General features: G+C 33.8%; 2 protein-coding genes across 2 annotated transcripts; one reads left to right on the top strand and one right to left on the bottom strand.

Annotated features, from left to right (window-relative positions):
• Nucleotides 1–12,570: 12,570 nt before the first annotated feature.
• LOC114760333 (LEAF RUST 10 DISEASE-RESISTANCE LOCUS RECEPTOR-LIKE PROTEIN KINASE-like 1.2) lies at nucleotides 12,571–31,002 on the top strand. Its single transcript, XM_028949595.1, has 4 exons — nucleotides 12,571–13,140; nucleotides 29,393–29,431; nucleotides 29,532–29,798; nucleotides 29,889–31,002. Exons 1-4 carry the CDS (start codon nucleotides 12,603–12,605, stop codon nucleotides 30,806–30,808), a joined length of 1,764 nt encoding a protein of 587 aa, XP_028805428.1. The 5' UTR covers nucleotides 12,571–12,602; the 3' UTR covers nucleotides 30,809–31,002.
• A 6,751-nt stretch (nucleotides 31,003–37,753) lies between these two features.
• Nucleotides 37,754–51,363, bottom strand: LOC114760306 (LEAF RUST 10 DISEASE-RESISTANCE LOCUS RECEPTOR-LIKE PROTEIN KINASE-like 2.4). The gene is given in 5 exon segments (XM_028949566.1): nucleotides 37,754–38,919; nucleotides 41,438–42,278; nucleotides 42,994–43,078; nucleotides 50,506–50,904; nucleotides 50,906–51,363. Coding segments are annotated over 5 exon segments (2,949 nt in total).
• Between the last annotated feature and the right edge of the window lie 4,086 nt (nucleotides 51,364–55,449).

Raw genomic sequence — 55,449 nt, 5'->3', positions numbered from 1 at the left:
ATACATCTTAAAATTGACTTTATGAGCCCCACTAACTGTATACTAATGGGCGTTAATGGCGTGGTACCAAAAATCTCTTTTTGACAATTTCATGTATATTTTTACATTTGAATAAACTTTATAATGTACAGTACTACTTAAAAAAATTTATTGTTAAAATTGTAATTCAACCATAAAAAACCAAGCGCACTTCAAGTGCTGAAGCCTGGCATCGAGATCTACTATTATGGTTTGTCATGTTTTGTGCAAGGAAAATTTTTAATGAGTTTCATTTCAAAAATTGAAGAAGTGAGGTTAAAACTTTTCAATTTATTATTATTATTATTATTCTTTTATTTTAAATCTTCTGTTTATTAAAATTTTAACATCCCATTTCTCTAATTGAATCATTAAATTTTTTTTCTCTACCCTATTTCTCTCATGCCAGACATACGGTAAGTGACTTCTTGAAGGCTTACTCTTTTGGTTTTATTTATAGGGACATTTTCAATAAATTAAGAAAAACTTTAAATTGTATTAATTCTTTCTTAAAATACAACACCTGACAATCTTACTCCTATTTAATATATGTACTTTTCAAAAATAACTATTCATATTTATATTATAATAAATGAATATTTTTGTTATAAGTTTACTGAAGGGAACCAATAAAAATCTTGTCCTACTGCCATATAATAACACCAGAGGAGTATAACGTAAAGGATGGATTGGAAGTAACAGAGCGCAATATCGTTTGGGAATTTCAACTTCTACAAAAATATATTATTTAGTGTTATTTATTTGGAAGCTTTTTCTGTTTGAACCCATTGGTGGAAGATCATAAAATGTATCTTTCACCAGCGTACATCAATAAATGTATAACCAATGCACATATAGAACTTAAAGTCTTACGGGTATGGAGAACACCCAACGAAGGACCAACCCAGCCCACAGATTGAACGATTGATTAATATAGTAAATACGATTTTGGCATTTTAGCCTTTCAAATTTTCTCAGTTCGAGACTATCATATTATTGCTGGAAAGCTAGTTTTAGTGCTTATCGCTTTGATAAGCATCTTAAATTTATTAGATCTAAGCTGTATATGTTTTATTTGAATTGTTCAAATTTAAAATCTTTAATTAGTTATTTTTAAATAGAAAAAACTATTTTTTTGAAAAAATGATAGTTAAGAGATTATTTCTATTTTAGATTTTATATATATTAAAATAATTATTTTAAATAAATAAAAATAAAAAAAGTTAAATTCAGATTATTTAAATAAGATATGGATGATTAATATCTAATGAGTTTAAGGTAGTGATCAAAATGACGAGTATGTCTATCTATTTAATTATTGGTGCACATCCGCTGTTTTCGACTGCCCCAACAAATCTCCGATTATTTATTCACTTCCCAATCGTCCAAGTGCACTCGACATCCTTCGAATTGCTTTATCATATCCTAAGAGAACCATCGTTATAAGTAAATGAACGTGTCACCCATGCGTTTTCCCTTATTTTACTCTTCAAACTTCAATTTTATTATTATTTCTACTTTCATTCTTGTCTCACAAGCAGCCATCTCATCTTTGATGAAAAATATATCTTCCAACTTTCAGCTGGACCCGGGTCTTCACTCTTGCCAACTTTTTTCCCCCTTTTGCTTACGTTCAACCCTGCTCACCCCAATTCATGCACACATAAACTTTCTACAAACACATACCAGTTCATTTTTATATGAATAAAAAAGTAAACAATGATCGTTCTGGACTTTTCCCCACCTCTTTCTCAGAGCTTATAGATTCTTTTCACATTAGCACTGCTTGGTCCTCTTTTTCTCTCTTGCTGTGTCTAAAATCTATATCTATATGTTGAACCATCTTTATTACATATTTTTTTAACATTTGTTGGTGATATATCATCATGTCAAAGCCCTTGTACTTCATTGCTGCTCTCTCCTTCTTCTACCTCAGTCACAGTATTGCCGAAGTATCTTCTTCTTCTTCAATATGTTCCCCTTCTGCTGGTTGCGGTAATGGAGTTTCCATTCAGTATGCCTTCTGGGTGAACAGCAATTCACCCTAAATAATTATGGAGAAGTTGTGGGGCCCTTTTTGTATTGGTTGGAGGGTTATGGACAAGTAATAAATAAGGATTTGGCACCATGGCATTGCATTGGCACGTGTAATGATGGGCAGGTGAGACACGTGTATGAGCACTTGTGAAATTGTTTCAGAGTCAAACGTGCCAACCAGTTAAGGCTGCCACGTGGTGACACCACATTTTGCAAACCGGCCCTGGCTCCTTTTTCCTTCACGAAAGGTAAGAATGGTCTCAAGTTTCAACTTTTCTACTATGTAAAATTTTATAATCATTTGTTAGGTTTTTTTTTAATTAAACATAGTCACATATGCTATTTTATTCATATAAATTTATAATCAAATTATTATATTTAAAAAACTAATACACATGATCATGATTGGAGAATTTAACATTTAGACTATGAAGAACCAAATGTAAGTATTGTACTTTCAAACACTTATATTTATGGAAATGATTTCTCTACAATTAACTTCTTTTATTTTTTTGTACAAAGTTTAAAGTTTAGAGTTTTTTTTTTGCCATCAAAGTTTAGAAAGATATATATCTTATACTTCCTTTTGCGCTTAATATAATGGTTAGATGGGAATTAAATTTTATTCTAATTATAATATCTTCATTCATTTTGTCCCTTCAAATTTATAATTCATTCTAAACTATTTTTATCAATTACACATACCAAGAGATTTTTATCAAAGGCTAATCATAATTATAAATGATACTTTAGAAAAACCAACTTATATTCATTACAAATAATTAACTTAACTAATTTTTAATATTTAAATTAGTTAAATAACTCTTATATTAAGACGAGATTATCATTTAAAAATAATTAAGATATGACCAGCAAAAAAAAATTAAGATACAAAATGCTGTTTTGGGGGGGGGGGGACAAATTACGAAATGCACTAATTGAATTTCTTTCCCTTCTCGCTTAAGGCATATCAACTCTAGTATTTAGTTTTGTGTGCCCAAATTCAGTACGGCTCTCTCCTTATTATTTTTTCTTGGCCATCCTCTCTCCTTCTTATTTATTTTCTAAAAATATTAAATGTTTATTCCAGAAAGTAAAGAGCAAAAAAAAAAAAAGCAAAAATGAAAGAAACATTAATTAGTAGGGGTAAACTGAGGGGAAAAAATCAATTTGAAATGGAAAACAAATAACCAGATATGTAATGAGATGTACAGAGATAATTGTGATTTGCATTTGGAGTTGGAGGATCTCGTAATAACTTTATGTTTATAGAAGTTTTGATAAAAAAGTTACTACTAAGTAATATATAATATAAAAAAACTCACATTTAATACATAATAGTGTTTCGAATAATATTACTTTCGATAGAAAATTATTTATACATAATAAGAAAAAATATTTCTTCTACTGCAAATAATTTAATAAATTGTCTTATTCAGTACTAGTATGATTTATGAATAAGATAGATATGACTACTAATTATGACTTATCAACAATAAATCTTGTTGTTATTTTATATTTATATCTTGGTGTTCAATTGCTCATTTTGAAATACTATCATATATTTATATTACCTAATCTTATAGGCATGTCACGTTCTACATTAAATGTGTATAAATACGTAAATGCCCTTTTTATATGTTTTTATCAACAAGATAACGCGTGAGACAATAATGAAGTTGCCATGGAACTAAATCACTAATTAAGACATATTTTTACGGGTTTCATTGGTATTTGGATTAGGTGTTTAAAAGCAATTTTACAGTACGAGAATAAATATGTGATAAGAATTGTATCAAAACATATTTTAAAGTGTTTTTGAAGAAGGTATTTTTCAAAATAACTTAAAAAATTATTTTCATGCAAGTTAACATAAAACTCTTATTACATATATCATAAAATTATTTTTAAAAAGCTAATCCAAACAATTAGTAATTTTTTCTTCGGTCACTCTATTTCTATGGCAGGATCTGGATTCTTCCAGAGAATCCACATGGGAACTGAATGCCAAAAAGAAATTCATCCGGTTGGATAATATTATATTTTACAATTCCAATGATAGCTCTTCCCTGAAAATACTAATTAAGAGAAAATATATATTGAACGAATTTTTTCCCTCCTTTTTTGCCCCCGAAAAAAGTGAGCTTCGATTACTAATTAAGGATTAGGATGGACGATAAAATTAATATTTAAGAGTAACTGATGATTGTTTCGTTGTGGGCAGGAAAAAATTAGTGATTGTTTGTCTTTGTGACGAGGGAACCCATTTTATCAAGTTGCTGGCATTAAAAAAAAACAGATGAAATATTTTTTGTCAAGATATAAAGCATAGTTGACCAAGACTAAATAAAAATTTCCTGATACGAATATGTAACAATATATGTGTAACATAAAATTATAGATACGTTTACGAAGAAATGCGCCAACAGTCGGAGAAATGCGTCAAGTTCTGTTGGCCAAAAACATTGTTTATGATAAATGTAACCAGAATTTGTAGATTTAATTGCCAATCAAATATTTGTCATGCAAAATTCGAGAGACTCGTGATGAAATCTAAAAACGAAATAAGGGCTTAATTTCAGAGCATCAAATATTAGGAAAAAAGAAGAAGAGAAAAGAGTAAATGAGCAGGATATGCTGATTGCTGGAAAATAACAACAGTGGAAAAGCTTGAAAAAAATATAAATATAATAACTTTGTCAAAGTTTGAATGATTTGAAACGATAAGTTTGTCAAAGTTGGTGCATGCATGTCTGGATGTGAGTGAGGGGTTGTTTTAGGAGCTTTTGGGAAGCGTGGGCAGGGGTGGAAATAGGCCAGGAGGCCTGTCAGGGGCCTACAGTTTGGCCTGTATTTGGTCTGGTCTGGCCTGTTTTTTAAAAGAGACAAGCTCAGGCCTGTTTAAGTTAATAGGCCAGACTTAGGCTCTCTAAAAGGCGTGTTAAACCTGTTAGGCCATCCTGAGCCTGTTAGAAACTTATAATTATAATATATAAAAAATTAGTTAATGGTATTGTTAATGTGTACTTTTAATGTATTTTTTAATTTTAATATATAGTTAATAGCTTAGTTTCTTCCTTAGATTTGAAGTTTAGTTGACAAGTAAAGATAAAAAATAATTTAAAATAAAAATATCAATAAATAATATGATCTTTAAATCTTAAAAATATAAATAAAATAGGAAAGAAAATTTTTGTTCCAAGAATGATAGATTAATTAACTTATGTATTATATTATTAAATTATGATACTCTCTTTATTCATTGTAAAATTAATATTTTTTTTATTTATTTGTCTTAATTTTTTGGGTACTTAAACATAGTTTTGTCCCAAATTTTAACATATAATTCGAATTAGTTTTCAATAATATCCTTATAAATTGTAATTAAGATTTAAAACAGTACATATGATACTAAAATTTAAATAAAGACAAAACTAAAAAATTAATTATTATGTATACTTTTTTTATTTTAGCTTTTTTCTATAAAAAAAATATTGTAATTTGAATTTTTTTAAAAAAAACAGGCTTTTAACAGGCTTCAGGCCAGGCTAGGCCTTTATACAGGCCAGGCTCAAGCTGAAAAATAAGCCTGTAACAGGCCACAGGCCAGACTCAAGCCTATAGGCTACAAAACAGGCTTGGCCTGTTAAGAGTAAAGCTTGGCCTGGCCTGGCCTGTTTCCACCCTTAAGCGTGGGATTTCAAACTCTGGAGACTGAGTAGTTGCAGCAAACACAGCTTCACATCCCATCCCCGTCACCACCACCGTTAACCATCAACGCCCATCATCCTTATAACTTCCTTAATCCAACCATAATCCAACCGTTAACAACTCCTACTTATAAGTTAGAGAATGTTGTAATAGCATGTAAATCTGGCTGAGAAGACATGCGGTCACAGGTTCAAACTCGTGAATTGTGTATATATTTTTTAGTGATTTCATTTTAGAGTACGAGAGGGTTCTAATTAGCTTTGATTTGTCATTCTTATAAATGATACTACCTCCAATTCTTAATACAAGAGCCGGATTTATTTTTAATTTGATTCTAGATATAAGACCCTGATTTACTCTCTTTTTCATATTTATCTATTTTTTTTAAAGTAGTCTTTATAGTGATTGCACATACTAAATATTTCATTAAATGATAGTTTTAGCTAATATAAATTATTAGCGAGGGCATTCTTGGAAAGACAATACTTATTTATTGTAAATAACTAACTTAACTAATTTTCTTAATCTCCCCCAAATGAGTTAATTAGGTCTTATATTAAGGATTGAAAGTAGTAATTACAAGAAAAGTTGATTTATTTTTAAAGATTTTTTGTTTTTGGACTAATGTGTTTCAGGAACCAAAACCACTGATTTTAGGGATCAAAATCAAAATGCGGAAATTAAAGATGATACCAGCTCTTATAATTACTGTATAGCCTTTTACTAAAAATAAGGGTTAATTAATTTACAAGTCTTTATAGTTTCAACCAATTTTGAATTAGGTCCTTATAGTTTTTTTTCTTTTTATCAGGTCCTTATACTTTCATTTGTTTTTAATTAAGTCCTCGCATTTATTTTTCTTTTTATTAAGTCCTTATAATTTCTCTAAGTTTTTAATCAGGTCCATCTAGTTTTAATTTTTCTTTATTAATTAAATATAAAATTAAATAAATAAATTAATACTGAAATATAAAATATTAATAATTAAATTAAATTAATAATTATATAATAAAAGATAAGTAATATAATTAATTAATTCAGGAAAATTTTTTAGAACAATTATTTTTTTTGCAAAAAAAATTATTATAATAATTTATTATTTTTAGAATATTATTGTTTATAAACTAATATTAAATAATAAATACTATTTTATGTTTATGTTTATAGAATAGTACTATTAGAATTTATAAAATAAAGAATAAAAAATTTAGGGACTTAATTAAAAATAAGATGAATTTATAAGGACTTGATAAAAAGAAAAATAAATGCAATGACTTAATTAAAAACAAGTAAAAGTATAAGGACATGATAAAAAAAAATTATAAGGACTTGATTCAAAATTAGTTGGAACTATAAGGACTTTCAGATTAATTATCCCTAAAAATAAAAGGGGCAAATAAGGGCCCACATTCCCTTATTTTACCGGTTGTTTAATTTGTTTATTAGTCTTCCTTTCCTGATACTTTTAGTTGGTATAGGTGTACATAAATCATAATTGATCACACATTATACAAATTAAGAAAAAATATTAGAAAAATTTGATCAATTGGAACTAGTTGAACCATCTTTCCTTAACTGAATTTTCGGTTCGAATTTATCCAAGTTTTTTTATATAATTAATTAAGACCATCAAGGCATTAATTTATATTTCCAACGTGACTTGTATCTATAACAAAATCGAATCTCTTACCAATGTATGACCATAGATTTTGGAAAACAAGCGTAGAAAAAGTGCATAAAATTTATTTCGGCTTTATATTGTTTTTTTTAAAAAAATATATGATGTAAAATTAATTTGGGATTTGGAGACAACAGAAAAGAAGGAAGTGACCAGGGAGGAGCGGAAGCCGGAAGGAAAAAGGCAGCGGAGGTACAGAAGAAGCACATGGGATGCGACAGAGAGAGGCCCAGCACCAAGGAGTGCTATTTCGGCCGCACAGGACAGTCGGGTAGGGACGTAGCTCAAATATTTATTACCATTGGGTACTCTCTCGTAAAAATCAAGGTTTGAATATTAAGGAGAAAATTGTTTATATTTAGTATTTAATAATATTTTAAACAGGGTTATTTTCAACAGAAAGAATATTTGCTTAGCAAAAAAGAAAACTCAAACATTTATTTTAAATTTAAATATAAGATATAATTTTATCTTTTAATTTTATAATTTCTTAAAGTATCCGTATTCATTGCTTATAGTGAATGAAATTTTATGAATAGATAATTACATTACAAGTTATAAATAAATATTTTAGAAAAATTAACGTTAATTATCATAAATAACTAATTTACTTAATTTTGTTAACATTTATTTTTAAGATACCCTCTTTAATAATCACTCATAGTGAAAACTGCTTTTTGATGAAAATTTTCTTACTATGTAATTTAATGTGGATAATTTGAAAAAATAATTATAAATTCAGAAGATGAAATAAACTGAGGTTTTACAAGTAAATCTCACTCTTATATTAAAAATAAGAATAATTATTATTTGATGAGAATAACCAAAATAAGAAAAGAAAAGTGAGACCATCGCCTTCTATCATTTGTTGTGTTGTCTCAGCATCCACATGCTGCCAAAATCTTCAAGCATATCTCTAGCCTCCTCACAGCATATTCTCCACCCCTTCTTTTCGTGACAAAATGTGCATCACCTTCAATCCCATCTCAACCTCTTGAAGTTGACAATCACAACTTTGCTTTTTCTTTGTTCAATTTTACCAGTTTATAACTTTAATAAAAATTTATGTAAACCCTTCATTATTACCCACATCTCCCTTTACTCCTATCATATCTTTTTTAATCTGATGCAACGTAAAAAGATATAACAGTGAGTATTGATATTAAAGGTGGGCTCATGAAATTGTCCACCTTTTCGGTCCAAGGGAGATGGAAATTGAGAAATTGGGAAGATTAAAAATTAAAAGCCCAAAGCAATGAAACTTCCGATTTGGTATGGGTTATTTATTTGGGCTACACTTATAAGTCAGATAGGCGGCATGGCCCACTTCTTGGAACTTGCACAATTGCTCATTTTTTTTGGGCCCATTTAGTTTGGGTTGTTGACCTGGCCCTTGAACCTGTTTGTCTAATTACCATTTCAATGCAATAATTGTCTAGTGTCTACAAAGTGCAATAATTACTAATAGGGTTAGATCTAGTGAAATAGGTTTGTCCCTCAAGATGTGGTGAACTAAAATTATTTTTGTTGAGAAAAGTACCATATTTAATACCCAATAGGGTCTCAAATAATAATTAAACAAGTACATTATAAAAAGTTTTACATAATTGGTTCAAAGTGGTAGTGTACTGTAAGTTACCTTTAAAGCACATTCAAATCTGTGTGAATGTATAAATCTTTTTAAAAAAATTATTTCTAATTAAATTTAACTGTATTTGAATTTGACTTCATCAAATAGCTATATTTAAAAAAGGGTTTAAGCTGTAATTTTAATAACAAAGTTTACCTCAAGGGCTACTGTGTACCTTAAAGTTTACTTGGATACAAAAATATACATAAAGTTGTTAAAATAGGGCATTTGGCATCTCACTATTAACGTTTGTTAGTTTATCATTGATAGGGCCTATGAAGTTAGTTTTAAGATACATTTTTAACAAGGGTTAATTAATCTGCAAGTCCTTATAATTTTAATTAATTTTGAATCAGGTCCTTATAGTCTTTTTTCTTTTTATCAAGTCCTTATACTTTCATATGTTTTTAATTAGGTCCTTGCACTTGTTTTTCTTTTCATCAAGTCCTTATAAGTTTACCTTATTTTTAATTAAGTGCTTGAATTTTTTATTCTTTATTTTATAAATTCTAACAGTACTATTCTATAAACATAAAATAGTATATATTATTTAATATTAGTTTATAAACAATAATATTCTAAAAATAATGAATTATTATAATAATTTTATTTTTTCAACAAAAAATTTAATTGTTCCGAAAAATTTTCCTGAATTAATATTTATATTACTTATTTTTATTGTATAATTATTAATTTAATTTAATTATTAATATTTTATATTCAGTATTAATCTATTTAATTAAGTTTATATTTAATTAATAAATAAAAATTAAAAACTACATGGACCTTATAAAGATTTAGTGAAATTATAAGGACTTAATAAAAAGAAAAATAAGTACAAGACTTAATTAAAAACATGTGAAGTATAAGGATTTGATAAAAAGAAAAAAACTATAAGGATCTGATTCAAAACTAGTTAAAACTATAAGGACTCGTAGATTAATTAACTCTTTTAACAATAAAGTTTACATCAAAGCCACTGTGTATCATAAGTTTACTTAGATGTAAAAATATACATGAACTTTCTAAAAAAATAAAAAATAAAAAAAATTATCAACTCTAATAAAACATCTATTAACTTTACATATCCTTTTGGTCTCACCAAGTGTTGCATTTTTCTCCATCAATTCCTACTTCTAAGTCCACCCCCTATTTTTCTCATCATAGTTAGTACACACTCCCTGGCATGTTATTTCTCAGCTTCCAAGCTTTTTATATGTATTACCCAAGATGTCATCTTTTCCTTCTAAAATACAAAGTTCATTGTTTGTATCCAAATACTATCATTGGTTCTTAATATAGACGTAGTTAATTAATTTGAAGATGTTAAAGAATTAAATAAATTACTTTAGAGTATTATATTTATCATTTTTCTACGAATTAATTTCCTTGGCTTATATACTAATATATAATCTAATAATGCATACAAATATTTTAGAGTGATCATATAATATATGCTATAATTAAACAATTATTTAATTTCTTTAATTTTTTCAAATTAGTCTATTATACTAAGAAAAGGAGGGTGTAGGAATGAATGGAGAGAAATTTGATATTTAGTGGAACTTAAAAGAGTAAAGTCAACTAACGATTATTATGGAAGTTGATGAATTTTGTTATTTTTTCTTCCCATTTTAGAAAATTTATGTATATTTTTGCATCCAAGTAAACTTGTAGTGCCCAGTGTCTCTTGACGTAAATTTTGTTGTTAAAAATAAACCTTAAAAAACTAACTTCATTGGTTTCACTAACTGTGTACTAATGAACGTTAGTGGCGTAATACTAGATGCTCCCTTTTAACAATTTTATATATATTTTTGGTACAGAGATAAACTTTATGATGTCTAATGTCCTTAAGATAAACTGTCTTACTAAAATTACACCTTAACCTGAAAAAAAGCCTTTCGCAATCAAGTGCTGCTAACCTGGTATCATGATCTACTATTATGGTTTGTTATGTTTTCTGGATGATAATCCTCCGCTCTGCACATTATCTCTAAGCATATATTTATATTGGTCTGGTTAAGGGTGGTGTGGCATGAAGGAAATGGAGGGAAGGAGAAGGGCGAGGAAGAAACGTTTTAATAGGCTCGATTTCAAAAATTAAAGAAGTGAGGTTAAAAGTTTTTAATTGATTTTTATTATTATTTTATCTTACATCTTTTCTTTATTAAAATTTTAATACCCCACTTCTCTAATTAACTCATTAAAATTTTTCCTCTACTTCATTTCCCTCATACTAAACACTGGGTGAGTGACTCCTCGAAGGCTTACTCTTTTGATTTTATTTATAGGGGCATTTTTAATAGACTAGGAAAAATCTTAAATTACATTAATTTTTTTAAAAAATACAATAACATGATAGCTTTATCTCTATTAAATATATATATATATATATGCTTTTTGAAAAATAACTATTTACATTTATTTTTGTTAAAGTTTAATGAAGGGAACCAATAAAAATCTTGTCCTACTGCCATAAATAACACCGGGGGAGTAAAACGTAAAGGATGGATAAGAAGTAACAAAGCGCAATCATTTGGAAATTCCAACTTCTACATAAATATATTATTTAGTGTTATCAATAAATGCATAACCAATGCACGTATTGACGTATATAACTGAAGTCTTGCAGATATGGAGGACACCCAACGAAGGACCAACCCAGCCCACAGATTGAACGATTGATTAATTTAGTGAATATCATACTACCGCCGGATGCACTTGTGTATTTCTTTATTGGTGCACATCCACCGTTTTCCCCTGCCCCAACAAATCTCACATTATTTATTCACTTCCCACTTGTCCAAGTGCACTCAATATCCTTCAAATTGCTTTATCATATCCTAAACGGACAATCGTTATGAGTAAATGAACGTGTCGCCCACGCGCTTTCCCTTATTTTACTCTTCAAACTTCAATTTATTATTATTATTTCTACTTTCATTCTTGTCTCACAAGTAGCCATCTCATCTTTGGAAAATATATCTTCCAACTTTCAGCTGGACCGGGTCTTCAGTCTTACCAACTTTTTTTCTATCTTTCTCGTACGTTCAACCCAATTCATGCACACAGAAACTTCCTACAAACATATACCAGTTCATTTTTATTTGAATAAAAAGTAAATCTAGTTTATTTTATTCCTCCCCTGAAATGATCATTCTAGACTTTCCTTCCCCTCTTTCTTAGAGCATATAGATTCTTTTCACACTAGCACTATAAATTGGTCCTCTTTTTTCTGTCCTTCTGTGTCTAGATCTATATATTGAACCGTCTTTACATATTTTTTTTAGCAGCAGTTGGTGACAGATTATCATGTCAAAACCCCGGTACTTCATTGCCGCTCTCTCCTTCTTCTGCCTCACGCACAGTATTGCGGAAGTGTCATCTTCTTCAATATGCCCCCCCTGCTGGTTCCGTGATAGAGTTCCCATTCGGTATCCTTTCTGGGTGAACAACACTTCCACCCAAAAATACTGCGGCTACCCTGATTTTGGTCTCAAATGCTCCAAACATGGCCGAACCATCATGAGTCTTCCAAACGACACATACTATGTCACAGATATAAACTACCATAATTATACAGTAACACTTGTGGACACGGATGTGGTGGACCAAACCTGCCCCAGAGCACGCCAAAATGTTAGCTTAGGAAACCTCCCACTGAGTGTTAATAATCACCTGAATATGAACCTGACTTTCTACTTCAATTGCAGCGTATCTAATAAAGTCAATAATCTTCCTTCCGACCCCATACGGTGCTTGAAAAATGAAGGATCGAAGCAGTCATATGTCGAGACGACGTCGTGGGACACATATGGGTTGAATATAGAATGTGAGGAGAAGGTGGTGGTAGTAGTGGTGAAGCAGGAAGAGATCAGTAGTGATACCTTGGCAACTGGGTTTCGTGAAGTTATGAAAAAGGGCTTTGTGCTTGATTGGCGGAGTGCCATGGATTGCTCTGAGTGTGAGATATCTGGAGGACTTTGTGGGCGCAATCCAACCAATCATCAGGCGCTATGCTTTTGCGGGGATGGCAGTATCGCAACCAAAAGCTGCAGCAAAGGTAACTTCTCTTTCTTGTAATTGATCCCATCTGCATCTCATATCTTTCTCTCTCTAATTTCCTGTTAGTGTCTTTGCACATAAATGAAGTGCGAGGCTTAAATTTCATATTAATAAGCAATTTATAGCAAGTAGTTTTCAGCAGTCTGTTGTTGATTTCACGGAGAATTTAGACCGTCATATCCTTGGTCTTTGATTTGAATAGTCTCTTTCTCTCTCTCTTGCTCTCTTGTTGTTGTTGCATGCATGAATGAAATCTGCCATTAATTTGTATGCACATGGAATGAAAGGTAAATTATTAGCACTATTTATTCTGACATGGTATGCCCTGTGAAAACTATGGTAGTAGTTACGTGTAGATGATGAAGCGGTTTTGATGAAACTGTGCCTTAACATATAGGAAGCTCAAATTTCAAACCGACTAATGACTGGTACTATCGTAAGATTGAGTTTTCTAATTGGGACCACTCTCTGGCTAAGTTGTGTTCTGTAGTCTTGCTTGATCTCACGCGGCAGACGAATTCTTTAACATGTGGAGCCCAATTATTGACCTAATACATGTGGAAGTCCAAAATAGCTAAGGCCCAAATAGAAACGAAATAGCCTAATCGAGAGCCCTATTGGAAAGAAACCAAAAAAAGAAAAGGAATTGCTGGTGAGAAAAGAGCCATATTTTGATATTTTTAAAAAGACGACTAATAGATAAATGGGCAATTAGATGCCTTGACTTTTGACCATATGACTAATAAATAAGGAATATACAATGGTCAGCAGTTTGAAATGACATTTGACGGACCGCTTGTATATAAAACTCGTTTTGTTTAATGTCTACCAACAAATGACACATTATTTTATGTGGGAGATAATTATTTCAAAATAATTAGCAACAGAGAGAACCCTTCATCTCTTCCATCAACCTTCGTCTTAAAATCACCCCTCGTGCTCTTTTTTTATTATTATTATTTGGTCATACGCCGTAATGTTGTATAAAAGTCCAGTCTTATATATGGAATGGTCTTCCACGTTTTCTGCGTCATTCATAATATTCGTATTAATCCAAACCAGTAGGTGTGAAGCTAGTGGATATATGAGCTGTCTCCAATTCGTGTGCCCTTCAAGGAGTTAGAGCCATCTAGATTGAGCCTCATGAGGCCAATTACATGCAGGGTTTATAGTTTGACTTTGATTTAATTATATTCTCGTCATCGCTATCGGCCATTCAAACACAGAGCTTCGTTGCAATCATGCCGTACATGGGTCCTCCTAATTGTCTTCTTCCCTCTCAACTCCTCCTCTTCAAGACCTTCCTCTTCTTCATTCTCTTGTTCCCAGAATATTTCGCCATTGTTGATGAACAGTTCTCAGCCTGCGAGCCGTTTAACTGTGGAAACTTCACCAACCTTAGTTGTCCATTCTGGTTCGATTCACGGCCTGAGTATTGTGGGCATCCAAGCTTCAAGCTGGATTGTGAAGGAGACAATGTTACTATGCACATCGCGTCCCAGAATTTTCGTGTCATCGATGTCAATTCAAACACAAGAACTCTTAAAATAACAAGGATGGATTTGTGGGGCACCGACTGTCCGAACGAATCCAACAACATCACCTTGGCTTATGCTTTCTTCAACTACACTTCCAGTAATGTAAACCCTACCATATTATATGACTCTGAATTTTTAGACTACACGCCTCCTCCTGTGAATTTATCGACTAACATGATATTTGACTGCCCCGTAAGTGGAAATCCTCGCAAAGCATACTTTATGCTGATCAGCGACAGATGGTTTAACTGGAGTGCTCTGGGATGCGGAATTAGTATTACAGTTCCTATTCTTGGGGAGGCAGCGAGAAGTTTCATGGAAAATCCTGTAGATCCTAGTCATATTGTAGGTCAAGGCTTTGAGGTTATATGGGAACTAACAGAAGAAGGGCAGTGTGAAGATTGCAGAATTTCAGGGGAGATGTGGGTACGATGTAAGTTTTGGTAGATTCACATGTATCTGTCCTAATCAAAGCTATGAACAACATGGGTTTTGTTTTCCTGATAACCCAGTAGAGGCACCAACGCCAGAACCTTTGTTGCAGTGCACAACAAAGTATGTTTTCTTCTTCCCAGTTTCACAAAACGATGATCCTATTTTGTTTTGGATGCTAGCGTTTGATTTTCTTAAACAGGTTAGGTAGCTTTCCCCTTTCATAGATTAAATTGAATTGGTTGGCTTAGCATATTCTAATATGCAGAATAGGACATTCAGGAAAAATAAATTAAGAAAGACGAGACAGCTATGTGTTAAATAATTATTGGACATCACGTTTTAGGAAGCACCAAAATATGAACTTTATATCTTGACGACGTTGTTGTTACTGTGTTTTTATTAGTAGAGCTGCTAATTCAAATTTGATCTCATGCTCTAGCTCATTTACGCTTCCTAAATCTTAGGAATGAGATTGAATAAATAAAGATTTTAATCTAATCGAGTTAATTTTGTTACAGGAAGAGTAGTGTGTTTGTGTTATGATGAAAATGATGAAAGAGATGAGATTCAACATGGTTTAATATTTTGGCGTCGGTTTAGCATAATGTATTATGCAGAGCAGGATGTACATCTGGGAAAAAAGCTAAACTAAGCAACCAAGTTACATGGCATTGAAGATAGGAAAAGGTAAAAAATTCTGTTAGGTTTGAAATGAGTTTAGGTGCTCATCTTAAGGATGAGCATTCAGAGCTCATCTTAACTGGATCATGCAGATGAGATTTAGATAGTCAAGATTTATTTTTTTAAATTTTTTATAAATAATTATTTTAATTCCGTTAGGTTCTGTCTCTTCTCCTCATCCTCTGTTTTCCTTTAACTGTCAGAATAATAAGTGACTAGACACTCTTATTCTCTAACGTAAGGAATCCCCATAATCGCATGCTTCCATGCACACTCTGCAACTCCTTCTTCTTCTACCTCTTGTTAACACCGACTCTGCCACGATCCCCGAGTTCAAAAGCTGATCACAGATATCGTACCCTTTCGGGGGAGGAAACCGGTTCCATTACTGTGGGAGAGATGGTTTCGAAATCACGTGCGTATCTCCTAACATCGCTTCCATCCAACTTGGCTCTCAAAACTTCAGCTCGATCGATTTCAATCCCCCTCGTTTTATCGTCAAATAGTGTGAAAAGACATCCCAACCTACGACAATTCTTCTTTCCGTTTCACCAACACTTCTTTGGACAGCACTCTGTTTCCTTTCGATCCAACCGTTGTGAACATGACCATATTCTATGACTGTGCCCTTGGGTATTCCATCGGCTGGAGCAACATCACATGTAGGGATGATAGAGAAAAAGCTTGCTTTTTTGGGTCAATTTCTGCTGCCTCGATTCCCAGAACTTGTTGAACACTGTCGGGTTCAACTTCAGGAGCCAGTTACATGGAGTGTCATTGTGGACCCTTTTGGTGGCATTGCATAGTTGAAGACTCCTTTGGATAACGTTTAATGTGCAGAATATTGCAGACTACAGCAACTGCAAAAAATAAATGGAATGGCTCTGCGACTTGCAAATCAGACGGACCTTATGATTTGGCCTGTCTTGCTTTTGCAAGTATGGCTTCTTTCTCTGTTCGTTCTATTAGGCCATTGCTCTGCGACATGCAAATCAGTGTTCTGTTATTGTCATAGGCCTTTTTGATTTGTTACATCTTTAGAGATCACTTAGAAAAACTCCTTGCTAGTTTCCAACAGAGAATCATAGATTTTAGAGTACTCTCCACGAACAAGAGTTGATGATGTCACTAAGGAGACTCTCTGAGGCATTCATGATTCATTCTTAGGAAGTTAGATTTTTCTGTATTTTATTTCAGTTCATTCACTTTCACATTGTTAATTAAGCCTTTAGCTTGTTCGATAGGAATATTTGATAGTTGAAGTCTTAACAAAATTGAAAGTTATTAGTCAAATAAAGTACCCAATCCACGATGAAACAAACCAAAGGCTTGGTCGCCCTATTTGCTCCTATATGATTTATCTGCTATAGTACCCAGCTCATTTTTATTTACCAGTAATCCAACTTCTCTTGGTTGTAGTACGCTCAAATTAAATTTTAATGAGGTAGCTTTAATTATCAATTTGAAAAGTTATCATATTTTATACCAAAACAGTATCTACATCTACAATCAACCTTAAAACTTTGAATAGGGAAAAGAGAAAAGTTTTTAATAGGAAAAAAACAGAAATATGAAACCACACATTTAGAAAAGACAAAACTTAATCATTTACAACTGGAAATTTCCCCAATGTGACCACATTTAAATAGTGACTCCTTAGTGAATTATAAAATATTTCAATTTTATTGGTACAAAAATATTAATAGTAGTGTTAGTATACAGAAGACTATAATGGTATCATTTCAGCAACGAGATTTTTGTTAGAGAGAGTAACTAAAGCTAACAAGTCGGGCCATTTTGAAAATAGTATGAAAACGGAGAAGGGGAGGTGAGTGGTTGTTTCCTCATTGAGTGTTTGGAAGGAGGAATTGAATAGTCAGCACCCTCTTTTTTATATTATTTGTGAAATGGGGAAGAAGAGAGGATTTTTAGGATTGAGGAGGTTTCTTCCTGAAAAATCAAAGAAAAATAGCAGCGTCTCATTGTGAAGTCAAAGTCTGCCTTGACCCAAAACCAAAAGCTGGGACTGATAAATGTTGAGGCAGCATGCTGTCATAAAGCAGGGAGTTAACAATGGAGGCCTATATGCTGTTCCTCACCTTCTCCTTCTTCCTTTCCTCTTTCCCACTTTCCTGCTCTCAACCAAGCAAGGAGTGCCTCCCAACCCCTTGTGGAAAAGTAAGAAAAATCGATTTCCCCTTCTGGTCAGAGACAATTCGACCCGATTATTGTGGCAAACATGGGTTCCGGCTCAATTGTCCCCATGATGAGTATGATTACCCTTCCATTCTAATCGGTTCACAGACTTTCTATGTCACATGGATTAATCTAGACTCTCACACGATGACACTGGTGCGAACGGACTTTGTCTATGATAATTGTTCCTCCTCACATTTGTCCGACACTTCTGTGAGTGCCCCGCTCAATCTCTTCCATTACGACGAGCCATCTGTGAAGAACGTGACCCTATTCTACGACTGCCCACCAGGCCAACCGTTTGGGGGAATCAAATTCCCATGCCGGCCACCGACAAGCTCCAATCCCAGTTCTAACAATTATGCTTTTGCTCCGGAATATGTCGCCAATGACCCCTACCTTGTTGACAAGTGTAAGCATCATATTCAGGTGCCGGTTTCAATAGAAACTTATTACCACGACCCACTAAAAGCTTTAGGTCAAGAGTTTCTTGTGCATTACAACCTAAATGATTCTTCCGGCATGCGCCTCTTCACCTCCTTCTTTCCTTTTTTATGATCTCTCTGTGCATTCGTTACTTGCCAAATTCATACTTAGCTATGCTGTACTTGAGGCTGTGATTATTGCGTATTAATTATTAGTATGGAGACACCTTTATTCAAATTGATTGCCTTCAATTGGATAAAGGGGATAGACGCCTAAACGGCTTGTTTCCAGTAAAACTCAATAAAATGGAATCCATCTTCTCTTGCTTCCATGCTTTAACTCTTCTTGGGATGATCAAGTTTGACACCTTCAGCATCCTTGGTTGCTGATGAGGTCTTCCACTAATCCTCCATCGCTCTTTTAATTTCACCCCGAGAATGGCCGAGCCTTTCCAGGCGGGGTCGTGCCGGACTGGCCCGTAATAGATTTATGAAAATCAAAATAATACTTTTCCATTCCCCAAAAAAAAGGTGTTTAAACTTTAACAAATGATGTTGGCAAAAATTTTTCCCCAAAAATTAGTTTTTTTTCCCGGAGAAGTTAAACTTAATGTGGTTGCTTTCTAAATTATTGATGCGTTTTGAAATTATAAATTATTAGCTTTTTACATATGATAAAAGCATTGGAGACTTGTTATTTTAAAAAAATAAATAATGGTTTTTAAAATTATTTATTATAATTTTATAAATTTTCAATAATAATTGTATTTTTAATAAAATTATATTTTAAAAATATTTAATTATTTTTTCATATAAATCCTAAATCTCATTTTTATCGCAAGTTTATTTCATAGAGAGTGTTATTTTGCACTTCAATTTTTCCAGTAACAAATCATGTGATGCCATAATTAATTTGAGTTCAAATGGGATGAAACTCTTACCAGGCTTGTGTATAATTTGAAAGGGTCAAGGAACGTAACCCACGTTCTATTTACTTCTCAGCAGGATTGGTTTGACTTTTCTTTTCAACGATTCTTTCTATTCTCTCTCTCTCTGCGTGTTTTTCCTTAGTAATAAATTTCTAATAATTTTTGTTCACCATTCATGCTTGAGTTTGAATACTAACTGTCAGATGGCGTCTGCCACGGAACATGCATGTTTCTTCACGGTGTTGTGCATAAATTATGGACAAATTTTCTTCATAAGAAACTTAGGGTCATCGCTAATAAAATAGCTTTAGGGCGTCCATTCCAAGTAAAGAAAATGACTTGTCCAGGCTAGATTACTGAACGAGGGCAACTATTGGTCTGGAAACTGCCTAATACTGAGGGTATTTTGGACATTTTAGACGTCAACCAAGTAGTTTCATTGACTTGCAAGTCATCGTCTTCCACGTTTCCAGTCTAACACGTCTTCCCTATCTTGCACCTCAGCCAAATAGTTAACTTAGTTGGGATGCAGAGTGGGGAACAATAGTGAAGAGGGCAATTTAGGTTTTGCCCTGCACCATTATCGATGATAATGGCCACATCACTCCTACTATTTCTTCTCTGTATAATCTAACTTCAACCGCATCAGATGGATCCTCCATACTTATATTGCAACTTCGCAAGATAATGAACATATATATACAAGAAAGAATGAAGAAAACCTTGACAATTCTACAAAGATGCCAAGAAGTTCAGGAAAACATATATACAAGATGATCTATTAGCTCTGGTCTTTAATATAGAAGTTAGATAATTAATTTACGAATATTAAGAAAATTATATTAGTTATTGTAATTAATAAATATTATCTTTTTTAAAATGCCTTTATTATTTATATTCATTGGAATAAAAACCTTTTAACATATACAATAACCACCATGAGACTGTTTTGAAAAAAAATGAATAAATATGAGAGACAAAATAAATTAGGGTCTTATAATCAAATTAAATCGTTAACTAACTCTTATATTTAAAATCAGAAATAATATTATTTAGCACCCTGATGTCGATTAAAGACCTGTCCATATCTTATCGATTAAAGAAGCTTTCCTGCAAAAGCTTCTTTAGGAAAGCTTCGTTAATCGACAAGATAAAAATGTGTTAGGAAAAATGCCATCCCTTCTCTCAAGGATAATTACAACTTTATTCAATTTCTAATTATCTAGGACCCGAGATGTCTTTTTCTAACAATTATACCAAAGAACCTATTGATTCCCCCACTTGCGAAGTAGGTTTTGTAAGAGATGTCAATCATCGTCCCCCCCTGCAGCTTTCACAAGGAGACACTGTATCGTAAAAACTATTCCCATAGGTGCCAGCTCATGACTGATGTGATCAATGTGTGAATATATGGTATTGATAATTAAACTAGCTTGTCGAGCTACAGCTGAAATTTTAAACTTGGGCTTTGCTTTGAAATGGATTGCACCTGAACCTGATTTTTGATACTGTAAAAAGTAGTAGACGCTGTGGTTTTCTTAAATATAAATTCTGCTGCTTCTATAAGTATACAACTCATCTCAAAAGTTACTGGTAAATGTTAATGCATTCATCTGCATGTCATAATTTCCCATTGCTAAATTGGATAACTTTTTATCTCTGTATTCTTTGTTTTGTTCTTTCTTAATATGCAGATTCTAGCTAGTATTTAACCCCACTTTGCTTTCTTTGTGTGTTATTGCTGGAACAGGACATTCAATGAGAAATAAAGTCATTGTAGGTAATAGATCTACTTTTTGTTCTTTTCTTAACATACTTTGTGTTTCGCTATAGTAGTTTCTTTGACAATTACATTAACTGAAAGTCATTACCATTCTGTATCCCAGGTGGCGTTACTGCTGCAGTTGTTGTGCTTGTCATGCTCATTCTCTTTTATTTCTATCAACGTCGACAGAAGACCACTTATGCAAAGTCGTACGTACAATCACGTACTGCTTCTTCTGTTCCCTCCATGAAGATGGACGATCCTGAGATTAATGCAAGTAGATATTTCGGAGTCCCCGTCTTCACATACAGTGAACTTGAAGAGGCCACTAACAATTTCGATTCAGCCAGAGAACTTGGAGATGGAGGTTTCGGAACAGTATACTTTGGTAATGCTGTGAATTTAGTCCCTCTAGAATCCTGACATTTCATAACTGTCAATACTCACTTTCCTTAATCTTATGATGTATCATGTCCAGGTAAACTTCGGGACGGTCGTTATGTTGCAGTGAAGCGACTGTATGAGAACAATTACAAGAGAGTAGAACAATTTATAAACGAAGTTCAGATCCTGACACGCTTGCGTCATACAAACCTTGTGTCCCTCTATGGCTGCACTTCTAGGCATAGTCGCGAACTCCTTCTTCTATATGAGTACATTCCTAATGGAACAGTCGCGGATCATCTTCATGGCGATCGAGCAAAGCCAGGCTCGCTGCCTTGGAATATCAGAATGAACATAGCTATTGAAACTGCAAGTGCTTTGGCATACCTTCATGCCTCAGACATCATCCATCGAGACGTCAAAACCAACAACATCCTCCTGGACAACCATTTTGTTGTTAAAGTTGCAGACTTTGGATTGTCCCGTCTCTTCCCAGAAGATGTCACCCATATTTCCACAGCCCCACAAGGAACTCCAGGCTACGTTGACCCAGAGTACCATGACTGCTATAAGCTCACTAACAAAAGTGACGTGTATAGCTTTGGTGTGGTTTTGATTGAGCTGATATCATCATTGCCAGCTGTGGACATCACACGTCATCGACACGAGGTCAATCTATCCACCATGGCAATCAACAAGATCCAGAACCGAGCACTGCATGAGCTGGTGGATCCTATGCTGGGGTTTGAGTCGGATCGAAAGGTGAGGAAGATGATTAATGCTGCGGCAGAGCTGGCATTTCAGTGTTTGCAGAATTTGAAGGATATGAGACCTTCAATGAAGGAAGTTCTGGAGATGCTGAGGGATATAGAGAGTGATGGGAAGCATGGGAGCAAGCCCGAGGTGATGGATATTTCTGCAGATCATGTTGGGTTGCTCAAGAATGATCTGCCTCCGCCTTCACTTGATTCTGATTTGGCAAGCAAGTCTACAACTTCAAATTCCAGCAATTGAGTGGTGATCTTTTCTCTTGCTCATCTCAGCAAGTCATATATCCATAATTGTGGCAGTAGTAGTAGCTAATCTACCTATTCTCAGTCTCAAGTTTCTTTCACCTGCCAGAGTGGATAGCTAGGAGAGGATTTGTGGATAGAAAGATAAAAGTTTCCCTGTTTATAATTTTGATCTGTGAAGGAGTTGGTTTTAAATAAATCTTCATCCCCCTCCTATTTTGATCTATTTTGAGATTATAGTGGAACTATAAGTGTAAGCACACCCAATGTGTTAATCCCAAAAAAAATAAAGTAACCCCAGTGAAGAATGAAATAATGCCAACCAATCCTGCTTTATGGAGTTATCTCATAAAGTCATATAGTCCTCCAGGTTCTAATCTTACAGGGGAAGACATGACAGCCTTTGGATACGCTTCCAGTGAATCTCAACTTCCTTTAAAAACACGAACATAGAGAGAGTGTTAGGATTGTTTTTGGAAAATTAGGAAAATAGGAAAAGATGCTTTTTGCGGGTCAGAACCTTGACTTTCTATTTGGGAGAAAGGGGTGGAAAATTAGGGTGGTTGTAGGGTGACTAAGGTCAAAGGCTATGAAGGGTTGTTTTTGATAATGGGAAAGTCACCTTTTTGAGTCTATAAATCAGTTCCTTGGTTCAGCAGGAGGTGTGGAGAATTTGGAATTGAATTTGGCCCCGGGGGAAGATCATAGAAAAAATCCTATAGATCCTAGTCATATTATAGGTCAAGGTTTTGAGGTTATATGGGAACTGACAGAAGAAGGGCAGTGTGAAGATTGCAGAATTTCAGGTGGGAGATGTGGGTACGATGTAAGTTTTGGTAGATTCACATGTTTATGTCCTAATCAAAGCTATGAACAACATGGGTTTTGTTTTCCTGATGACCCAGTAGAGGCACCAACACCAGAACCCTTGTTGCAGCCACAACAGAGTATGTTTTCTACTTCCCAGCTTCACAAAATGATGATCCTAATTTGTTTTGGATGGTAGCGTTTGATTTTCTTAAACAGGTTAGGTGGCTTTCCCCTTTCACAGATTAATTGAATTGGTTGGTTTAGCATATTATAATATGCAGAATAGGACATTTAGGAAAAATAAATTAAGGAAGAAGAGGCAGCTCTGTGTTAAATAATTATCGGGCATCACGTTTTAGGAAGCACCAAAATATGAACTTCATATCTTCACGATATTGTTGTTACTGTGTTTTCATTAGTAGAGCTGCTAGTTCAAATTTGATCTCATGGTCTAGCTCATCTACGCTCGCTAAATCTTAGGAATGAGATTGAATAAATAAAAATTTTAATCTAATCGAGCTAATTTTGTGCTATGGGAAGAGTAGTGTGTTTGTGTTATGATGAAAATGACGAAAGAGATGAGATTCACTGATTCAATATGGTTTAATAATTTGGTATAGGTTTAGCATAATGTATTATGCAGAGTAGGACGTACATTTAGGAAAGAACTGAACTAAGCAACAAAGTTACAAAGCATCGAAAGTAGAAAAAGTAGGAAACTCTATGAGGTTCTGTCTCTTCTCCTCATCCTCTCTTTTCTTGTGACTGTCACAATAAGTGGTTATCGAAAACACCACTAGACACTCTTATTCTCTAACGTAAGGAATCCCCATAATCGCATGCTTCCATGCACACTCTGCAACTCCTTCTTCTTCTTCTTCTACCTCTTGTTAACACCGGCTCTGCCATAATCCGAGTCCAAAAGATGATCACAAATATCATACCCCTTCCGGGGAGGGAACCGATTCCATTATTGTGGGAGAGATGGTTTCGAAATCACGTGCCTGTCTCCTAACATGGCTTCCATTCAAATTGGCTCCCAAAACTTCAGCTTGATCGATTTCGATCCTTCTTGTTATATCATCAAATGGTGCGAACGGACACCCCAAACTACGACAATTGTTCTTTCTGCTTCACCAACACTTCTTTGGACGCCACTCTGTTTCCTTTCGACCCAACCATTGTGACCATGACCATATTCTATGACTGTGGCCCTGGGTGTTCCATCGGCCGGAACAACACCTCGTGCAGAGATGATACAGAAAAGCAAGATTTCTTTTTGGAATTTCTGTTGAATCGATTGCCAGTATACTAGTACTACACAGTGAGGTTCACCTTCATGTGTTTCATTCTCATGGCTTCTTTCTCTGTTCCTTCTATTAGGCCCTGTAGTTGCTCTGCGACATGCAAATTAGTGTTCTATTCTTGTCATAGAATTTTTTGGTTTGTTACACCTTTAGAAAAACCTAGTAACCTCCATGAACAAGAGCTGACGATGTCACTAAGGAGACTCTGAGGCACTCTTGATTCATTCTTAGGAAGTTAGATTTTTCTTTATGTTATTTCAGTTCATTCACTTTCACCTTGTTAAGGCTTTAGCTTGTTCGCTGGGAACATTTGATAGTTGAAAAGTCTTAACATAATTAAAAGCTATTAGTCCAATAAATACCCCATCCATGATGCAACAAACCAAGGGCTTGGTCGCCCTGTTTGCTCGTATATGATTGGTCTTCTATAGTACCCAGCTCAGTTGCCGGTTGGGTTTTGATTTACCAGTAATCCAACTTTTCTTGGTTGTAGTACGTTCAAAATAAATTTAATGAGGTGGATTTAATTATCAATTTGAATAGATATCATATTTTATATCAACACAGTATATACAACCAACCTTAAAACCTTTGAACCGGGAAAAGGAGCAAGTTTGTAATAGGTAAAATGGAGATATAAAATCACGTTTAGGAAAGACAATGCTTAATCTTCATTTACAACTGAAAATTTCCCTAATGTGATTATACTTAAATGGTGACTCCTTATTAAATTATAAAATATTTCAATTTTATCGGTATAAAAATATTATTAATAGTGTTGGTATACATAATTTATAAGAATTTAATGGTATCATTTCAGTATTAAGATTGGTTTTTATAGTGAATCAGTAGTCTCAAGTACAGAGTAATTTGGAGATACTTTGAATTACATCAGGAGGGAAAAAAAAAAAAAAGAGATTGTTGTTAGAAAGAGCAATGGAAGTTAAGAAGGGGGGCCATTAAAATAGTCTGAAAATGGAGAGGGGAAAGCGAGTGGTTGCTTCCTAATGAGCATTTGCAAGGAGGACATTTTCGCTTGTGGCCGCCTGGAGGACGCATTGAATAGTCAACACCTACTTTTTATATACTATTTATCTTTAATATAAGAATTTGTTTAGATTTTATTTTGATTATAAATATAAGATCCTAATTTATTTTGTCTCTCATATTTATTTAATTTTTTAAAAATATTTCTTATAATAATGATAGTTCTAATCAATATATTTGATTAGTAATAATATTTTAGAAATAATAATACTTAATTATTATAAATAACTAATTTAACTAGTTTTTTTATATACCTAAAGTAGTTAATTAATTTTTCTATTAGGTATCGGAAATAGAATTATACACTGCGGGACAAGACTGGAAAAAAAAAAAGTGGAGGAAGATAGGATTTTTAGGATTTGAGGCGTTTTGTCCCTGAAAAATCAGGAAAATGAATGATGATAGAGGATCGCAGCCTCCCATTGTGAAGTCAAAGTCTGCCTTGACCCAAAAGCTGTGACTGATAAATGCAGAGCTAGCCTAGCCTGCATGCTGTCATAAATCGACCAGGGAGTTAACAATGGAGGCCTATATGCAGTTCCTCGCCTTCTCCTTCTTCCTTTCATCCTTCCCACTTTCCCTTTCTCAACCGGAGAAGGGATACGGGGAGTGCGAACCATCCCCTTGTGGAAAACTTGGAAATATCGATTACCCCTTCTGGTCAGACGAAAGTTATTGTGGCAGGCCTGAGTTCCACCTAGATTGTCCCCAAGATGAACATAACTTCCCTTCCATTCAAATCGGTTCACAGATTTTCAATGTCACACAGATTGAGCCATCCACTCACAGGATGACACTGGTGCGAACAGGCTTTGTCTATGTTAATTGTTTTTCTTCTACGACGAACACTTCTGTGAGCACCCGTTTCAATCTCTTCCCTAATGATGAGCCATATGTGAAGAACGTGACCCTGTTCTACGGCTGCTCAGGCGCCGTGAGTGGGGGAGTCCAATTTCTATGCGACTCTCGGACAAGCTCTCTTTATCTTTCTAACAACTATGCTGTCTATTCGGAAGATCTCGATCCTGCAATGATACTTGGCCCGTACAGTCCTATCAGTTGTAAGAATCATGTTCAGGTGCCGCTTTCAATAGAATCTAATGGGTATACAGATAAAATCCAAGCCCTTCATGCAGCTTTCGGTGGAGGGTTTCATGTGCAGTATGATGTCGATGAGTCTTGTGGAAAATGTCGGGAGTCTCATGGAAAATGTGGATCGAATGATACGTCTCCGTTTGTCTGCCATTGCCTCGATGGGTATCATCCTCTTAACTGTTCTGTTTCTTCCGGTCCTTCCGATCGTTCCAGTTCTTCCGGTAAGCGCCTCTCCTCTTCTCCCCTTTTCTATCGTCTCAGAGTTTTTGCTTATTGCTTGCCACGCCATATTTATGCTTAGCTATATGCTGCGCTTGTGCTGCGATGATTGCATATTATTAGTTTAGACTTTAGAGACGCCTTTATTCAATTTGACTGCCTTCAGTAAGATAAAGAGAATAAACGCCCCAACGGCTTGTTTCCACTTCCGGTGAAACTCAATTAATTGGTAATTAGACAGCTGAATCACAGCCGGAACCTATCTTCTGACCAGGTACGATGAACCCATCTTCTCGTGCGATTATGCTTTTAGTTTTCACGGGGACGATCAAGTTTGATATTTCCAGCATCCTTTGTTCTTGTTGAGGTCTTCCTGTAATCCTCCATCGCTCCTTTTCTTTCACCCGAGAATGGCCGTACTTTTGCAGCCGGTGGGGCCATCGCGGCAGTTCATAGATTTATGAAAATTAAAATGATACTGTTCCATAAAAAAATTAAAATAATACCTGGAATACTGTTTAAAACTTTCATAACATAGTGTTTTTTTGTTTTTGGGAAGAGGTGAAGATTAATACAGTTGCTTTCTGTCTGGGGAGAAAAAATAGTTGCTTTCTGAACTATTATTGTTTTAAAATTTAAATTATTAATTTTCTTAGATATTATAGCGGTATGGGAGACTTTTAATTTTTAAAAATATTCATATCATGTTAATATATTTTATAAATTGGCAATAATAATTATCATTTTAAAACTATTTTTCTATATAAATATAAATCTCATTTTTATCGGATGTTTATTTGGGGGAATAAATTCTTACTAAGCCTGAGTTTTGATTTGAAAGGCCCTGTTTCTACCTTTGATTTGAACGGGTCAAGGAACGTACATCCCGCGTTCTGTTTACTTCTCAGGATTGATTTAACTTTTCTTTGCTTGGGATTCTATCTATTCTCTCTTCTTTTGTGCGTTTTAATACGTTTCTAATAATTTTTGGTCCACATTCATACTTGAGTTTGAATATTAATTGTCAGATGGCATCTGCCACGAACATGTTTCTTCACTATGTTGTGCATAAATTATGGACGACTTTTCTTGATAAATGTCCAAGTCAACTTCAACTCTTGCCCAGCAGAATTGAAGTAGGATTTGCCGTGTGTGCGTGGGCGAGAAGCTAGTACTCCATCCAACCATTTATGAGAAGCTAATTAAGTGTCATTGTCAATAAAATAGCTTTAAGACGTCTATTAAAAGTAAAGAAAATGACTTCCCAGGCAAGATTACTGAACGAGGGCAATTATTAGTCCGGAAACTACTTAATCTTGAGGGTATTTTGGAGATTTTTGATGTCAACGAAGTAGTGGCCTTGACTTGCAAGTCATGGAATTCCATATTTCCAGTCTGGCACGTCTTCCTTATCTTGCACCTCATAGCCAGATATTTAACTCAAGTGGGAGGTAGAGTGGGGCCATTTACGTGTTGCCCCGCAGTAGTGTCATTGTGATGCCACCATTACTGAGGACGATGGCCACATCACCTGTGCTTTTTCTTTTCTGTATAATCTAACTACAACCACATCAGCTGTAGCCACTTCTATTGCAAAATAATGAATATAGTTTACAATGAGGATTTTTGGCTGGTCCTTGCTGGCCCCTCCCACCAGAAAGAATGAAGAAAACCTTAACAAGTCCGCAAACATGCTGAGAGGTTCAGGAAAACAGATGTGCAGGATGATGTATTATTTAGCACCCTGATGTCGATTAAAGACCTACATATATATCTTATCTTGTCGCTTACACTTTATCTTGTCGATTAAAGAAGCTTTCCTGCAAAAGCGACCTCAGCATATAATCAAAACTTTATTCAATCTCTATTTATCTCGGATCATGAGATGTCTTTTTCTACAACTGTACCAAAGAACCTATAGATTACCCCGTTTACGAAGTAGGCTGTGTATGAGATGCTAATCTTCTTCTTCTTCTTCTTCTTTTTTTTTTCTTTTGCTGTTTTTCAAAAGGAGGCACTATATCATAAAAACTACTACAATAAATGCCAGTTTATGAATGACGGGATCAATGTGTACATAAATGGTATTGATAATTAAACTAGCTTGTTGCGAACGAGTGACAACTGAAATTTTAAAGATGGGGTTTGCTTTGAAATGGATCCCACCTGAACCTGATTTTCAGTACTGTGTAAAAGGTGGTGGACGCTGTGGTTTTGATAAACATAAATTATGCTGCTTCTGTAAGGATGTAACCCATCTGAAAAGCTAGCGGTCATTATAATGCATTCATATGCATATCATAATTTCCCATGGCTAAATTGGATAAATTTTTATATTGTATCCTTTATTTTGTTCTTTCTTCGAAGTATTTAACCGCACTTTGCTTTCTCTGCGTATAATTGCAGGAAGAGGGGGATTTTCATTGAAAAATAAATTCATTGTAGGTAATAGATCTGCTTTTAGTTCTTTTCTTGACTTACTTTGGGTTTCATAGTTTCTTTGGCAATTATATTAACTGAAAGCCATTACCGTTCTGTTTTCCAGGGGGTGTAACTGCTGCAGTCGTTGTGCTTGTCATGCTCACTCTCTTTTATTTCTATCAACGTCGACAGAAGACCGGTTATGCAAGGTCATACATACAATCACGTACTGCTTCTTCTATTTCCTCCATGAAGATGGACGATCCTGAGATTAATGCAAGTAAATATTTCGGAGTCCCTGTCTTCACATACAGTGAACTTGAAGAGGCCACTAACAATTTCGATTCAGCCAGAGAACTTGGAGATGGAGGTTTTGGGACAGTATACTTTGGTAATCCTACGCATTTGGTCCCTCTAGAATCCTAACATTTCATAACTGTCATTATTCTTTTTCCTTAATCTTATGATGTATCATGTCCAGGTAAACTTCGGGACGGTCGTTATGTTGCAGTGAAGCGACTGTACGAGAACAATTACAAGAGAGTAGAACAATTTATAAACGAAGTTCAAATCCTGACACGCTTGCGTCATGCAAACCTTGTGTCCCTTTATGGCTGCACTTCTCGGCACAGTCGCGAACTCCTTCTTGTATATGAGTACATTCCTAATGGAACAGTTGCGGATCATCTTCATGGTGATCGAGCAAAGCCAGGCTCGCTGCCTTGGAATATCAGAATGAACATAGCCATTGAAACTGCAAGTGCTTTGGCGTACCTTCATGCCTCAGACATCATTCATCGAGACGTCAAAACCAACAACATCCTCCTGGACAACCAGTTTGTTGTTAAAGTTGCAGACTTTGGATTGTCCCGTCTCTTCCCAGAAGATGTCACCCATATTTCCACAGCCCCACAAGGAACTCCAGGCTACGTTGACCCAGAGTACCATGAGTGCTACAAGCTCACTGACAAAAGTGACGTGTATAGCTTTGGTGTGGTTTTGATTGAGCTGATATCATCATTGCCAGCTGTGGACATCACACGTCATCGACACGAGGTCAATCTGTCCACCATGGCAATCAACAAGATCCAGAACCGGGCACTGCATGAGCTGGTGGATCCTATGCTGGGGTTTGAGTCGGATCAAAAGGTGAGGAAGATGATTAATGCTGCGGCAGAGCTGGCATTTCAGTGTTTGCAGAATTTGAAGGATATGAGACCTTCAATGAAGGAAGTTCTGGAGATGCTGAGGGATATAGAGGGTGATGGGAAGCATGGGAGCAAGCCCGAGGTGATGGATATTTCTGCAGATCATGTTGGGTTGCTCAAGAATGATCTGCCTCCGCCTTCACTTGATTCTAATTTGGCAAGCAAGTCTACAACTTCAAATTCCAGCAATTGAGTGGTGATCTTTTCTCTTGCTCATCTCAGCAAGTTATATATCCATAATTGTGGCAGTAGTAGTAGCTAATCTACCTATTCTCAGTCTCAAGTTTCTTTCACCTGCCAGAGTGGATAGCTAGGAGAGGATATGTGGATAGAAAGATAAAAGTTTCCCTGTTTATAATTTTGATCTGTGAAGGAGTTGGTTTTAAATAAATCTCCATCCCCCTCCTATTTTGATCTGTTTTGAGATTATAGTGGAAATATAAGTCTAAGCACACCCAATGTGTTAATCCAAAAAAGATAAAGTAACCCCAGTGAAGAATGAAATAATGCCAACAAATCCGACTTTACAGAGTTATAAAGTCATATAGTCCTCCAAGTTCTAATCTTACAGGGGAAGACATGACAGGCTTTGGATGCGTTTCCAGTGAATCTCAACTTCCTTTAAAAACATGAACATAGGGAAAGTGTTAAGATTGTTTTTGGAAAATTAGGGAAATAGGAAAAGATGCTTTTTGCGGGTCAAAATCTTGACTTTCTATTTTGGAGAAAAAGGTGGAAAATTAGGGTAGTTGTACGGTGACTAAGGTCAAAGGCTATGAAGGGTTGTTTTTGATAATGGGAAAGTAACCTTTTTGAGTCTATAAATCAGTTCCTTGGTTCAGCAGGAGGCATGGAGAATTTGGAATTGAATTTGGCCCTGGGAGGGGAATAGAATCAAGTCACCAACCTCTCGAAAGTTGGCAAGCATAATCAGTTGTAGCGTGTGCTTTGTGTGTGGCTTGTGTCTTTGTTCAGTGTTCTGTTTCTGGGGCGTGGTAGTATGAATTTGTAACTGTTATCCTCTCCTCAATGCGTAATTAAGGATGGAAGTAGGCAGGAGCCTTTCAGTTTCAGCGGCTTGCAGCTTGGTCTACTTTGAACCTGGTTTGGCCTGTATGATAAATTGATGAAGGCCAGACTTAGGTCAATTTATGAACTTTTTTAGGTAAATAGGCTAGGCCTCTTTACTTAAAGCCTGGCCTATACCGTTGCAGGCCTGGCTTGTTGATTTTGTTATTTTATATAATTATATATAATATAATATAAACTAATTTTATTTTCATTATTATATATAATTAAATATAATACATTTTCAGTTCTAATTATAAGATTTTAGTTATAGATTACAAAGGAAGTCTATTAATTATAAGACTTTACTTGTAGATTACAAACGAGGTCTTATAATTAAGATCGGAGGTGGTATAATCTAAATCAATTTATATTATTATATCAACAATATAATTTGCCTTATATTTTAACTTTTTATGTTTTCTATTGACTCTTTTTTTTTTACCTGAGTTTTTTTATTGACTCTTAAAATAACTTATTTCTATAAAATTCTTCTCATTCATATAACCTATTATTACTTCTTTTAAAATTTTGGAATTAGTCTAAGCATATTTTCATCAATTCTTTTCCGGACATGGAATATATTTTTGTAAAGTTTCAATTTGAAGATTATGAACTCATGGTGAAACTTTTAATGTTGTATCAACAATGTACTTCATACATACATATATATATATATACACATATATATATGTGTATGTATATATTGGTTGATTAGCATGTCCGTAACTTCTTGTTTAAGAACTCACAATATCATGTTGTAGTTTTGATTAATCTAAAGCTTATAATTGCATTTGTAGATTAAGTCTATCTATTGTAAAACAACAATACAATTAACTAGTGTCCTTAATATTACTAATTTTGTTTATTTTACAAGAGCATCCTGTAAAAGAGAAATTACATTAAAATCTTAGATTATTAATTTAATCATGATATATTTTTAGAACTGTTTATTATTATTATTACCATAAACAAACTATGTATGGCTAACCCAAAAAAAATATTATTGTATGTATATTAGTGTAATTGAATCAAATTTTTAGGAGATATCATAATTAATAGAATTTTGTTATTTTATTGTAAATTTAAATTAAATTTATTTAAATAATTAAATCATATGTAATCAAATCTTATTTAGGGCATAGTATAAGATCTTAAATAAGCTTGAGGAGTTACATGTAGGACAATGCTTAAGTCAAGTACCTTAGGTTCATTACATCCAGTGAGCCAATCAGATAATACCACTTAGATTATTTTTACACATCAGCATTTAACCCTGTGAAATACTCCGTTAGCTTACTAAAATTTCTGTTTTTTTTTTTTTTTGGGGACAAGACAGAGGAGCTATAGTAGGAAGAAGACGCTTGTCAAATTGTCCCTCCCAAAACTGGCAATTTCATTGAAGAAGAAGAACTCATCATCAAAACTCCCACAGACTTTTCGATGACCCATACGGGGGGAAAAAAACACGAGGGGATCATGATGCTCTCTATTCAATAGATTTCAATATGAATTTTCACTCTCTGCTTGCTCCCATTCTCCTCTTTTGCTTTCTTACTCTCTCTGAGATCAAGTCCCATAATTCGCACCTTGGATCTCGTGATGAAGCACATCTGAGGGTTCTAATTCCCGTTTGATTTCATATTATTTCATGAATCCTTAAATTTGATTGGGATTTTGCGGTATGATTTTTTAGCAGAATGAACCCAACAGCGTCTCCATGAATCATATGATAAATCCTTTTAATTTTAGAGGGCTAACTGTCTATTTAACAGTGTTAAGTGCTGATGTGTAAAAATAATTTAAGTGGCATCATCTAATTGGTTTACTGTATAATAAAAACTAACATTTTAAATAAGTCTTTAAAAATGTTTCAGGCCTGAGTCTTAAAAAAAGCCTGTATACAGACTTAGAATTTATGTCTTTATTTCAGACTTAGTTCTATTTAACTAGAACCTGACACGACCTGAATAAAGTAGAATTTGTTCTATGAATGTACCGGGTTTTTAGCTTTTGATTGCATCTTCGAGTGTAATCTGTTTTATTAGAGTAAAGATTTAGTTCCAAAAAAAAAAAAAACCAAGTAAAAGTTTAGAGTTTCTGGGTTGGGTCCTATCAGAGAGTACCCCTTTTTAAATGTTCGGTATAACGGGACCGGGGCAATGAGGGGCTGGGGATGAAACTAGTGGGCTCAGAAAGTGGTCAAACGCCTTCGAAGGGGAGGAAACATGAGAATGTCAATGTACTCCACTGTGAAGGACCAGGGATGAAAATAATGGATGGATTATGGTTTTTTCCCTCTCCCTCTTATACTTCCTCTTATTCTTTTAGGCCATAATCTTTGTGACTGTGAAGTTTTTCTTCTTTCCTTTTCTTTCTGTGATTGCTTTCCTTCTTTATGTTACTTCCTTATTAGGTGTATTTGGATTTGGAATTTCCATTAAGCGTAATCCAATTGTGCTTTACCATGTCAGTAAATTGATTCAATTACATTTGTAATTAAAAAAAAGTGTTGTTATGCTCACATAAATTCTTTCCTAACAAATAGCAGCCGCACCTATTCTTTTTTTTCCTTTTTATGTCGAAAAAATAAAACATCAAGAACACTAAAACTATGACATAATTAATAACACTATTATGAAACTTCCCGCTGAGAGTTGATGATCACATCAGCTTCTATAATAATTCTTCCCATTTAAGCTGATGATGTCATAAATTTCTATGCGGCTTCCCTCACAAAGTAGTTGCATTGACAATTGTACCGGCTTAACGAACAATATCAACTTATTTGATGGGCTAATTGGCTAACCTTATTGGCTTATCTTATGATGTCCTGGGTCTTGCATGCTCCTAATATTGCCTTTTCCATTTCTCATTTTTCCTTTTCCCCGACATCCACTCTTTTTGCAACTCATATCCCTGTCTCTCCCTAAATTTTATTATCTCCAGTTTTTTATATAAGAGTTAGTCTGATTTTTAATTTAGTTTTAAATATAAAAGTCCAATCTATTTTATCTCTCATATTTATCTATTTTTTCTAAAACAGTCTTTGTAATAGAATAATAGTTCTAACTAGCACACATGATTAGTAAGGGTGTTTTAGAGAAGACAACACTTATTGATTATAAATAACTCACTTAAAAATTTTTCTTATTCTATCCAAATGAGTCAACTCATTTTTATATTTAGAATTGGAGGTAGTATCTTGTTTAATGTTCCTGGGGCTTGCTTAATGAGTAATTTTGTAAGGACCACGCGGAGTAGAAGGTAGTTGATGACACTATGCTCATATAGACTGATCAAGTATAATCAGTGCAGAAAGTAAGGGTGGTACGTTCATCCAATGTGTTTTAAAAAATTAAACTTGCACATGTATGGGGTTAAAATTTAGAGAAGTCTCAGTAGGATAAGATTTTAGAGGTTAAACACTTAAACAAGGATAAGATTTCAGTAGTCAGATAATCTCGGACGCTACTCGTCAATTCTTAAAGTAACATGTCCATTTTAACTCCTTACACAGCCTGACCTGTCCATTTGTCTAACCTCCATGACGGTGGAGAAACTGCATAGCTTTGAGAAATTAATGAACAATCAAAATATCATAATTAACTCATACCTATCAGCAAGTCTAAAAATATAACATGCTAAGAATAGCTCACTGGTCTTAGAGCCGTCAGTTTTATTATAACACCTCATATAATTATATCTACATACATGATAAAATACTTTATTTAAAAGTCTATAAGTATTTCTAACATTCATGACAGGACGTAATTTCAAAACATTTTTTTGACATAACTTAACAAAAGAAACTATTAAAGTCTTATAGTTATGGCAAATAAAAATATAACATAGTATGTGTTTGACGAGCATAGAAGCCTTCATAACTCAATCCATCAGTGCCTTCCCTTGATTTCTACTAGATTCTTTGTCTGAAAATATTAATATAAGGAGTGAGATCTAATGTCTCAGTAACTACTGAAATTCTAACATATACAAGCAAACCATATATGACAAACAAAAATATGATTTTATGTGTGTGTATATATTTGTGTATGAAAATCACGGATTTATATATTCAACTCAATGTCACTTTCAATTCAACAATATATCATTTTCTAACATATAAAAAAATAATGCAATATGCATCCTCCCTTATATGACCGTCCACTCTTATACCGCTAATTGGAGTTATAGGCTAACACATAGTCCAATAGGAACTAATCTATTTTACTGAATTATTCCAAACTTACCAAAACTGGAGATATATCTGACTAAAGATATAGAGCTCAAATTCGAATTATGGCTCTCCTCCTTTGCAAATAAAATAAGGAGGTGTCACATGTCCCACAGTTTCAATGAATTCCCAACCAAAGAAAAACATGAAAGAATGGGTCCTGACAAGTGCCATCTACTATGCACCGAGTGATGGCATACCACGTGATAATTTTATATCCAATACAAATCTGGTTCTATCCTTAGCCCAACAGTGCATATGTCATATATAAATAATATTACATCAGAAATACGCCTTCAAATATATTATTAAAATAAGATAGTAATAAAATTTCTATACCATTTAACAGCAACTCATTATAATTCAATAGCCATCAATATATTTAAATATTGATCATAATTAATAGCAATAAATCTTAATAAAATAAAGTAACATAATAAAATATTTATTTAAAAAATCATAATATATATTTTCAATATGATATAAAAACTAGTAAATTCATAATATAATCATACACAATTCACATGTATATGAAAGAATTTTTAGAGTTACTTGCTACTCTTTAGCTTACAAATAATGATATAATGATTACTCCAAAATTCTCAAAAGTCTATAAAATTGTATATAAATATTTATTAATATACAACTCAAATTATTTTAAAATTATTCTAAAAATTCTAAAGTTACCCTCTAAACCAAAATTACAAAAAAAAAATTAATTCTTCCGGATCTAACTATTTATAATAGATACAATATTATTTTGAACATAAAATTTTTATATAAGACTATTTAAATTTAATAACTTAAATAGATATATTTGTTACCTAAAATATAAATATTTTATATTAAAACGTCAGTTATTTATTATAGTCTTATTTAAAATTTTTTCTCAACCAAACAACTCCTTTAAAGTGTAAATAAATTTTTTAATTTTTATAAAATTCTCAATTTACAGTTCTTCAAACTTTCAAAAATTATTTCAAAAATATATCTTTAACTTATTTAACATTCAAATCGATTAAAACCTTAATAATATATTAAATAACTCAAATAAATTATTTAATTTAAATTTAATCGGTAAAAATATTCTATATGTCTTAATTAAATAACAAATTTTTTAACTAAAATCTTAATTTAAAATTCTCAAAACAATAAATGAACAAATATAAACTGATTAAAATCTCTTAATAATGAATCTTTAAATTTTCACAATCATATATTGTCAAAACTCTATATTTACTCCACACTCAAACCATAAAATTTTCTCTAAAAATTATAATGATACTAATAATATAATGCTCTAAATATAGAGAAAATATTCATAAAGAGGATATGATAAAAAAATATTTTTGTATACCTAAATGATCTCTAAATCTTATCTTATCCTTAAGATATTATGTACCTTCACTCTCTCTTGATTTTACTCTTTGCCTCTCACTCGTTTCCTTTTCTGCCTCCCACTCTCTTATTTTACCACTACTCCATCTTTCAACCACCCCCTCTCCTGTTTTTCGTTTCTCAATTAATACTCCTCCCCCAAATTCTCTCTTCTTAAATTGCTCTAGCTTTTCGGTGGAAAAGCTGGTTTTTATTTTATTTTATAAAATTTAATAATAAAATATTATTTTATTTATTATATTTTTAATTTAATTTTTTTGAATTACAATTTTGTTTTTCTAAAAAAAAATAGTATATTACATTCACAGCTCTTGCTCCCCTCCCCCACCAAAAAAAAAAAACCAAACCAAAAAAGAAACAATTTAGCAACAACATTTGATAACCATACATACCGTACTATGAGACCCCACCTCCACTTCTTCCCATTTCTGAACCCTAGTGTTCCTCTAGCAACATGTGGGAAGGGCTTTGAAAACCCACAATTTCTGTTGTGGTCATAGCAGTGGTGGAAGATTCTAGTTCTAATCTGGGAGGGGAAGGCATGATAGGTTTTGGTGGCATTTCCAACAGGTCAGGTTTTCTTTCTAACATTTCAATCACTCTACTCATTGTAGGTCTTTGACCTGGAAATGTTTGGATGCACCACAAAGCCACAATGGTCATTTTCTTTGCAATATCATTTTCCCCCGTGTTATCGGCCCCATCACATCCCAAATTGCTGTCTTGCTCAAGTTGAGCATAAATATAATCTGGGAAATATTTCTCAGTCGAACAATTGGTTTCAACATTCTTGTTCTTTCTCCCTCCAACCATATCTAATAGCATCATCCCATAGCTATAAACATCAGACTTATAAGAAACTCCACCTATGTTTCTATTCCAAACTTCTGGAGCAAGATATCCTATTGTTCCTCTAGCTTCTGAAATTGAAATGAAGCTTTCTTTTTTAGGACAAAGCTTAGCAAGACCAAAATCTGAGATCTTGGGACAAAAATTTTCATCTAAAAGGATGTTATGTGGCTTTATATCAAAATGTAGAATTCGAGTGTTGCATCCTCTATGCAAATACTCAAGTCCTCGAGCTATCCCAATTGCGATTTGGTACAAATTTTCCCAAGTCAAGCATAGACTATTTTTATCCACATTGCTGGGAATGAACTTGTCAAGAGATCCATTGGACATAAATTCATATATGAGAGCCTTTTGTTTGCCTTCAAAACAAAACCCAAGAAGGGTAACAACATTTACATGGGAAGTCCTACTGATGCTAGCAACCTCGTTGATAAATTCTTCCCCATTCTGTTTTGATGCCTTCAATAACTTTACAGCAACAGGGCGGCCATTGAGGAGTTTTCCCTTGTATACAGAACCATAACCACCTTGTCCCAATTTATCTTTGAAAGAGTTGGTCATTTTCTTGACATCTGCAAATTTATATCTTGTGAGAGCTAAGGGACCACGATTTCTAATGAAGGCCTCGATATTTTGGTCCACCATAGATGTCTCGCACAATCCTATTGTTTGCCCCCACGACTTTGTTTGACAACACCAAATAAGCATCAGTCCAATTGCTCCAAGAACTATTGCAGCAATAAGACAACCTGGGATGCAGAATGGTAATGGCTTTCAGTTGATATACTTGTCAAAAACACAAACCAAGTTAAGAGAAGAACTAAAAGCAGATCTATTACCTATAATGAGTGCATTTCTTTTTGAATGGTGGCCTGTTCCAGCAATTATACACAGAAAATAAAGTGCGGGTTAAATACGTGGTAGAATCTGTATATGAAGAAAGAACAAAACAAAGGATGCAGATATAAAAAGTTATTATAATATGCCGATAAATACATTAACATTACCACTAACTTTTGAAATGACGTTCATCATTGCAGAAGTAGCGGAATTTATATTTTCATATTCATCATAACCAAAGCGTCCACCACTTTTTAGACTGTACTGAAAACCGGGTTCAGGTGCAATCCATTTCAAAGTAAACCCCATCTTTAAAATTTCGGTTGCAACTCGTTCGCAACAAGTTAATTATCATCGCAAACTATATTCATTATCTTGCAATATAAGCATGGAGGCTCCATCTGACGCGGTTCTAGTTAGATTATACAGAAAAGAAACAGCAGGAGTGATGTGGCCATTATCCTCAATAATGGTGGCAGGGCACCACCTAGATTGCCCTCTTCACTATTGTTTCTTTGGGTGGCCCCACTCTACATCCCAATTAAGTCAACAATTTGAAGACGAGGTACTCCAGGATAAGGAAGAGGGGCTAGACTGGAAACATGGAAATCGTTGACTTGCGAGTCAATGCAACATGCAACTACTTCGTTGACATCTAAAATCTCCAAAATGCCCTCAAGATTAATTAGTTTCCAGACCGATGATTGCGCTCATTCAGTAATCTTGCAAAGGAAAGTCATTTTCTTTACTTGTCGTAGACGCCTTTGTGCTGTTTTATTAACGATGACAACTTCTTATAAATGGTCAGATCCTACAAATCCTACTTTAACTGTTTTACAAAGTGAATCTTATATTTAGAAACAAAGATAGTACTAAGAAAAAGGAGCCAGCCACACTTTTTAATCCTAGGTACTACTGGTAACAACAGTCTCTTTACTGAAATGATATCTTTTTTTTTTTTTTTAATATGAAGAGAAAGCTGAAAATAACTAAAAGTGTTTGGATGGAATTAAAATTATGATTTTAAAAGTGTTTTTATAGTATACAAAGTAAATATGTGAAGGAGTTTATCTCGATTTGCAGAAAAATGTTTTTAAAAAATACTATTCACTAAACCCAAACACCCCTTAAGTAATTAAACTAACAAATTTTTTTTTTGAAATGATATATTCACTGTCTCATAAATTATATATCAACGCTATTATTAATTATTTTATAATTTAAGAAGCCACTATTTAAGTATAAACTTCACATAGGAAACGATATAAAAACTGAGTTTTTATTTATTGAGAAGTCATATACCAGCCTCATAATTTTTTGGTTAAACTTTTTTATTTATTTTTATCTATCCCTAAAATTTAACAAGTTTAAACAAATTAGTGTTGAACAGGGATGTCATTGTTACGTTTTTAAATTTTCAAGTTAGCATTGTTTCTGAGCAAAAACTTTCGCAATATAATTAAACCTTAACCTTTAAGAAAACTCAAAATGTTCAATATTCAACATTGTGATATGGGTTAAGACAAGTTAAATGAAAATCATAAGTTAGAGGTTAAATAAGTCCAACTAAATATATATGAAAAAAAATAACAATTTGATAAATAATTTACCACTTCATCAAGTCATTATAATCGTCATAATTTGATAATTAAAGAATGACTACAAAAATTGTAAGGTCTTTTAACTTTCTTATCTAACTCGTGATTATTATGAGCCATTCAAAAGACATCGAGACAAGTTGAAAGACAACTGTGATTTGAGGACCCTGACCGATTGTTTGATGACGAAGATAAATGCAGACTCAAAGGTCACGCAGACAAATTTAGCGACTTGACTATCCTACTTATCACGCCCGCTTTTTAATATAAAATCTAGTTGACTAATTTAATTACATTAAAAAATTAGTTAAGCTAGTTATTTATAATAAATAGGTATTGTTTTTTCTAAAATATCATGTTAATAATATGTTTTACCTAGAATTACCATTTAATGAAACACTTAATATGTATAACTACTATAAGTATTACCTTAAAAAAATAGATAAATATGAGAGACAAAATGAATTAGGACCTTATATTTAGAATCAAATTGAATATTAAACTAGCTCTTATATTAAAGACCGGACATAGTATTATATTTGGGTACACAATAGTAAAAGGGAAAATAAACCCCGGTTGACTGAGGTGAAGGCGATAATGAAATTATCTTCACAAAATTGGTTGCTACAGAGGATAAATGTAACACTCAGATTAATTTCGTTGCTGATATCTATAAATTTATTTCCTGATGGTTACTTTGGTTACGTAAATGTGAATGGCAAACTACTTCATTAACTGTCATCAGAAAATCTGATGTCTCCATCCAAAACACATTAAGAAGCAGAGGAATCTAATCAAAACCAGAAGCTATGGGAAAAAGAACACATACCCTCTGTTGATGACCCTGAAGAAGGAGGAGGCCTTGGCTCGGGCCGGGGTGCTGGCGCTGCTTCTTCTTCTAATCGATCAGCAAAACAAACCCCATCGGGACAGAAACATGTAAATTCATCCAGACTTGCGTTGTAACCGCATCTTCCACCCGAAATTCTGCAATCATCACACCACCCTCCTTTCAGTTCCCATTTAACCTCAAAACCTTGATCTATAACATCACCAGGATCTATGAAACTTCTCAGTGCCACACCCAGAACAGGAACATTGATGCTGGTTCTACACCCCAGACCAGTCCTGGTCCAATTGTTGGTCCACAAAAAGTATGCTTCACGAGGAATACCATGTAAGGGGCAATCAAATCTCACAGCAGTTGATGAATTCAGAGTGGCATTGCTTGAAGGGTCGCAGCCGTATAATAGAGTAGTGTTTTCATCATTGGGACTGTAGTCAAAGAAAGAATAATCCAACGTGATGTTTGTGAACTGATTGGAACACTTGGTACCCCACAAATCCATTCTTGCAATCGTAAGAGTTCTAGCAGCGGAGTTAACATTGATTACCCTAAAAGTCTGGGAATTAATGTTGATAGTAACATTGTCTCCGTCACAATTAAGCTTCAACTTAGGATGACCACAATAAGCAGGCAGTGAGTCGACCCAGAAAGGGAAGCTCAGACTGGTGACGTTTCCGCAGCTAAAAGGCTTGCAAGCTGAAAATTGTTCATTTGCAGTGGTAACATAAAAGAGAATGGGAACGAAGAAGAAGGTCTTCAAGAGAAGCTGACGTAAAACAACAGAAGGAGGACCCTTGTACAGCATGATCATTGCAGAGAATGGCTATCAAGAAACAACTCTCACAGGGCTATAAATCAAAATTAAACGAAACACAAGCATGCTTTGAGTAATAAGGCAATATATATTACTCCTCTGGTCATGAATATAAAACATATCTAACTAATTTGATTAGATTAAGGAAGTGAGGTAAGTTAGTTAATTATAAGAAATAAGACATGTTTTTTCTAAAACACCACAATCATCTTTCTTAATATCCCATCTTTCCTTTTTATTTGATAATAGTTGAGGGAGTATCCATAGGGGTAATTTAAAAAAATTGATAAATATAAGAAATATGTCTTATGTTTAAGACCAAAATCAACTCAACAATTAGATTCTGTATTAAGGACAGGAGGAGTACACTTTTCATGGAATAAAAGTCATTCACAGAATGGCATTACATAAAGAGATTTTCAATTCTACCAATCCCCATCAAATGTCATTTTTGCCCTTGATATACAATTGCATATTAGAGACTATCGGGCCTTACTCAAAGTGTCAATCAGGAAACCATCTCTCAGCTTCAGATGTGGCCTGACTAGCTACATGCGTTTTCAACGGGAAAAATGAAGGAAGAATCATGTTTGAGGATCTTTGGAAAAAAAAGGAGGAAGTTTTCCGCTATTATTTAAGGAACCCCAATTTTTTCACATCTCATTTGAATAGACTATAGACCATAGAGGGGGTAATATTATGACCATACGACGGGATTGCGCACCCAGATCGCCTTTTGGCTCCAAAACGCGGGCTTTGTGACCTGATGAAATTGCTTGTCGCCGGCCTCCTTGCACCGGTGACTGGCCCTACTCCATGCATGTGGGGCACAAATCCCACGATTTCAACTTTTGAAGTTTGAAATTTAAGGACCCCTTTGGTTTACTGGTTTTAACCTTCAAGGAACAAAGAAACACATTCACATACACTGCTCTTCTACCGTGGACTAACTGCTAGCCAATTTTTCTGGGTTAACGCTTGTGAGTTTGAAGTAGATTACAAGTTCATGTTTTGCACAAAATATGAAGCAAGCATACCTGTTTTTATATAGCTTATGAATTGTTCATTGCTTATAGATTCTATATTATATATAAAAGATTGTTCTGTCTAAAAGCTGCGTCTGTCTCAGTCCTCAACACACTGCCGGCTTTAAAAATATTAAAAAAATGGAAAGAAAAGCAACCCCGTTGAAGAATGAAATAATGCCAACAAATCTGGTCTTAGGGAACTATCTCATTCAGTCATCTAGTCATTTAAGTTCGAATCTCAAGGGAAAGGACCAATAAGTCATAGATGATTCAAATCCAAACTCTCCATGAAATTGCTACAATAGCACTTCAGCAGACTACAGATCAGAAAACTACCGGCTGTAAGTAGTCTCCCAAGGCTTACTCGGATGGATAGTGGGAACGAGAGGCCTAAAACAAGAAGAAAAACAAACGAAAAAAAAGAAAAGAAAAAGAAGAGAAAAATTGAGCAAAAGTCTCCCATTAAAAATTTGGGCTAATACAATTTTGGGTCCTTTAATAAGTTTGTCCTTATTTTGGGATTGATCTCTCAAGTTTCAAATCATAAATTTCGGTCTCTTAAGCTTCTTTCTATTCAAAATATTAATCTCTATAATCCAATAAAAATCTGAACTATTTTACCCTTTAAGGGATTAATACCTATGGTTTGAAACTTGAAGAATCAAACCAAAATGAGGACAAACTTGAGGGATTAAAGATTATATTAACCCTAAAAATTTCCCAGTTAAAAAACATAAATCAAAGTACCATCATCCGTATGAACAAAATTGCAAAATATTAATACTTTCTGTGTATAAAAATTTATCAGGTTTCTTCATCAATAAAACTGTAATGGGTATTCCCCCCAATTTGAAAAAAAAAAGGTATATTAAATGTTGAAAAGGAATTAATGCATTGGTTTGTCTTAAGGTGATGGAAGAGATGTATTGTTGACTGTTAAATGCGTATTCCACACGGCCACAAAATAGTCCTCTCTCAAAGACTTGACTTGCATCTGGCCAAAAAAAAAAAAAAGAATTCCATAAAGGAATAGAATATACTAATTCAATATTTGAATTATCTTTGAAAGTAAGAATGTTCAAAATAATAGATATAAGAATACATTAGTACATTTGATAAAAATCAACTGTACAAAAATCTTCTTTCGCTCTGGGGCCCTTTAATTTCCAGCAGTAACATCATTCCCTTTCTATGGCTACATGTATATATGAATAGTTGAATACAATAGATTTAAAGTTCAGTTATAAATGTTTTGACCCATTTCTCATTAACAACTTTTGCCAAGATGATACCCATCACTGGTATAATGATGCATGCCCGAGAGATGTTTGATCCTAGCTTTCTAAAGACATTATATGTCACTTGGAATCTGGCTAAAGATTATTTTACTGATATTGGAAGAACAAAAAGGATGCTAAGCAATTCACTTTTGGGAATCATAGTCAGAATCTAGGGGAGAGCTTCCAAGGCCTCAATATATGGGATTTGATAATAGACACATACATTGCTCTAATAAGAGCCGTGGCGGAAATTCTAAAGAGAATGACAGTTAAGATCATCCAACAAAATTAATGTGAAATGAGAACATGGCTATTACTTGAACTACAAAGTTTATTACACAAACTTTTATTTTTATAATTTACAAGTCTTCATTTTACACTAATTTTCTTGTAAGGTCTTTATTTGTCATTCTTCAAAACTTCTACTTCTCGTCTTGAATGGAAGGTGTAATTGACTTTGGCGGCATTTGTAGTGAGTCAAGGCTTCCTTCTAACATTTCTATCACTCTATTCATTATAGGTCTCTGAGTTGGAAATGTTTGCATGTACCACAGACCCGCGATGGTTATTTTTCTGACAATATTGTTTTCCTCAGTGGTCTTTGCCTTACTTTGTCCCAAATCTTTGCCTTGCTCCAGTTTATCATAAATAGAACATAATTCTAAGTTAGGAAATAGGATTCCATGGTCACATCCTTCAACACGCCAACTATGTCTAATAACATCACTCCATAACTGTAAATATCATATTTATATGAAATCCCACCTATATTTCTATTCCAAACTTTTGGTGCAAGATACTCAAGAGTTCCTCTAGCTTCTAAAAGTGAAATAATGCTCTCTTTTTTTCTTAGGACAAAGTTTAGCAAGTCTAAAATCTGTGACCTTAGGGCAAAAGCTTTCATCCAAAAGGATATTATGTGGCTTATGTCAAAATATAGAATTCGAGTGTTGCATCCTCTATGCAAGTATTCAAGCCCTCGAGTTGTGCAATTACAATTTGAAACAAATTTTTCCAAGTCAATGACAAGTTTGTTTTATTTGCCTTATTCCGAATCAATTTGTCAAGAGATCCATTGCACATGTATTCATATATAAGAGCCTTCTTCTCACCTTTCAAACAAAATCCAAGAAGGGTAACAACATTAACATGAGAAGTTTTACTGATACTGACAACTTTATTGATAAATTCTTCCCCATTTCCTTTGGACTGATTTAAAATCTTGGATGGGATTAACAAATTAAACTTACACATGTATGGGATTAAATTTTGGAGAATTCTCGGTAGGATAAAATTTGGGTGGCTAAACAAGGATAGGATTTCGGTGGTCAAACAATTTCGGACGCTACTGTCAATTTTTAGAGTAACATGTCCATTTTGACTCCTTACAAAGCCTGGCCAGTCCCTTTGTCAGACCTCCAGGACTTTGTGGCGATATTGCTATCACTTCAAAAGCATAGCATCTGATGATTGCTTTGATTTTGGCCACAAAGTCCTCCAGAATCCTCACACACGCAGCGCAATCCGTTGCTGCAGTCCGCCAATCAAGCACAAGGCCCTTGTTCATAGCTTCACTAAACTCAGTTCCCAAGCTGTTATTTCTGATCTCTTTCAATCACATTCAACATCTCTCGCTCTCATTGTCTTCGCCCTTTTTTCCGGTGCAACTTTTCCAACTTTCGAGATGCTTTGGAATATCCTCTGCAATTCCAATTATTGTCAAAAATAGTGTGCGTCCATATTTTTGGATTTTTAGAACCGGATATTTTTTGTTGAGGTTTTTAACTATAGAAATATGAAAGTGAAGGAGCCCAAATTCGAATTCGGTCATCTCCACCACCGGTAGCGGCAGGGTAAAGAGAAAACCTTTTTGGGTGTCGCCGAAGGCCGAATTCTCACCGCCCGTCGTCTCTTTTGATGATGATGGTGCTTTTGATACATACTCTGATGGCGAAGATAGCGATCAATTTCGCCATGGTAGATAAGGGTATTTCTGGTCCTGACTTCCCTCAACCTCCCTTAAAAGTAATATATTTTTTTTGCCAGAATTAAATTATCTCAACTCGGCATGGCTAATTTATGAATATTAAAAAATTAATTGAATCAATTATTTATAAATAATAAACACTATTTTTAATATATTTTTATTAATTATGTGTATTGAAAAATACATAATTTTTACAATTACTGTGAAAGTTAATTAGGAAGTAAAATAAATAAATATAAGAAACAAAATAAATTAAAAATTTTATATTTAAAACTAAATTAAATTTTTAATTAATTTTTATACTAAGCACGGAGGTAATATTAATTAAATATAGAAGCATTAGAGACAGAGCTCTAAACAAGTCAAAAGCAGAGTTACAAATTTTTATCGACTGCGTGTTTGGCTATAACCTGTTTCAACATATATGTTGCATCCCGTTTTAAAAAAAATGCATTTTTTTGAAAATAAGTTGCAATAAGTTTTTAAACAAATTTTAGATACTTTTGAAATATTCTTAATATTTTTATGTTAAAAGTAGAAGAGTAACAAGACAAATTTATCTATTATAATGTTAAAAAAGAGCATCAGTCACCATAATGATGTATAATGTCAACCCATTACTTACTGCCTCACTAATCAAGTCTCTAGGAAGGATGCCATTCTCTGCTGTCATCGTTTTGCTATCCACCAAAAAGTCAACAATAGTGAAGCGGAATTATCGTAGGCTTGCTTGATACGTTTAGTCGACAGATTATATCAGACCATGGCGCGCGGTGTGGGGATAGAGAGAAGGAGAGAGAGAGGAAGGATGAGAGTGAGACCTACAAAGTTGAGAGGGGTTGGATGGGGAGCATGGTGCGGGGAAGAGAGGATTTGTGGGGGGATTGACAAAGTTAAGAGAGATGAGCTGACAAAGTGGGTCCCACAAAATAAAAAAGTAACGATGTTTAAGAAAATTTAGGGAGATCGCATTTATGCTTCACATCTTCACATCTTGTATACTGAATAAAAAAGGATAGTGTCTAGCAAATATTTTAAACTTTGAGATGAGCTGGCAAGTTCTGCTTCACCCAAAAGACAAAAGCAATTACTCCTCTACCTAAAGTAAGTTAAATAATTTAAGTAGATTAAAAATATTTGTTAAATTAGTTAATATAATATATTTTTTCTAAAACATCCTAATCACTTTTGATTTTCTCTGTTGAAAGAATATTAATAGGGTTGGGTTGATATGAAAAAAAATTGATAAACTTATGAAATGAATCTTATATATAAGACTAACGTTAACTCTCAAATTAGATTATAGGGCAAATTTCACTGTAGGACCGCAGAAGACAATTAATTTCAAAGAGCCCCCAAAACTTTCTGAAATTTCACTGTAGGACTAAGGGGGCAAACTGATATTAATTCCACAAAGAAAATGACCCTATTGCCCCTCATGTGAACAAGTATGGGAGAACCCATTTGCAAGTGAGGATAGATAATTTACAACATGCATAAATATATTTACAATTAAAATTAGCCCATTTACATATTACTTTCTTCACCTGAAGAATGTGTCTGAGTGAACAAGTGTGGGACAGCCCATTTGCAAGTGAGACTAGACAATTTGCAACATACATATATTTATTTACAACTGAAATTAGTTCATTTACATGTCACTTCGTTCACCTGAAAAAGGTCTCCGTGAGTAAACAAGTGTGGGAGCGCCCATTTGCAAGTGGAATTAGTCAATTTGCAACATACATACATTTATTTACAATTAGAATTAGTCCATTTACATATCACCTCATTCACCTGAAAAAGGTGCCTGTGAGTGAATAAGTGTGAGAGAACCCATTTGCAAGTGGGACTAGTCAATTTGCAACATACATACCTTTATTTACAACTGAAATTAGTCCATTTACATGTCACCCTGCAATAAGTATTATGAGGGGCAATAACGTCATTTTCTTTGTGGAATTAATATCAGTTTGCCCCCTTGGTCCTGCAGTGAAGTTTCAGAAAGTTTTGGGGGCTCTTTGAAATTAATTGTCTTATGCGGTCCTACAGTGAAATTTTTCCTAGATTATATATTAAATACAGAAGAGTAAATAAAACTTCAGAATATCCGGGTCAAATGTTCCTGCTCAGGGTTCATTTGATAGAAGATTATGATTATACTTCAGTGAAAGTTATAAAATATCTACGCATGTAATTATAACGGTTTAGGGAATATATATAATAGGAATAATCGCAAAAAAAAACCCTAAAAAAATTGCACATAAGGACTCGTTTATAAAAATTATTGTCAAAATTTATACTGAAGTTGTAATTAGTCCCTATTTACAATTTTTCTATTTCGGCTGGTTTTTGTTGCGATTTTTCTTGTTATATATCACTCTTCAATTTCACTGTTTCCTTTTGATTCTTGACACTTATAATAACCAATGTACATAATCAAAAAAAATTGAAGAAAATGGATGAAAATAATATATAAACTTTATGCATAATTAATTTCTCGTGTTACTCTTTTTTTAATACACAGTGTCAATTTTCTTTTTAAAAGTATGATTATATAAATGAAAATGATTCCTATGTTCGGGTAACATGCTGAAAACAATTGCATAGACATGATACATGACTTTGAATTTATTGATTGTTGAAGGAAAATGATTATCAAAATTCAAATTTTAGGAAGCCAAGTTCCTACTGAATTATCAAACATCTAAATCTATATTACCAGCAGCACACATTAAACACCTGTTAGCCAAAAACAAAACCAAAACCAAAACAAAATGAAGACCAGAACAACAATAAAACCTGCATCTGAGTTTCAATACTCTTGAGAACCTGCATTATGATGCTATGCGAATGCATCAGATTTACTTTAGCTTTGCACTTTACAATATCATTCTTCACTGTTGCTGGTACCTATCAAATTCTAAATCACTATTCCTATAGAGGGGGTATGATTGTGACCATACGACTAATTGCAAACCCAGATTTCGCCGTTTGGCTCCAAAACGCATTTTGGCCTGATGAAAAACGCTTGTCGTCTGGCCTCCTTGCACCATGTGGGATCCATACCCCACGATTTCAACTTTTCAAAGTATGAAATTTAAGGACCCATTTGGTTTATTACTGGTTCTCACCTTCAAGGAAAGAAAAGAAACACATTCACATACACTGCTCTTTTACTGTCAAGTTACTGCTGACCAATTTTTCTGAGTTAAAGTGCATGAGTTTGAAGTGGATTACAAGTCCATGATTTGCAAAATATATGAAGCAAGCGTACCTGTTTATATATAGCTTATGAATTGTTCATTTCTTATAGATTCTATATTATATATAAAAGATTCTGTCTAAAAGCTGTGTTTATGTCAGTCGTCAACACACTGCCGGCTTCCAAAAATATCAAAAAAAAAAAAAAAAAAAGCAGCCCCATTGAAGAATGAAATAATGACAACAAATCTGGCTTTATGGAATTATCTCATACTGTCATCTAGCCATTCAAGTTCTAATCTTAAGGGAAGGGCATGACAGGTTTTGGTGGCATTTCCAATGAATCTAAACTTCTTTTAACAACAGAAACAGATTACAAAGGGGCAAGAGGAATTATTGGCTGGGGATGAACATAATGGGTTCAGAAAGTGATCAAAGGCCTTGGAAGGTGAGAAAACAGGAGAATGTCAATGTGCTCCGCTGTGAAGAGCTGCGGGTGAATTATGAATTTTTTTTTTTTTTAATCTCTCTGATGCTTTCTCCTGTTCTTTTAGGCCATAACATTGGTGATTAATTGTGAAGTAGTTTCTCTTCTTCTTTTTCCTTTTGTGATTGCTCCCCTCCTTTATGTAACTTAGCTAATTACGTTAATGAAAGCATCAGCGCAGACCACGCAATCTCAGCGAAGTCCATAAATTTATACTGTCAATGCGTACCCCCATAATGTTTGGATATACCACAAACCCACAATGGTCATTCTCTTTGCAATATCATTTTCCTCCACATTATTATCACCATTAAATCCCAAATTGCTGTCTTGCTCAAATTGAACATAAATATAATTGAGAAAATATTTATCAGTTGAACAATCGGTCTCAAAATTCAGGTTCTTTCTCCCTCCTGCCATATCTAATAACATCATCCCATAGCTATAAACATCAGACTTATGCGAAACTCCACCTATGTTTCTATTCCAAACCTCCGGAGCGAGATAACCTCTAGTTCCTCTTGCTTTTGAAATTAAAATGATACTTTTGTTTTTTGGACAAAGCTTAGCAAGACCAAAATCTGAGATCTTGGAACAAAAGCTTTCATCTAAAAGGATGTTATGGGGCTTTATATCAAAATGAAGAATATCCTCTATGTAAATACTCAAGCCCTCAAGCTATCCCACCTACAATTTGGTACAAATTCTCCCAACTCAAGCATAGACTATTTTGATTTGCATTGTTGTGAATGAACTTGTCAAGAGATCCATTGGACATAAATTCATATATGAGAGCCTTTTTTTGGCCTTCAAAACAAAACCCAAGAAGGGTAACGACATTTACATGGTAAGTCCTACTGGCAATCTCGTTGATAAATTCTTCCCCATTCTGTTTTGATGCCTTCAATAACTTTACAGCAATAGGATAGCCATTGGGTAGTTTTCCTTTGTATACAGAACCATATCCATCTTGTCCCAATTTATCTTTGAAAGAGTTGATCATTTTCTTGACATCTGTAAATTTATATCTAGTGAGAGCTAAAGGACCATGATTTCTAATGAAGGCCTCGATATTTTGGTCAACCTTAGATGTCTTGCATAATCCCATTCTTCGCCTCCATGATTTGTTTTTATAACAACAAATAGTAACACAAAAAAGCAGCAGTCCAATTGCTCCGCTAACACCTTTCACATATAGTAGCTAGGTAAATCAGTGGGTAGAAATGATTATGAAAGTCAACAATTTCTGCAGTACAATATGTGGTGATAGATGATGCTTGAAAACAAAGTGTTATAGAATGAATGAGAAAAGATGTTTGTGACATGAGTCTAATGATCACCTAACTCCTTTTAGCGCGGATGTCATTAAAAAAAGAAGCACACTGGTAATGCAGCATTGAAACAGAATATGGAATAGTCAATTGAAACATGAAAAATACTAGGCAAAATTGTAAAGAAAAAATATGGAGAAAAGGAGGTTTGATCCATTACCTATTATAAATTTTGGCTTCAAATTAAAGAATGTCTTGTAGCCGTGACCAAAGACAAGTCAAATTGAGGCATACATACAAAAACAAGAAAAAAAAAAAAAGTGCATATATAGCCGTCTAAAGCACTGGACTCAGTCATGCAGCTATATGATTGTGGGCATTGATGAACTAAGATTCAAACTCCTCACAATACCTCGAACAAGGTTATTTTTATTACCTATGTTTAGTAAAAAAAAATTCCTCCTAATTACAAATTCTCAATCAGAAAACAACCTCTCGTTTTTCTGTTTCCCACTTCCCAACACCATTTTCAGACTATTCTCGAAATGGCCTTATTCGTTAACTTCAATTATTCATGTTAACATCAATCTCATTACTGAATTAATGCCATTATGTCTTATAGATGATGCATACAAACACTATATATTATTAACTATTTTATAATTTAAGGAGTCACTATTTAAGTAAATCACATCAGGAAAATTCCCCACTATAATTGAGCATTAAGTATTGACTTTTTAAATCAGTGATTTTTATATTTCTATTTTTCCTATGGCATGCTTACTCATTCATTTTACCTGTTCACGGATTTATAAGGCTGAGTATGCATACTATTTTAGTGTTAAATATGACAACAATTCAAATTGGTAATTGGTAATTAAAAATCGACATCACTAAAATTTAATTGGGCCAGACTATATAACTGAGAAAAGGTGGATTACTGGTAAATCCAAACCCTACTAGCAACTAAAGTTGGGTATTTCAGCAGACCGATCACCTAGGAGCAAACAGGGTTACCAAGCGTTTTGGTTTACTTTCCTCCTACCACCATGGATTGGGCATTTATTTGATTAGCAAGGAGTTTTTCTAAGTGATCTCTAAAGTCTAAACTGCTACATTGTTGTAGCAAACTAAAAAAGTCTATGACAAGAACAGAACACCTATTTGCATGTGTCAGAGTAATGGAAGGGCCAAATAGAAGGAACAGAGAAAGAAATCATGCAGGTTAGTGTTTCTAGTTCATGCTAGTGTGCAAATAAGAAATATCCTATTAAAATATTGAAGGTGAGGATATTATTATCACTAAAATGTCCTTGAAGACATGTTCAATTACTAGATTCTTCCAGACCAAGCCATGTCAGAATAGATGTCCTAATCAATGATTTACCTTTCATTCCATGTAAATACAAATGGCAGATTTAATTCATGTTGCGTGCCACATCCAAAAGGTGATAGATGATTCAAATCCAAACTCTCCATGGAATTGCTATAATAGTACTTCAGCAGACTACAAAAAACTACGGGCTATAAGTAGTCTCCCAAGGTTTACTTGAAGGGATCATGGGAACGAGAGGCCTAAAACAAGCAGAAAAACAAAGGAAATAAAGGAAAGAAAAAGAAAAGAGAAATTGAGAAAAAGCCTCCTGTTAAAAATTTTTCAGTAAAAAAGATATAAATCAAAGTACAAGTACATGTATGTACAAAATTGCAAAATATTAATACTTTTTATGTATAAAAACTTATCAGATTTTTTTTCATCAATTAAATTTTAATGGCTATTTCCCCCAATTTTAAGGGAAAAAAGGTATACTAAATGTTAAAAAGGAATTAATTCATTGGTTTGTCTAAGTTGATGCAGGAGGTGTGTTGTTGACTGTTAATTGCGCGTTCCGCGGGGCCACAAAATAGTCCTCCCTTAAAGTTAAAGACTTGACTTGCATCTGGCCCAAAAAACAAAAAAAAAAGAATACCATAAAGTAATAGAATATACTACTTCAATATCTGAATTATTTTTTGAAAGTAAGAACATTCAAAATAATAAATATAAAAACGCATTCGTACATTTGATCAAAATCAAATGTGCAAAAATCTTCTTTTTCTCTGGAGCCCTTTAATTTAGTAATATTATTCCATTTCCATGGCTAATCTGTATATATGAATATTTTTTCAGTTTTAAATATAAGATTTATTTTGTAATGCAAGTTGCGCTATAGAATAGGTTATTATATTAATGACCAGAGAAGTACAACAATAAATTTATGGTTCAAGAAGTTCAGTTATAAATGTTTTAACCCATTTCTCGTTAACAACTTTTGCCAAGATGATATCCATCACTGGTATAATGATGCATGCCTGAGAGATGCTTGATCCTAGCTTTCTAAAGCCATTATATATGTGTCAATTGGAATCTGGCTATAGATTATTTTACTGATATTGGAAGAAGAAAAAGGATGCTAAGCAATTCACTTTTAGGAATCATAATCAGAATCTAGGGGAGAGCTTCCAAGGCCTCAATATATGGGATTTAATAATAGACACATACATTGCTCTAATAAGAGCGGTGGTGGAAATTTTGAAGAGGATGACAGTTAAAGATCATCCAACAAAATTAATACTTGAACTCCAACGTTTATTACTCAAACTTTTGTATTTGTATTTACGAGTCTTCATTTTACAATAATTTTCTTATAAGGTCCTTATTTGTCATTCTTCAAAACTTCTACTTCTCCTCTTGAATGGAAGGTTTAACTGGTTTTGATGGCATTTGCAATGAGTCTAGGTTTCCTCCTAACATTTCAATCACTCTACTCATTGTAGGTCTGTGAGTTGGAAATGTTTGCATCCACCACAAACCCACGACGGTTATTTTTTTTGTCAATATCATTTTTCTAAGTGGTGTTTGCCCCACTTCATCTCAGAACTTTGCCTCGCTCCAATTTATCATAAATAGAGTCAAGAAAATAATTCTCAATTAAGAAATAGGATTCCATAGTCACATCCTTCAACATGCCAACTATGTTTAATAACATCACTCCATAACTATAAACATCATATTTATATGAAACCCCACCTATATTTCTATTCCAAACTTCCAGTGCAAGATATCTAAGAGTCCCTGTAGCTTCTGAAAGCAAAATAATGCTTTTTTTCCTAGGACAAAGTTTATCAAGTCCAAAATCTATTATCTTAGGGCAAAAGCTTTCATCCAAAAAGATATTATGTGGCTTTATGTCAAAATGTAGAATTCGATTATTGCATCCTCTATGCAAAATTCAAGCCCTCGAGCTGTCCCAATTACGCTTTGAAACAAAATTTTCCAAGTCAAGGACAAGTCAGCTTTATTTGCCTTATTCTGAATCAACTTGTCAAGAGATCCATTGCACATGTATTCATATATGAGAGCCTTCTTCTTGCCTTCCAAACAAAATCCAAGAAGGGCAACATCATTAACATGAGAAGTTCTACTGATAGTGGTAACTTAGCTTCATTGGTAAATTCTTTCCTATTTCCTTTGGACGGATTTAAAATCTTTACAGCAACAGGACAGCCATTGAGTAGCTTACCTTTATATACAATACCATAACCATCCTCTCCCAATTTAACTCGAAAAGATTTGGTGATTTCTTGATATCTGCAAATCTATATCTTATGAGAGCCAAAGGTTCTTGGTTTTTAATAAATGCCTCAGTTGTGCTTTACCATGTCAGTAAATTGATTTAATTACATTTGTAATTTAAAAAAGTTTTATTATGCTCATTTAAATTCTTTCTTAGCAAATAGCAGCCACCCTATTCTTTTTTTTTTTTTTAACGTTGGAAATATAAAACATCAAGAACACTAAAATTATGATATAATTAATAAAATTATAATGAATCTTCCCACTTAAGTTGATGATCACATTCGCTTCTATAATACTTCTTCCC

This window comes from Neltuma alba, unplaced genomic scaffold (assembly GCF_004799145.2).
Source record: "Neltuma alba isolate B1F8T4 unplaced genomic scaffold, ASM479914v2 tig00010970_pilon, whole genome shotgun sequence".
NCBI classification, from domain to species: domain Eukaryota; kingdom Viridiplantae; phylum Streptophyta; class Magnoliopsida; order Fabales; family Fabaceae; genus Neltuma; species Neltuma alba.
The sequence above is the reverse complement of the archived record's forward strand: the minus strand, read 5'-3'. Positions and strand labels throughout refer to the sequence as shown.

Coding starts and splice junctions, on each gene's coding strand:
- LOC114760333 (XM_028949595.1), top strand. CDS start 12,603: ATGAGTCTTCCAAACGACACATACTATGTCACAGATATAAACTACCAT. Junction 13,141..29,392: donor AACCAAAAGCTGCAGCAAAG/GTAACTTCTCTT, acceptor GTATAATTGCAG/GAAGAGGGGGATTTTCATTG. Junction 29,799..29,888: donor TTTTGGGACAGTATACTTTG/GTAATCCTACGC, acceptor TATCATGTCCAG/GTAAACTTCGGGACGGTCGT.